Raw genomic sequence first — 72,089 nt, forward strand, 5'->3', positions numbered from 1 at the left:
CTGTAATGCTATAGAAGTTAAAGCATTCTGCAACCATATGGGGCATATGAATGCGTAAAAATTTAAAATGTATTAGTTCTTAAAACCATTGAAGAGTTTTCAAGCCATCCAATGCTCATGATGTAAATGCTAAAAAATATGTTGTATACAGAACTGTGTAAAATAAGTATAAGTGTAATTGTATTATTTGTACCTTCCAGCAAGCCGTTAAGAAAAATATATGATTAAATAAAATCGAAAAAAACAAAAATAAAAAATATTTGAATACCTATCATATTTAATATTACAATTGGCATATTTTGAATAAATATGTCTAGAATTGAATCTTTATACGACTTATATTGAATTTTAATATTTCGGTTATTCATTTAACTATTAAAATTTTATAATTTAATATGGTTTCTGTTTATATTAAACACGTGTACTATTTAATTCAAATTTTAAAAATTTAAAATCAAATAGTCATAATATTAAATAGAAATATGCTTATATTTAACTTAAATATTTAAAATATTAAAATCTATTCCGAAAATATTTAAATTTAATATGGAAAAAAAGTTAATATGCGCATATTTAAATTTAATAAAAACCGCAATGGATGAAAATCAAAGCGAAAAATATTATGGTTGAATATGAAATATTTAGATTTACTACGTTTTTTTTATCAGTGCAGTATTATTAGCTGTGAAAAACTGTAGACAGTTATCACAAAAATATCCTCCTGATTTGGCCTTGGAATGCTGTGAGTAGCATATTTTTTTTAAACTTGTAATGTAAGCGTAATGCATACTTTCTTGGTTTACGTTATTTATTCCCAATAAATTTATGTGGTTAGTTCGAATACATTTAGTTCTAAACGTTGGACCGATAATTTTGTCACAATCAGCATCGATCTCATAAATATTTATACTAAAATCTTTATTATTTTTCTCGAAATGAATAATTCCTTTACTCGTGATTGGAAGCTCGATTCCTGAAAAATCCAATCTTATTCCGTCATATACAATTATTTCGTTATTAATATTAATGTGGTAAGTTGTGGGCTTTGTCATTTCCTCTCGTGAATACTTTTTATGCTTTGCTGTTGTAAAGGTAGCACTCTCATGAGTTTTATTAGCTATGAACGCCAGTATGCACCATTTGAAACAAAATACGTCAGTACTCTGTACTTTTATAAGTGCATTTCGGGCTCTTATATTCCTCGGGGCCTGTATGTATCCGCTAGCAGGAATGTTTTCTAACTTGATTATAGTAATTTCAAAATAATTGAAATTTTTTATTGCCCAACCAGAGTCTTTTTCTTGAAACTCACTGATCGATGCTAATAAGTTATCTACTGCCATATTTAGTTCATCGATAATGTTTTCATTTTGGTATACAGATTTATATGCAGTCCCAAAATGTTTTTTTGTTTCAACAGGAACTCCTTCGTCTGTTTGTTTAATATAGGTACTATAAACTCTTAGGTTGAATTTAATGGCTCTATATTCTATCATGCAATGCTTTATAATTTCAATTATATTTTTTTGGCAATGCTGATAAAAATCTTTTAAATCAAGAGTGTTTTGGACTGTACTATGTACCATGTTGTACTCCTAGAACCAATCCGATTGGTTCTCGAATATAAGGAGCAGCCCAATACCCCAGTAGAATGGTTATTAGAAGAAAAACGAACACAAGTATTGATAACAAGTTACCGGGGGTGAACGTGGTGTAGGAGGGGTTAGGATGTAGGTAAATATCGAAGGTGTACAACTTTGACATAGGTTAAGGAAAGGAAATCTCTGTGTAAACAAGATATGAATAAATGGTCAGTTAAGGTCGGGCCAGCATTGGCATAAGATGTCGCGATGCAACCATTCGAATTTCCTAAGCCTTAAGCTAAGAGTAGCTATTAAAAGCGGTTGCGGAGGTTTTTAGGCGGTTTTAAATGTATTTTGTATGAGTTGTTATACCCGTTACTCGTAGAGTAAAAGGGTATACTAGATTCGTCGGAAAGTATGTAACAGGCAGAAGGAAGCGTTTCCGACCCCATAAAGTATATATATTCTTGATCAGGATCACTAGCCGAGTCGATCTAGCCATGTCCGTCTGTCCGTCTGTCCGTCTGTCCGTCTGTCCGTCTGTCCGTATGAACGCTGAGATCTTGGAAACTATAAGAGCTACAATACTGGGATTAGGCATGCAGATTCCTGAGATTCCTGCGCAGCGCAAGTTTGTTTCAAAAGAGTGCCACGCCCACTCTAACGCCCACAAACCGCCCAAAACTGTGGCTCCTACAGTTTTGATGCTAGAACAAAAAATTTAACTGAAATGTATTGTTCTCATCAATACCTACCGACTGACCTAAAAAAAGTTTGCCACGCCCACTTTAACGCCCACAAACCGCCCACAAACTTCGAAAAATCGTAAATATGAACGCGGATATCTCGGAAAATATCAAAGATAGAGAAACGAGATTTCAGATTTAGATTCCGTAGGCTTGAGCGCAGCGCAAGTTTATTACGCGAATATGCCACGCCCACTCCAACGCCCACAAACCGCCCAAGTCTGTGGCGCCCACAATTTTCATGGTAAATAAAAAATTTAAACTGAAATGTATTGGTCTCGTCAATACCTATCGATTGATTTAAAAAAAACTTTTCCACGCCCACTCTAACGCCCACAACGCTTAAATCTGTCTACCGCCGGTAGGTGGCGCATTTGCTGCTTGCATATCTCCATTTTCCTTTGGTCCCTTTAGCTGAGTAACGGGTATCTGATAGTCGAGGTACTCGACTATAGCGTTCTTCCTTGTTTTTAATTGCAAGCGTATACTCATCCCATAATCAGTGTGTTTGGTATTCCACGGAACCCTCCCGTTTTATTGCATTTCAAATATTGTGACCCCTCGTTATCTTCTGAGAATAAGCAGGAGAAAGTGAACGTGCGTACCCACGAACCCTAATCTCACTCCTACCCTGGAGTCTTTGCTCATGACTGCTTGTCCGCGAAGGTGTGAAATTTTAATTTTGTGAGTTTTGTTCAAAATGCGCAGTTTTTATTTTAGAACAGAGAAATTATACCATTGGAAAGGGCTTGCTAAATGCTTTCCAATGATAACAAATTTATTTTTATACCCGTTACTCGTAGAGTAAAAGGCTATACTAGATTCGTTGGAAAGTATGTAACAGGCAGATGGAAGTGTTTCCGAACCCATAAAGTATATATATTCTTGATCAGGATCACTAGCCGTCTGTCTGTCCGTCCGGATGAACGATGAGATCTCGGAAACTATAAGAGCTAGGCTATTGAGATTTGGCGTGCAGATTTCTGAGCTTCTAACGCAGCGCAAGTTTGTTTCAGTAGAGTGCCACGCCCACTCTAACGCCCACAAGCCGCCCAAAACTGTGGCTCCTACAGCTTTGATGCTAGAATAAAAATGTTAACTGAAATGTATTGTTCTCATCAATACCTATCGATTGACCCAAAAAAAAGTTTGCCACGCCCACTTTACCGCCCACAAACTGCCAACAAACTTCAAAAAATCGTACAAATGAACGCGGATATCTCGGAAAATATCAACGATAGAGAAATGCGATTTCAGATTTAGATTCCGTAGGCCTGAGCGCGGCGCAAGTTTGTTACGCGAATATGCCACGCCCACTCTAACGCCCACAAGCCGCCCAAGCCTGTGGCGCCCACAATTTTCATGCTAGATACAAAATTTTAACTGAAATGTATTGGTCTCGTCAATACCTATCGATTGATCCAAAAATTTTGCCACGCCCACTCTAACGCTCACAATCTGTCCACGCTTAAATCTGTCTACCGCCGGTAGGTGGCGCATTTCAATCTCGCTTTGCTGCTTTCATATCACTATTTTCCTTTGGTCCCTTTAGCTGAGTAACGTGTATCTGATAGTCGAGGTACTCGACTATAGCGTTCTTCCTTGTTTTTTTTTAGTGAGGGGGTATACTAATTACGGTATCGGCGGTCATCGTCGTTTTTTGCCTTTTTCAGTCGAGTAGTGGGAATATACGGGAGGAGGCATAATTTGAAACTCGGTACATAAATATTATTGGGTGGCCTCTAGATATAAACCCTGAAAAGTGTTCCCAATAAGAAATTTAAAACATAAACCTTAAAGTGATTCCACTAGCTAATTTTTTTATACACACCCGTCTAACTTTATTGTAGACACAAACCATTTTGTATATCCTCAGCCCTGAAATGTGATCCTATAAGTCTTATACAACTTGAACATCAAAGTGATTCTTCAGCTCATTTTTCCTAGACACACTCCCCAAAAGGAAGAAAGAAAAGAAAAAACTAGAGTATAAGACCGCAGCGGCGGTCATCGCAGCGGCAGTCTCGGCAGCGTCCAAACCGCCGCTGCGAAAACCGCCGCTCCCGTATTTGGTATCATTGGAAAGCATTTTTCAAGCCAATGGTATAATTTTCTCTGTTCTAAAATAAAAACTGCACATTTTGAACAAAACTCACAAAATTAAGATTTCACACCTTCACGCACAAGCAGTCATGAGCAAGGACTCGAGGGTAGGGGGTGAGATTCAGGTTCGTGGGTACGCACGTTCACTTTCTTCTGCTCATTCTCAGAAAATAACGAGGGGTCACAATATTTGAAATTTAATAACACGGGAGGGTTCCGTGGAATTCCAAACACACTGATTATGGGATGAGTATACGCTTGCAATTAAAAACAACTCATACAAAATACATTTAAAACAGCCTAAAAAACCTCCGCAACCGCTTTTAATAGCTACTAATATCCTATAGGATCGTCTGCTCTTAAAAATGATTTTTACGTCGACGACTGTATCACCGGAGCTGATACAATTCCAGAGGCCCTTCCAATTCAAAAGGAGCTTAATCACATATTATTAAGTTCTGGATTTAAATAAGAAAATGGTGCGCAAATAGTAACCATCTTCTTCAAGGATTGGATAAGGAAGATATCATTCCTACCATACAATTTGAAGATGCTGCCTATGAAGACTACAGCATTAAAACCTTGGGGATTACTTGGAATCCTACGATTGATAAACTCTGTGGAAAAGCACAAACTGTGACCACAGACAAAATAATAAGACGCGATGTGGTTTCAGAAATATTCAAAATATTCGATCCTCTCGGACTACTTTCTCCAGTAGTCTTAAAGGCCAAAATATTCATGCAAGGCTTAACAAAGAAGAATTTTGAATATAAGGAAGAATTGCCCACGCAGTTACAATCGGAATGGAAGCAATTACGGGAAGATTTAAAAATGTTAAAAGACATTAAAATTCCCCGTCATATGTTTGATGGAAAGATTCCGGTATCGAAGGATACATCGAAGGATACATATGTTCGTCGACGCTTCAGAAAATGCGTATGCTGCAGCCATTTATCTTCGTGCCGTTCACAAGGATAATCGACTGACTGTAGAGTTATTATTTGCAAAGTCGCGTTTGGCCCCTGTAAAAGCGATCACACTCCCGAGAATTGAAGACAGCAGTTTTAGGTGCTCAATTAACAGCGACCATAAAGGAACAATTGTCGCTGCAAGGAACTGCAAAATATTTTGGGGCAGATTCCGAAATTGTGTTGTCCTGGCCAAATAGCCCAAAGACAATAAAGGACAAATTTTTTGGGTTCTAGAATTACCACCATTCAAGAAGCATCGTTGCAAAGTGAATGGCGCCATGTTCCATCGGAAAACAACGCTGCAGACATAGCGTCAAGAGGAATAAGTGGTTCCAAATTCACCAATCTCAGTTTTTGGTTCTGTGGTCCACTGTTCTTTATGGTCCATCATCAAAATGGCCATTACCATTTGTTGCGGCAAAATCAGAACGCCGTGTAATTCCCCAGGAGAAACCAGAAATCTTGGAAGCTGCCACGCAAAGTCCGAATTGGCTTTATGTCATAAACCACGGGAATTCATTTGACAAATTACTAAGAATAGTAGCCTACATCATGCGTTTCAAAGGGAAATCTTCAGACGCAACGACAATAGTGAAATTTGAAGAGCTGGAACAATCTCGACTAGGATGGATATGTATGTTCTGGATCAATTTTCATTGTAAGTTCTGGATCAAAATTGTTTTTGTTGTCCAGGTGCTTATCGATAGCGGAAGTCGTAGCTGTTGCTGCTGCCCCGGAATGTTCTGGAGTGTTCTGGAATGTTGTGTAATACTCTGCTCTGCGATCGCGCCCAAATCCTGATAGCGTTGCATTAAAATATAAACTCCTACCCTGAACCGTTTTCTGATGTTGCGTGAAATCTTCATATCGTTGTCTTATATATGCGCCCCTTCCGTCATCAATTTCCTCATGTTGCGTAAGGTCTTTAAATCAAAATCAGGCAGAATATCCTCATACTCAATACAAATATCATCGATTTCTTTCTTTAAGTCATCAACGTCATCTGCATTAACGCAGGTTTCAATCTCATAACTACTCATTTCTTTCCTTATTCTGTACCCCGCATCGAAAACGTCGTCCTCATCTTCAATAACAATCATTTTTGGATTTTTAGACAAGTTATCACGCAAAAAGCGATACCGTTGCATTAGATTAAAAGCCCCCCACATGAATTGTCCCCTAATGGGACGTAAGGCCTTGTAGTCTCCTGGCAATGTGACCATGAAAGCAATGTTCTCGAGGATGAAGTCCCTCCAAGAAGGTGCAGTGATCTCCTTCAACCAAGTTGGAGACTCCCACCAGCAAAAAGAGCCCACGGAGTGCAACAAATGCAAAGGCCCTCTCCGAAACAGCGAGAGCAAGGAGCAACAGACTCCGGTTTGTCTTCAAAAGGACAACGCCGCCCAAACGGAGTTCTGGCGAAACGCGACACAAGGCCCCATGGTCACCAGCGCGGCGCAAACAGACCCGTGGCGAAGGCTTAGCCAGCCCGGCACGGTTCTAGACGGGGGAGAGCCCCCGACTTCACCAGCGCAATCGTCTGCGCGAAGAGCGCCAGCGGGATCCCAGCAGAAAAAGAAGAGAAACCCACACGAGGATCAAGCCAAAAAACGGGGCCCCAGAGGAAAAACAGCCGCGGGAGGCAGCGCTGGAAAGGACGATGGAAAGGACGCGACCACCGCCTGGAGAAAGGCTGCTCCAAAAAAGCGGGCGCGAAAGCCTCACCGCCCGGACGCCCTTATAGTGGAGGCAAATGGCAAGACCTACAGCGAAGTCTTAGCGATGGTAACCCGTGGGGACGACGGCAAGTTACAAAGCCTCAGCACCCGTGTAAACAAGGTCCGGCGCACAGCGAACGGGAACCTTCTTCTGGAGCTCAACAGAAGCCAGGACACCAGCACGGAGGAAATAAAAGAGAGCCTTGAGGCTGTCCTAGGAGAAGCGACCGCGGTTCGAGCGATGTGCGAAAGCGCGAGGACAAGGACGGTGGTGATTAGCGACCTTGACCCGCTAGTGGAGGCCGTAGATGTCACCAAAGCTCTGGTGGACCAATTCGCCGTGAACGCCGAATCGGTCAAATTGAGGAGTCTACGTCCTTCACACAGAGACACCCAGACGGCAGTGGTTGGACTGCCCAGCAGAGACGCAGAAGCGGTTCTTTGCAAGGGCAAAATTAAGTTAGGATGGTCTATCTGCAAGGTGAAGGAGAGGGACTCGCAGCCCAGGTGCTACAAGTGCCTAGAGATTGGCCACATTGCTATAAAGTGTCATAGCAAAGTGGACAGAAGTGGGTGCTGCATTAAGTGCGGCAAGACGGGGCACAAAATCGCTCAGTGTCCCAATGAGAGCGTATGCTTTATATGCACCGAAGGAGGTCCGAAGTCGAGGAACCACCAAGCAGGAAGCAGGCGGTGTCCCCACGCCGCAAAAAGAGCCGTAGCCAAACCCCGCGAATGGAAGTGATCCAGATAAATCTGAATCACTGCCGGGCTGCGCAGGACTTACTCCTGCAGTCAGCGAGGGAATGCAAGGCGGACCTGGCTGTCATCAGTGAACCCTACAAAGCCAAAGACGACGGCGACTGGATAACGGACACATCGGGCAAGGCCGCGATATGGCTGTGCAGAAGAAACGGTAAATCCTTTCTGGACGTGCACAAGGGCTCGGGTTTCGTCCGAGCTCGTATAGGCGAAGTGTGGGTATATAGCTGCTATCTTGCACCTAGCCTCTCCACGACGGACTTTAGCCATGCCTTGGACACGATCGCCTTTGACGCAAGGGGCCGTTACCCCGCTATCATCGCAGGCGACTTCAACGCATGGGCCGAAGAATGGGGGTGCCCCAGCAGCAACATAAGGGGGCACACCCTACTCAATGCCTTTGCAACGCTAGAAGTCACGCTGCTAAACGAAGGGACCCAGGAGACGTTCAATCGGGCTGGAGCTGGGTCTATCATAGACCTCACATTTGTGAGCTCCGCGTTAGCCCGGCGCTCTAACTGGAGAATCGGCGACTTCTTCACGGCCAGCGACCACGAGGCAATCTTATGCACAGTGGGCACACGGCCAGGACCAGAAACCCGTAACAGAATAGTCAAGGGCTACCGCCAGGAGACGCTAAACGCCGAGGCGATGAGCAGGTGCCTCGCCGACATGCACTGCTCCACTGAAGCAGACGCGAACACCAACGCGGACGCGATAGCAGCCAGCTTGGAGGTTGAGTGCAGGACAGGGATGCTGATGCGCAAACCATACAGGAGAGACCACGAGCCGGTACCTTGGTGGAACTCGGAGATAGCGACCCTCAGAAGGATCTGCCTCAGAGCCAGAAGGGCTCTTCAACGGTTAAGAAGGACCGACAGGGCCGAGGCCGCACACGCCGCCTTCAAGCAAGCCAGGAGGACCCTGAAGCACGCCATCCTGGACAGCAAACGGGAGTGTTTCCTGAAGCTGTGCGACGCAGCCGAACAGGATCCGTGGGGTGGGGCCTACAGACTCGTGGTAAAGCGAGTAAGCGCAGGCAGCCGCTCTCCAACGGACCCTGAAATACTTAGCGATATTGTTCGCACACTGTTTCCTTCGGGTAGCGCCAAGGAAAGCGTACAGCACGAAACGGCGCCTACGTGGGAGATCGAGGAAGTCACGGAGGCCGAGGTTGCTGAAGCAGGACGCAGCCTGCAGAACAACAAAGCCCCAGGCCCCGACGCAGTGCCCAACAGAGCAATGAAGCTGGCGCTTGGGCTTCGGCCGGGCTCTTTCGCGGACCTCTACAACGCCTGCCTGCGCGAGGGAACATTTCCCCGGAGATGGAAAGTACAGAAGCTGCTTCTACTCAACAAACCTGGGAAACCGCCTGGTGAAGCTTCCTCCTACAGGCCAATTTGTCTGCTTGACACTGTTGGCAAAGTGTTCGAGAAGCTCATCTCGAAAAGGCTAAACCTGGCCGTAGATGCGGCTGGTGGCCTATCCACCACCCAGTTTGGTTTCCGGAAAGGAAAGTCAACGCTGGACGCGATCCGAATGGTCACCGGGACAGCTGCGGAAGCCATACGCGGGAAGCGTTGGAAAGGCGGCACGAAGAAGTACTGTCTTCTGGTCACGCTCGACATCAAAAACGCGTTCAACACGGCGAACTGGACGAGGATCATGCAGGCACTAAGACGGCTACGGATTCCGGAGTACCTCACCAGGATAGTCGATAGCTACCTCGGCGAAAGGGTGCTGCTTTTTGACACGAGCGACGGCCCGAAAGAGTACTTCGTAACTGCTGGGGTTCCACAAGGATCGGTCCTGGGCCCCCTGTTGTGGAACACTATGTACGACGGAGTGCTGAGGCTCCCCATGCCTGCAAACGTCCACGTGACTGGCTTCGCGGACGACGTCGCCATCACGATCGTGGCCAAGACGATAGCCGAAGTGGAGGACATGGCAAACTCTGCGGTTAGGAAGGTGGAGTCATGGCTCTCACTCGCCGGGCTCCAACTCGCGGCACATAAAACAGAGGCCGTTCTTATAAGCAGCCGGCAACTCGTCGAGACGGCCAAGCTGACGGTCGGAGGGGTTGACATAGTCTCTCAAAGAGCTATAAAATACCTAGGCGTCATGATAGACACCAGGCTGTCCTACAAAGAGCACCTAGAGTACGCCAACAAGAAGGCCGCTGCGACCGCCAGATCGCTCGCGCGGATTCTCCTGAACACAAGGGGCCCAAAGCAGGAACGGAGGAAACTCATAGCGAGCGTCGTCACGTCCCAAATACTTTATGCCGCCCCGGTATGGGCTAAAGCCGCCACGACGCCCTCGTACATGAGTGGCGTGGCTCGCACGCACAGACTATGTGCAACAAGGATATCGTGTGCCTTTCGGACAATCTCTGAGGAAGCTGCGCTGGTCATAGCCGGTCTAGTTCCGGTGCAAGAACTGGTAAGAGAGGCTCTAGAAGTGGAGGAAACGGTCACGACCACGGACGACCAAACGAGGCGCGAGGCAAGACGGCCCGCGAGAGAGAGATCCATCTCTCGGTGGCAGGAGAGGTGGGATTCCGCAACCTCTGGACGCTGGACCCACGATCTGATTCCAGTCTTGAGTCCGTGGCTGGAAAGGAGGCACGGGCAGGTGGACTTCTACCTGACCCAGATCTTGAGTGGGCACGGATGCTTCCGGTCGTACCTGAAGAAGTACGGTCACGACACGAGCGACGGATGCCCATCCTGCGGCTCTGGAATCGAGGAGAACGCACGCCACGTCCTGTTCGAGTGCGTGCGGTTCGTAGAGGACAGGACCGCCCTGGAAATAGCGACCGGTGTCAGCACTAGCCCCAGCACGCTAGTGCCAACCATGCTAAGAGGCCAAACGGAGTGGGACGCGACGACCAAATTCGCTGCGTCTGTAATGCGAAAACTCAGGATAGCTGAGAGAGAGAGGATAGGCCTGGACACGTAAGCTGCCGCGGTTGTGCGAAGCATTGCTTTGCGGCCGTACCGCACAACATCTGCAGTTTACGCCCATCTATCTTCTAAATGTATATTATTAGTTGTAGTAATAAAGTTAAAAAAATGGAATACAAAAAAAAAAATATATATGTGTATGTGTTTTTTTTGTTTGATATGCCTTTGAACACCGGATGCGTGATAACTGCATCAAATGCAAAAAAATTTTTTTTTTTTTTCTACCCCCACGCTCAATTTTTTTATTTGAGTAGGTGGCTTGCTGAATTTTAAAGTTGTGTGATAACGAAGAAAAAAATGTGTTTTAAATTTATAGCTGTGTGATAACAGTATGCTTATAAAAAAAAATGTGATTTAAATTTACAACTGCGCAATAAGTGTGTGTACACACACACAATCACTTGCAACACAAAGTATGTGTTTTTTTTTGTTTGATATGCCTTTGAACACCGGATGCGTGATAACTGCATTCAATCCAAAAAAAATTTTTTTTTTTTTCTTTTACCCCCACGCTCAATTTTTATACCCGTTACTCGTAGAGTAAAAGGGTATACTAGATTCGTCGGAAAGTATGTAACAGGCAGAAGGAAGCGTTTCCGACCCCATAAAGTATATATATTCTTGATCAGGATCACTAGCCGAGTCGATCTAGCCATGTCCGTCTGTCGTCTGTCTGTCTGTCCGGATGAACGCTGAGATCTCGGAAACTATAGGAGCTACAATGCTGGGATTAGGCATGCAGATTCCTGAGATTCCTGCGCAGCGCAAGTTTGTTTCAGAAGAGTGCCACGCCCACTCTAACGCCCACAAACCGCCCAAAACTGTGGGTCCTACAGTTTTGATGCTAGAACCAAAATTTTAACTGAAATGTGTTGTTCTTATCAATACCTGCCGATTGACTTAAATAAAAGTTTGCCGCGCCCACTTTAACGCCCACAAACCGCCCACAAACTTCAAAAAATCGTAAATATGAACGCGGATATTTCGGAAAATATCAAAGATGGAGAAACGGGATTTTAGATTTAGATTCCGTAGGCTTGAGCGCAGCGCAAGTTTGTTACGCGAATATGCCACGCCCACTCTAACGCCCACAAACCGCCCAAATGCTAGATAAACAATTTTAGCTAAAATGTATAGGTCTCGTCAATACCTATCGATTGATTTAAAAAAATCTTTGCCATGCCCACTCTAACGCCCACAACGCTTAAATCTGTCTACCGCCGGTAGGTGGCGCATTTGCTGCTTGCATATCTCCATTTTCCTTTGGTCCCTTTAGCTGAGTAACTGGTATCTGATAGTCGAGGTACTCGACTATTGCGTTCTTCCTTGTTTTTCTATCGATTTTCCAATCGTTCCTATGGCAGCTATATGATATAGTCGTCCGATTTCGATAAAATTTAATTCGTAATTCAAAATTAATTAAAAAATGTTATTTCCAAGCTTGGGAGGTTATAAGCTAAAAAACACCAAAGATATAATTTTTTAAAATTTCTTTTCCGATTATTTCTATGGGATCTATAAGATATAGTTGTCCGAACCAGCTGGTTCCGACTTATATACTACCTGCAAAAGATATAAGACTTTTGAAAAAGTTTCTGGCCGATAGCTTTAAAACTGAGAGACTAGTTTGCGTAGAAACGGACGGACAGACGGACATGGCTAGATCGACTCGTCTAGTCATGCTGATCAAGAATATATATACTTTATGGGGTCGGAAACGTCTCCTTCACTGCGTTGCAAACTTCTGACTGAAATCAATATACCCTCTGTACCACTAGTTTAAGAAATAATATTAATATCTTCGGTATTTATGCTGCACCTAACCCTTACATCAGTTAATTTGAACAAGTCTGTAATGATATATTCTCAATTGCCTCTCTTTCGAGAGGCCTAGCAATCATAGGCAACAACTTTTATACCAAATCTAGCGGTTGGGGCAATAATACTCAGGATACCAGAGGTGAAATTTTAGAAAACTCCTAAACGCAGGTTTTGTTGCTTTAACAATGGCTCTCCAACCTACTCTCATAACCCATCCTACAGTTTGACACTTGATGCCACTTTCATTAATAATAATAATCTTAGCTTTAACTGGTTCTCAATAAATTCTAAATGTACCAAATATCTGCTTCTACTAATAAATTTAACCACCAAAGAATAATTCAAGACTTTTCCAAAATTCAAATAACAAGTCTAGACAGCACTTACATTACATCACCAGCAATACACCTTATATTTCGTTTATATCAAATACAAATAATATATATATTCCAATAAAGTAGTGGGACGAGGTTTGTGAAAAGATATTTAGGATAAGAAACGCGTGTAGACAAAAATATTTTTAATCTAAGCTACATTCTTAATTCAACTTAACAACTACTTTTAAAAAATGAGATAAACAAACTTGCGAAAGATATTTCCAGCCTCTCATCACTGAAAGATATGTGAAGCAAAACCCACTCTCTTAAGCTTTATAACCAAATTAAACAGTCCAATAGTACAATTTCTTACTCGGCGTATAGAGATTTTCTTAACCAAATAGCCACAGCACCTAAAACTGCGATGTATTCCGAGTTCTCTTTTTCTGAAGACCTTCTATTTAGATACAGTAATTAAAATTTTTCTCCGCGTGAACTTCTTGACTTTCTCAATTATCCTAATCGAGACTCGCCTAAGGGTCCTGACAATATTTCATAAAGAATGCTCCAAGCTTTACCTGTTAAACAAATAGATAAACTGACATCCCTGCTAAACGAGACTTTAGACAATGCACACTGGGCCAACCCATCCAAAAAAAAAGTTTTTTTAAAGAAAATTACCAAACCGAGTAGTTTTCTTTTACCGTATTTTCGAAGTGGAAAATTCATCAAATACTGATGGAAATGAAAAAAAAAATTTGAAGTCAAAGATGCTGATTTACCTGTTCGACTTCTTCACAGAAACTTTTAGAAGTCATTATTTTAAACAAGTATAAACATAAAATAGCTCGTATGTCTTACTTGTTTCCTAAAAGAAATTTATTCGTTGATTTTTACGGCTTTTGTTTAGCAAATAAGTATTTTGCTTTTCGAGTGCTTTTGAGTGCCATCCGCAAACGGAGTCATTACATAAAACAACTCTTTGATTAATTTACTAAAATCGCTCATCGCCGACTCGATGCGGTTTTGCCTTAGTTTTCAGTAATTATACCCGTTACTCGTAGAGTAAAAAATATATTTGATTCGACAGAAAGTATGTAACAGGCAGAAGGATGCGTTTTCGACCCCATAAAGTATATATATATAACGCCCAAATCTGTCTACCGCCCACAAAACCATATATTGAGATAGCGGCTAGGTGGCGCATTTTAATCTCGCTTTTCTGCTTGCATATCTCTATTTCCCTTTGGTCCTTTTAGCTGAGTAACGGGTATCTAATAGACAGGCACTCGACTATAGCGGTCTTCCTTGTTATACCCGTTACTCGTAGAATAAAAGGGTATGCTAGATTCTTGATCAGGATCACTAGCCGAGTCGATCTAGCCATGTCCGTCTGTCGTCTGTCTGTCTGTCCGGGTGAACGCTGAGATCTCGGAAACTATAGGAGATATTGAGATTTGGCGTGCAGATTTCTGAGCTTCTTACGCAGCAGAGTGCCACGCTCACTCTTACGCCCACAAACCGCGCAAATCTGTGGCTCCTACAGTTTTGATGCTAGAATAAATAAAATTTTAACTGAAATGTATTGTTCTCATCTATACCTATCCATTGACCCAAAAAAAAATTTGCCATGCCCACTTTAACGCCCACAAGCCGCCCACAAACTTCAAAAAATCGTAAGTATGAACGTCAATATCTCGGAAACTATCAAATATAGAGAATTGGGATCTCAAATTTAGATTCCGTAACCTTGTACGCAGCGCAAGTTTGTTAAGCGAATATGCCACGCCCACTCCAACGCCCACAAGCCGCCCTAACCTGTGGCGCCCACAATTTTCATGTTAGGTAAAACATTTTAACTGAAATGTATTGGTCTCGTCAATATCTATCGATTGATCCAAAAAAAAATTTGCCACGCCCACTCTAACGCCCTAAAACGCTTAAATCTGTCTACCGCCGGTAGGTGGCGCATTTCAATCTCGCTTTGCTGCTTGCATATCTCCATTTCCCTTTGGTCCCTTTAGCTGAGTAACGGGTATCTGATATTCGAGGTACTAGACTATAGCGTTCTTCCTTGTTATACCCGTTACTCGTAGAGTAAAAGGGTATACTAGATTCGTCGGAAAGTATGTAACAGGCAGAAGGAAGCGTTTCCGACCCCATAAAGTATATATATTCTTGATCAGGATCACTAGCCGAGTCGATCTAGCCATGTCCGTCTGTCCGTCTGTCCGTATGAACGCTGAGATCTCGGAAACTATAAGAGCTACAATACTGGGATTAGGCATGCAGATTCCTGAGATTCCTGCGCAGCGCAAGTTTGTTTCAGAAGAGTGCCACGCCCACTCTAACGCCCACAAACCGCCCAAATCTGTGGCTCCTACAGTTTCGATGCTAGAACCAAAGTTTTAACTGAAATGTGTTGTTCTTATCAATTCCTACCGATTGATTTAAAAAAAAATTTGCCACGCCCACTTTAACGCCCACAAACCGCCCACAAACTTCAAAAAATCGTAAGTATGAACGCGGATATCTCGGAAAATATCAAAGATAGAGAAACGGGATTTCAGATTTAGATTCCGTAGGCTTGAGCGCAGCGCAAGTTTGTTACGCGAATATGCCACGCCCACTCTAACGCCCACAAACCGCCCAAATCTGTGGCGCCCACAATTTTCATGCTTAAAATTTTCACGCTAGATAAACAATTTTAACTTAAGTGTATTGGTCTCGTCAATACCTAACGATTGATTTAAAAAAAAATTTGCCACGCCCACTCTAACGCCCACAAACCGCCCAAGCCTGTGGCGCTCACAATTTTCGTGCTAGATACAAAATTTTAACTGAAATGTATTGGTCTCGTCAATACCTATCGATTGATCCAAAAAAAAAATTTGCCACGCCCACTCTAACGCCCCAAAACGCTTAAATCTGTCTACCGCCGGTAGGTGGCGCATTTCAATCTCGCTTTGCTGCTTGCATATCTCCATTTCCCTTTTGGTCCCTTTAGCTGAGTAACGGGTATCTGATAGTCGAGGTACTAGACTATAGCGTTCTTCCTTGTTTTATTTGAGTAGGTGGTTTGCTGAATTTTAAAGTTGTGTGTGATAACGAAGAAATAAATGTGTTTTAAGTTTATAGCTGTGTGGTAACAGTATGCTTAGAAAAAAAGATGTGATTTAAATTTACAACTGCGCAATAAGTGTGTGTATGATTAGAAAAAAAAAATTCCCTTTAAATTTGTAAATGTGTGATAAAACTGTATGTATTAGAAAAAAGAAAAAAACTTCCGGAAGTGGATGTGGTTGCGATTTGATTTAAATTAAAACCCCCTCCCCCTCCCGCTCTCCCCATCCCGCTCACCAAAATATTAAATACGATTTTGTTTCACCACAATATGAAATATTAGTATTTCATTTTATTTTTTTTTAATCATTGTGAGGACAATAAATATCGTAAAGTTCGTGATTATTATTTCGATCTGCTGCTGTATTGACGATCATCGCAGCATTGATGCAGTCTGTATAACAAGAAAAGACTATTTGAAATATTACAATTGCAAGATAGATTAAAAAAGCAATACTAAAAATATAATAGTAATGTTAACAGGATAGACATATTTTGATATAAGTGGTGTTTTTGAAACGCTAACAATATCGGATTCAGAAGAATCAGCGTCGTCGTTTGGTTCATCATAGGGTGCTGCTGCTGCTGAGGCTGGTTCTTTGGTGGTGGTTGTTGTTGTTGTCGGGGATGGTGTTGTTGTTGTTGTTGTTTGATTTGAAGTGATTCCAACGACTACGCATACTAGCAGTAATAGGAATACGTAAAAATACATTTTTTTTTTGTTCGAAATGCTAGAGAGAGACTCGAGAATATTTTCCAACAAACTACTGGCAAACATACAGTCATTTTTATGAATCTATACTATATATATATATACTTGTATATATATACAGATCGCATTCTATCTTGCTTTAATTTATCAATTTTTTTTGTTTTCTTTTTACAATCTCCCGCTCTATAATACACACACACACACAACACAGGAAGCCTCCCACTTATTATTCGGATATACTAGATGATCATCTAGCTCTATCTATCTATCTCTTTATTCGTTTCCATTTCATTAAAGGTAATATTCAAATTTTTAATATGTTCTAATCGCATATATATACTTTGGAGAGTTTCTTTATCCTCGGGCGACAGAATATGTAGATATTTTTAAATGAAATCAATAATTTTTTTTGTAAACGTCATTTTTTTTTTTAGTTTTTTGTGTTGTTGTTATTATTGAATACGTATTTATTGAATATTCATATGCAAAACCTGTTGATAATCATTGAAGTTATACGTTCCGATGTGTCTCGCTAACTGAAGGCTGGTGGGTTTGGGTTCATCTTCCTCATCGTCGGTAAAGTCTCGTTCAAACAAATCATTTTTCTCTACCAGGTTTCGCTCATTGGTATTGCTTACAGCATTATAGTGGTGGCAATAAATTCGTAATGTCTTATTTTTGAATTCGCTATGATAACTGCATCGAATATTGACAATACTTCTCAAGTATCTTAATTTTAAATATCTACAAACCACAGTGGGCGCATCAATTATTCCACCAATATCCTCTTCTTTTCTAATTAACTCTCGGCGGAAATTTTCAACTGCCTCATCGATCGTGGGGAAAGAATGAGGCATTCGCTCGTATAGTACCACATCTCGTTTAAATCTATTATCATGTTGATTTTTGCTGTTCTCTCGAATCACTTACACAAATACGGTGTTAAGATCAAAAATTAAATTTACTTTGATAGTCAATGATTCGTTTACAACGAGATCAAATCTAGAGTATTTAATTTCCGTTTGATAGGGAATTTTTTTGATATCATATTCGCTTTTTAATTGCGCTATTCCGACGACGACGACCCCAAGTACAAATAATAATAATATCAAAACCGTAATTATTTTAATTTTTTGGTATTTTATTAATTAATTATGCGATTATATACTTTCCTCGTGGGCGAATGCTTAGCGACTAGTTTTACAGAATTGTGATTAAGTAAATGCATGAATGCATGTATGTCTATATAGTATATAGGGATAAAGATTAAATTTTTTTTTTTCGTCGTCTCTCTCTCGGGCTCTGGCTCTGGCTCTGGCTCTCTACTGATTATCGGGTATTAGCTCCATCTTTTTTGGGGTGATAGCTTAGCAACACTAGTTTTACACAGAACTGTGCTTAAGTAAATGCATGAATAAAGTAGTAAAATAATTGCAACGATTATTATTCGCAAAATTTTTATTTATTTTTTTTTTATTCCCGTTTGATTGTAGTCTCTAGCTTGCAGTTCGACTTGCTACTAATGCTTGCTTGCTTGCTTGCATTCTCGCAGAGAACGAAATAGAAAATATATTTGCATATATGTATATATATTTAAAATATTTTTCTAACCTCGTTTGATAGCGGTGTATATTCGAATAATTTATCATGAATTATGAGATATGCAGATATGAGTATGCAGATGTTTTTGGAGGGATATTACTTTGTGTTTTAATCTCAATTCGTATATCAATGGGTCCACTTTTTACTGCTTAATTTTGATGCGTTACATCCAAGACAATAATGGGAGCATTATTTTCATAAGTCTCTAGCGATAATAACGGTTGTGCCTCACAGCTGTAGTAACTTTTTTGAAAACTGATATACATATCGTATAATAGTGCATATCTATTATAAGTAAAATTTTGATTTAATCCGTCATACGGATATACTTTAGAATTTAGATATACTTTTACATCGACTAAATCACAATGCACATACTTATTGTTTTTAAATGCGATAATAACATAGCGGAGGCGCTCAGTTTCAGCAGCTAATTTAACACTCCAAATAAATGTAGTAGTCTGTGGAACTACTGGGTTATAATATATATTCCAACTCCTGAAGGGAATCAATAATGGCGTTTGTTTGTCACATTAAACATGTACAATTTATAAGCATCAGACAATTCTACATGGGGCATTTTCCAAACAATGTTCGAAATCGTCATTTTCAATTGACTCATTGTTAAAGTATCAACAGTGCTCTTATAAACATCAACGTTATCTTTTCCTCTTAATAGAACTAGCTCGTGTTTCTCATTAAGCAGTATTTTGTTGTAGTCTTCAGAAAATCCAAGAAACAGGTTCAACTGCACGCAAAAATTAAAGTTTCCTCTTTCAAGTTTTAAATTGTCTGCGATGGACCATCCAGAATTTTCGAGCAAGTGTTCTTGATTTTGTTTAATTGATAAATAATTTTTTTAATCGCTTGTTACACCCAAAAGTCGTGTTCGATCAATTTCAATACAATTCAATTCATATCTTAATTCACTAAATAGATACGCCATACAATTATTCAATAAAGCTATTGTGGTTTCGATTTTATCATCAAGTTTTGTGATATGTCCTTGAATGTGAAGAAAACTTTCGCTTGGCAACACATACAAATCTTGATTTTGTATGGCAGTCCGAATTTCGTCATTGTTCTCATACGACCGCAAATAGGGTGAATAACTATGGTAATCTTTCTTTATTATTGAATTGTTAATAGTCGGTTTCTCGAGCAAGTTAATTATATGAGACATTTTTTAATTTGAATCCTAAACTCAATAAAAATTGGTTATTGCACACCGTTAATGGGACTTGTTGTTGTTTTTGTTGTAGTCGCCGTCGTCGTTGTTGTTGTTGTTGTCGAGTAGCTAATCTGTTCGACGTTGGTAAAGCGGGTGAGGGAGAATTAAGTGATAATGCCTTTTTATAGACGTTGTTGTTGTTATATTGATGGACGTTGATGCACTACGAGCAGTACAAACAATAGGCCCAACGACACCAAGCACGTGCTTGTTACGCGCGGGGCCCTTTTATCAATTTGGGCAAAAAATACGAGTTCGCGAGGAAGATACAAAAAACAAATAGAGACGGGACACAAATGAAAATAAAAGAAGCATCTAAGAAAGTAGCAAATGAGTTAAAATATTAGTTTTTAATACCGGGATAGAAGTTGAAGTGCAAATTAAATGATAAACGTTGTTATAATTAGTACATAGAACGCGAAAGGGCTCGTGCAGACAAAAATTAGATGTACATCGTGGCAAATTTAGGGGATAATAATTTCGTGTAAGTCTAACAGGAACATTGAAAGTTAGGCGGTTTACAAGTTCTACAGAATCAATATCACCTCTTATAAGATTTTGCATAAAAATAGTACCAAGCATTGTTCTACGATTTGCAAGGGTAGGTAAATTAAGCAATAGTAATCTACTCTGATAGGAAGGTAGCCCTATGTTTTGATCCCAGTTCAAACTACGAAGGGCAAAAAGAAGAAATTTTTTTTGTACCGACTCAATACGGTCAATATGCACTTGATATTGTGGACTCCAAACCGAAGAACAATATTCCAAAATAGGACGGACAAGGGAGGTAAATAATAATTGGGTTGTATAAGGGTCATCAAATTCTTTTGACCAACGCTTTATAAACCCAAGAACACTCATGGCCTTGCTGACAGTGGACATTATGTGGCAGTCAAATTTAAGTTTTGGGTTCAGAAGAACGCCTAAGTCATTAACTGAATATATACGGTCGAGTGGCGTATTTTGAAGAGAGTAACTAACAAAAGTAGGAGTACCCCTATGAAAAGTCATAACGTTGCATTTAAGGCAGTTCAAATTTAAAAGGTTATACTCACACCATCCCTGAAAACAATCAATATCTGACTGTAAGTTGAAACCCGACGCTATATCATTATGTGATAAACAAAGCTTAACATCATCAGCATACATTAGTACACGAGAGTGTGTTATGATAGAGGGAAGATCGTTAATAAACAAAGTAAACAGCAAAGGGCCCAAATGACTACCCTGAGGCACTCCAGATGTCACATAGATCAGTTTTGAGGCAGCGTTCTTGAATATAACCCTCTGAGTCCTACCATTCAAATAACTTGAAATCCAAGTTAATAGATTACATGGAAACCCAAGCTGATTTAATTTGAATAAGAGAAGAGAGTGGTTGACAGAGTCAAAGGCCTTACTAAAATCTGTGTATATAACGTCAGTCTGCATTTTATTCTTAAATCCATTTATTACAATAGATGACAATTCCAGAAGGTTGGTGGTGGTCGATCTTCGCTTAACAAAACCATGCTGACACGGTGATATTAGCGAGGAACATAAATGTTGCAAATGAGAAGTAATAATACGTTCAAATGCTTTAGGAATTGCCGACAATTTAGAAATACCTCTGTAATTCTGGGCATCCGCCTTCGCACCCTTTTTGTGAAGTGGAATGATAAGAGTCCTTCCAGATAGTAGGAAAAACTGACGATGAAATAGACAAATTAAAAAGTTTAAGAATCGGTTTACATATGGTTGACGCACAAAACTTAAGCACACACCCGGGGAGTCCATCAGGACCGGGAGAATAAGTTGGCGTTGTTTTTTCTAAGTTTTTGTTGTTGTTGTATATAATCATTTTTATACCCGTTACTCGTAGAGTAAAAGGGTATACTAGATTCGTCGGAAAGTATGTAACAGGCAGAAGGAAGCGTTTCCGACCCCATAAAGTATATATATTCTTGATCAGGATCACTAGCCGATTCGATCTAGCCATGTCCGTCTGTCCGTCTGTCTGTCCGTCCGGATGAACGCTGAGATCTTGGAAACTATAAGAGCTAGGCTATTGAGATTAGGCGTGCAGATTCCTGAGCTTCTTACGCAGCGCAAGTTTGTTTCAGCAGAGTGCCACGCCCACTCTAACGCCCACAAACCGCCCAAAACTGAGGCTCCTACAGTTTTCATGCTAGAATAAAAATTTTAACTGAAATGTATTGTTCTCATCAATACCTATCGATTGACCCAAAACAAGTTTGCCACGCCCACTTGAACGCCCACAAACCGCCCCCAAACTTCAAAAAATCGTAAGTATGAACGTGGATATCTCGGAAAATATCAAAGATAGAGAAATGGGATTTCAAATTTAGATTCCGCAGGCTTGAGCGCAGCGCAAGTTTGTCACGCGAATATGCCACGCCCACTCTAACGCCCACAAACCGCCCAAGCCTGTGGCGCCCACAATATTCATGCTAGATAACAAATTTTAACTGAAATGTATTGGTCTCGTCAATACCTAACGATTGACCCAAAAAAAAATTGGCCACGCTCACTCTATCGCCCATAACGCTTAAATCTTTATACCGCCGGTAGGTGGCGCATTTCAATGTCGCTTTGCTGCTGTCATATCTCCATTTCGCTTTGGTCCCTTTAGCTGAGTAACGGGTATCTGATAGTCGAGGTACTCGACTATAGCGTTCTTCCTTGTTTTATATTGGTTTTAATTGCAATCTTATTGTAATTCTTTCACCGCAAAAATTAATCAAATTACCGTCTTGATCACAGATTTTTAAAGTTCTCGAATGTATTTCTTTTGTGTTTACTGGTAGATATATAACATTTTGCGGTACCTCAGTTATTTTATATCCAGGTGTAACGACAAGCGCAAACTGATGTAGTATGTGTGCTGTTTCGTTGTTTATATATGTTCCATTTATTATTATTTGTTGAACGTTGATGCACTAAGAGCAGTACAAACAAGTGGCCCAAACGACACCAAGCACGTGCTTGTTACGCGCGGGCCCATTTTTATTTCGGGCAAATACGGTTCGCGAGGAAGGTACATAGAACAAACAAGGACAGGACAAAACATAGATCAACAAGACTAAAGCAAATGAGCTAAGATTTTAGTTTTTAATACAGGTATAGAGGTTGAGGAACAAATTAAATGATATAGGTTGTTATAATTATTACAAAGAACGCGAAAAGGCTCATGCTGACTAAAATTAGATGAACATCGTGGCAAGTTTATAGGATAGTAGTTTCGCATTAGTCTAACAGGAACATTGAAAGTAAGGCGGCTTACCAAATCTACAGAATCAATATCGCCTCTGATAAGATTATTCATAAAAATAGTACCAAGCATAGTTCTACGGCTTACTAGACTAGGCAAATTAATTAAAAGCAATCTACTCGAGTAAGAAGGCAACCTGACGTTTTGATCCCAGTTCAAACCACGTAAGGCAAAAAGAAGAAATTGTTTCTGTACTGACTCTATACGGTCAATGTGCACTTGATACTGAGGACTCCAAACGGAAGAGCAGTATTCCAAATTAGGACGGACAAGGGAGGTAAATAATAATTTGGTAGTGTATGGATCATCAAATTCTTTAGACCAACGCTTTATAAACCCAAGAACACTCATAGCTTTATTTACAGTAGAGGTTATGTGGGAGTCAAATTTAAGTTTAGGATCTAGGAGAACACCTAAATCGTTTACTGAGTATATTCGGTCCAGGGACATGTTCTGAAGAGAGTAACTTATGAACGTTGGCGTACCCCTATAAAAAGTCATAACGTTGCATTTAAGATAGTTTAAATTCAAAAGGTTGTACTGACACCATTCCTGGAATCTATTAATGTCTGACTGCAAACAGAAACCAGACTCAAAATTATTATATGAAAAACAAAGCTTAACATCATCGGCATACATTAGTACACGAGAGTGAGTTACTATAGAGGGAAGATCATTTATAAACAGAGTAAACAGCAAACGGCCTAAATGACTGCCCTAAGGCACTCCAGATGTCACGTTGATCATCTTGGAAACAGCGTTTTTGAATAAAACCCTCTGACATCTACCATTCAAATAACTTGAAATCCAAGTTAACAGATTATTCGGAAACCCGAGCTGATCTAATTTGAATAAAAGAAGAGAGTGGTTTACAGAGTCAAAGGCTTTACTAAAATCTGTATATATAACGTCTGTCTGCAATTTTTCGTTAAACCCATCTATTACAAAAGATGTCAATTCGAGCAGGTTAGTGGTGGTCGATCTTCGCTTAACAAAACCATGTTGACACGGCGATATTAAAGAGGAGCACAAATGTTGCAACTGAGAGGTAATAATGCGTTCAAATATTTTAGGAATTGCAGACAATTTGGAGATTCCTCTATAGTTCTGAACATTAACCTTCGCGCCCTTTTTGTGGAGTGGAATAATAAAAGAATCTTTCCAGATAGTAGGAAAAACAGATGATGAGATAGACAAATTAAAAAGTTTAAGAATGGGTTTACAAATAGTTCGGGCACAAAACTTAAGAACACACCCAGGGAGTCCATCTGGCCTCGGAGAATAGGTTGGCGTTATAGTTTCTAAATCAGTTAAGAGAGAACTTTCGGTGATTACAGGAGAAAAATACAATTTGCCCTGTTTAAGTGATTAGGGTAGCTAGAATTAGACCAAGAAACAGAACTATAAGTAGATTGGAAGAATTCAGCAAATAAATCTGCAATTTCGGGATCCGTAGATGCCTCAATAGAGTTTAATCGTACAGATGATGGCAATGCTGAAGACTTTCGCTTAGCATTGACAAAGTTATAAAACTGCCTTGGATCCTTTGAAAATTCAAATTTACATCGGTTCAAATACATGGAATAGCAATGACTGTTAAGTACATTAAAATTAGTACGAGCCACCACATATCTTGAAAAATCGGATGGCCTACCCGACTTTTTGTACTTTTTATAGAAGTTTGTTTTTAGGTTTCTAAGTCTTTGCAACTGATTGGTAAACCAAGGAGGCCTGTCTAACTTAGGAGCAAAACTATCAGGAACACATTCACAGAAAAAAGAGTTTAGGACACTATAAAATAGTTCCGTAGCACTTTCAATATCCAAGCAATTATATAAATTTGTCCAGTTATATTGTGAAATCAAGTTATTGAGTTTACTAAAGTCACATTTACGAAAGCATCTACTTTTAGTTGGTGAAAGAGAAGAAGAAAGGGTGTCAACGCAGGGAAGACAAATTGTAAGTTCTAATGTGGGATGATACCGGTCTTCTGGCATATCTAGTGGGTCAATTCTAGATACCGTGACTTCAGACGGATCTAAAGCAAATACAAGATCTAATTGTCTGTTTAGAGAATTACGTATAAAGCTAACTTGCTGTAATGATAATTCTAACAGACCGTCAACGAATTCATGGTCAGATAAGGGGGTAGAGACAAGTGAGTCAGTGGAAAGGGACCAAGAAATGTCAGGGAGATTGAAATCACCCAAAACAATCAAAAGATCCCTTTCGGAAAGATGAGATAAAACAGTTTTTATTGCAGACAAATGTTGCTTATAAATTGTTAAGTCGGATCCAGGTGGAATATAAGAACAAGTTACATAAATAGAAAAAGATTTCAAAGAAACTTTAACACCAACAAATTCTATTTCATTGGGATTAAGAAAGTATATCCTTTCCGATGTTAAAGTAGAGGTAACGGCAACCAGCACCCCACCGCCCCTACGAGGAGAGCGATCAGTTCTATACGTACTAAAATTTTTGGACAGAACTTCAGAGTCTGATATCTCCGGTTTCAGCCAAGTCTCAGTAAAGGCCAGAATGTCTTCCGAAAAGGCAGAGGAGTCAGCATAAAGCTTAGGTAGCTTCATATTAAGTCCCCTAACATTTTGATAGGCCAAAAGTAAACTGCTCAGTTTTTTGGCGCAGGTACTGTCGTGGAAGGCCTATTATTAGTTCTCCGTCTGTTTGGAACAAATTCTTTAATGACCAATTCATCATTAAGCCAAAAACTTTTAGAATTTAGTACATTAAATACTTCCGGAGGAGCAGATATTTTAAAGGAAGATATCCTACGAACATATGGAAATTTAAACTCCTCCACTGTGATGTTTTGAGATGGGAATTCCTGTTGTATAAATTCCAAAACATCAGCAGATGTGGTTTCAGGTGTTAAACGAGACACAAATAATTGCTTCCTATACGGAACAACCGAGAGGCTCTTTCTTCCACCACCAGCAATCTGAACATCGTTCATCTGATTATCGAGACTAGGGACTATAGAGCTAACTTCCACCGTAGGCACAGAAAGCTGCGTAAGGTTTGAAACGGTAGGCTGACTAGCAGAAACAGGGGCTCCAGAGCTTTTGGTACCTATGGGTACTGCTGTCAGAGAAGCTTTAGGTCCACCAGCCCCAGTGGATGCCGACATTGCTGCCGTTACCGATCGGGTAAAAATATTAGAAGCTAAGTTGGGATTCGGAACTGATGCCTTTACTTGAAGAGATTTTGAAGGAGCAGTCTTCTTGCGTTTAGGTGACCCTACTGACATTTTTTATTATCAAGGTCCGCCTTAAACTCTTTAAAATCAGCAACTACGCTCATGAGTTTATCGAACAGTTTCATAAAACGATCATTGGTCAGCGCAACATAGCCATCCAAATCACGATCTATTTCCACGCATGAGGCACAAGTCCACGAAAAACCAACACGCAGATCAATATAATCTTTTACTCTGCCAACAAGTCCAGTACATATTGGGTGTATGACAATGTTGCAGAGACGACAGTAAATAAAAACGTCATTAGGTGACGATCCAAACTGACAATCTTTTTTGCAACAAAAAAGAGCCATTTTTAATTTAAGAAAAAAAAGTTATTAATAAAACCAAAGAATAAAAAGAATTATAAATACCTCACTTAATTTGAAACTGGGATCAAACAAATAAAAATATAGACACACAAGAACACAAAAGTATAAGAGCGCGTAGAGACTTCGAGAGCGAGGGAGCGCAACAGAGTGGCTGTCGACTGAGCGTGGCTTGCGAAACACAAACAAAATATACACGACAACAGTTTAGACGACAAGAAACGGGAGAGAGATTACAAGAAGGTTATGGGAAACAACAACAAAAGCTATTGAAACCAAAGCACCACAGCGTACAGAAGTTACAATAACAAAATGCACGGGCTAAACACAGAGTTAGGTTTTGTTAAAATTTCTACAATAAAATAGACAATTAAACATAAACAGACGATTTAAAATACAAGCACGGCTGGTTATGAAGGACTAAGTCACAAAACAAGGCACCAGTATCACAGATATTAATGACAAATTGACAAAAATCACAGAGCACAAGATAAACACAACCGGTCACAAGCGACGCTAAATTGACTGTGATATTGCATTGTACACAAATGGTATTAATTTTTATGATATCAATTGCCCTATCAGAAGTATGTAATATATTAGGGCTTAATATATTCGAAGAGAATCCCATTAAAGAGCCGATTGACTTTTCCTTATTGAAATATATTTCATCAGTTGCAGAGAAAATTTCCGATTGCAGAGTGTTATAGTTTGGAACTTGATAAAATTTGGGACTCCGTCGGGCTCATTCTGTGTTAACTTTGTATATTTTCGCGTCAATAGGCCATTAATATCGCTTATTTTATAGGAACCTACAGGGATTTTTATCGTATGTTTACCAATATGAAATAAATTATTTCCTACGCCAACGTTTGGAATCGAATTATAAGTGTCCAGACTGATTAACGCACACTGATAGTTTTGATCAAGTTCAATTGGAGGAAAATAATCTGCAACAAGTACTGACGTATTGCCTGTTAGTGTTAACGTTATCGACATCTAAACGGTTCGGGCGGGAATGAAATGTTAATAGGCTTTACACATACACATATATAGTATACTGTGTGTGTGTGTTTACAAATCAATCCAGGAATTATGCTCTGATGAGAATCCTAACCATTTAACGAATGCTCTACCATTTCGACGTCTAATAACCTTCTCCACTAGATATGTATCGAGAAATTTAGTTTTCATCAACTCATATTCGTAAAATCCTCCCTTAATATCATTTCCTTGATAATCTTTCAATATATACGTAATGGGATTGGTATTTTATATCTGTTTGATTTGGAATATCTCAGTTGTCCAGTTTGGAGTATAACCTTTTTCGTACACATGTTTACATTTACTTATTCGCACATAATCGTCAACTTTGAATTTTGGTTTATGAGTGATTTTCAGATGATTATAAACGGTATCGAGGAGTAATTCTTCATTTAGAAAACTTACATCGTTTGTCGCCATCAGAATTGTTTTATGGTATGTGTTATTATATTTAGCAATCAATGCCTTATAGATATTAATCCATTTGTAGCTACCTTGATAGCTGAACTCTTTCCACATCATATTTTTGATCGTCCTATTAAATCGGTCAACGATGCTGGCTTTTAAAATACTATACGTTGAATAATGATTAATATGATTTAATTTCATCAGATTTTGAAATGTCTTATTGAAAAATTCTTTGTCATCATCTGTTTGTAAGTTTTTCGGTTTTTATTGTGCGTCATCGAAAATGCTTTTCATACTTTTTGTGACGCTGTCTCCTGTTTTGTTTTTAATAGCAACAGCCCATGCTTGCTTCGAAAACGTGTCAATAACAGTTAAAAGATAACGATATCCCTTATTAAATAATTGATAGGGTATCATTTCAACTAAATCGGCTTGCCATAAATCATCTATCCCCTTCATTATCAGTTGTCTATGCAACTCTTCGGTGAGTTGTCTTTTATCCGCATTCAAGTTGTTGTTGTTGTTGTCACTCATTTTGTTTATTTTCAATACCTTTAACAATAATGGGAAACTGTACCTTAATTCTTTTCTCCTAATCCGTAGGTAGGTGTGTAGAGAGTAATTTAAGGAGAACGTCCTGAAGCCGTTGAATATTTTCTTCTAATCGCTCTATATACCTAGTATAAATAAGTTGAGAGTAGTCCTCTAAGGCTAATTTTATAAAATTCGCACTTTCAGAGATTTCTGCTTGAAGGTTTGCTTATAATGTAATTGTTTTGCTTTTTATAATATTTATGCTCTGTCTCAAGCTGTTTAAATCAATATCCGTTTTCCCTTGTCGATTTAAGATATATTTTTTTAGACTTGAACCGCTTCCTCCTCCTCCTCCTCCGGACGACGAGGAATTCGAGCACGAAGAGCTTTCACCAAATTTATTAATCTGATTCATTTTATTATATTTGCCTCTCTAAGCTCTTCTAAAATGGATATAATTTCGATTTTGTGATTGGTATTTCCAGCACTCTCGGATGCTAATAGTAATCGCAATCTCTCGATTAATTCATTCGGATCATCCCAATACTTGTATCCTCTATCCTCCTTGGAGTAAGATTTTGTTGTTGTTGTTGCTGCTGCTGCTGTTGCTTGTGTTGTAAGCAAACCTTTACCAATAAGTTGTGTTTTCGGTTTGAATAGATTTTTTATAATATGCTGATACTTAAAGGATTTAGACCCCTTAACTTGAGAACTATTCTGATATTTTCGTTTGTGTGCGTTTGTTCTTAACAGAATATCTCGATAATTTTTTAAGTCCAGACTTGAATAATGCGCGGGCTTCGTGTGAAATAGCAATTGAAATAGACCAGGAGTCAATTTCCATTTTTCCTTATCAATAATAATTGTATTATTATTATCATATTTCAATTTACTATTGGCAAAATACCATTCACCATTTTCTTTTATATCCAGACCATACAAAATGTCCAATTGTTTTTGACTTTTTAAATTCTGAATATTACGCAAAAACGGTGATTTCATCGAAACTTTTCTCTTGATTGCAATTTGTTTTTCCTTTTTGATCGCATTGTTGTTGTTTTGTTGTTGTTGTTGTTGTGGTTGCTGTTTTGTCTTGTTATATCTTGGATATCTGGGTCCATTTATCAAAAAACTTTTTTCAAGCATAGAGTCTCTTTTTTCGATTAGTTTTAATCTCTTATTAGAGGAAGACAAGAAGACTGAGGCAGAGGTAAATTTTCTGTGTGAGCACTTCGTTTTTTGTGTGGTCTTGACGCAAAATTTATAGTGTTCAACGTATGTGCTGTTTTTTTAAATCTTCGAAATTTGGGTCCATTTACCTTACGACTTTGGTTATTGGTTATTGGAAAACTCGTTATTTGCGGACGATCAAATTCCATTTCAACATCAACATCATTTTCATTGTCAGCAGCAGCATCAGCGGCAGCATCCTCATGCTGGATGTTTCTTCGTTGATAAGGTCTTCTTTTCCTTCTGTTTCCATTATAGGATTTTACTTTTCTCACTTTATCCCAATCGTTGTCGAGTCTTCTTCGCATAACCCTCTTTGGAGAGTATCGTCTTTTGTTTTTAAGCATTTCAACATGTTGTTGTTGTTGTTGTTGTGGCTGCTGCTGTTGTTCTTGTCGACGACCTCGATGCTGATCATCATATTTTACTAGTTCACGCTTATTGTTGTTGTTGTTGTTCGGGTTAGTCGGATTCTCAACGTTGCATTTTTCCGCCTTCTTGTTCTTTTTTAGAAAATTTTCCGCAATCACGTTCAAAGGTCTTGTAATTGGTTTAAAGGTATTTTCCAGCATATTAATTCGGTCCATTTCATTTGACTTCATGCTCTTCAATTTCTGTGTCAACAACAATCTGGTTTGAACCAGATCATCCAACACTTTAGACTTATTTTTTGATTTCACCATTGCTGCTGTTGTTGTTGTTTGTTTAAAATCCAATTATTTACTAGTAAAATATATGATATTATCGCATATTATATATATATACATATATATAGCTGATACGGAGCTGATCCAAAGCTGATGCCGAGCTGATCCAGAGCTGTGTGTGTGTGTTTTTATAGATGTATAAAACTATAAAATCCTTTTTCTATATCGTCCTTTATCAATATCATTATCTTTACTTTTGAGAACAAATTCATATTTTTGCTTCCAGCATTCCTCGCAAATTTTTATAAATTGCTTAAAAGTCATATCGCCTATAACATGATCATTGTAAATATGTTTAATATTCATTTCATCTTGTTTAAAAATTATAATCAAATTAGCGTTGTCACGTATTACATGTTTTCGTATTTATCAGCGTTACTCGTAGAGTAAAAGGGTATACTAGATTCATCGGAAAGTATGTAACAGGTAGAAGGAAGCGTTTCCGACCCCATATATTATATATATTCTTGACCACTAGCCGAGTCGATCTAGCCATGTCCGTCTGTCCGTCTGACCGTCTGTCCGTCTGTCCGTATGAACGCTGAGATCTCGGAAACTATAAGAGCTACAATACTGGGATTAAGCACGCAGATTCCTGAAATTCCTGCGCAGCCCATGTTTGTATCAGCAGAGTGCCACGCCCACTCTGACGCCCACAAGCCGCCCAAAACTGTGGCTCCAACAGTTTCGATGCTAGAATAAAGATTTTAGCTGAAAAGTATTGTTCTCATCAATACCTATCGATGACCCAAAAAAAAGTTTGCCACGCCCACTTTAGCGCCCACAAACCGCCCCCAAACTTCTTAAACTCGTAAATATGAACGTGGATATCTCGGAAACTATTAAAAATAGAGAATTGGGAAATCAGATTTAGATTCCGTAGCCTTGTACGCAGCGCAAGTTTGTTACGCGAATATGCCACGCCCACTCTTACGCCCACAAGCCACCCAAGCTTATGACGCCCACAATTTTCATGCTAGATAAAAAATTTTAACTGAAATGTATTGGTCTCGTCAATACCACGTTTGCCACGCCCACTCTAACGCCCATAATAATAATTATCATTAGGTTTGTCCTTCCACAAATAGAGCGCGTATCGAATTCGGTAACAATGGGCTATGTGTAATTTTTCCGCTCCTATCCCCCTCATCACAAATTTGATCGACATTTCGACCTTTAATTGGCTGGTTTGTTTTATAAATCGCATTTTGTGTTGTTGCTATTGTTGCTATTGTTGTTTTATTGAACAAATTTTTGCAATGAATGAAAATACTATAAATATTTGAGCATATATTTCGTTTTTGTTTAATATACGATGGTCATCGAAACAGAATAGTCATAAACAAACATACACACACACAAACACACACACATACAGAAATCAAAAAGAGGGCGACTTGGACGTTGAGGCGAGGCGGTTGTATAGTCGAGTGCGCTCTGAAGTTATCTCGTTTTAAAGTCAGGGTAGCGACGGTCGTTGCCTAAAAGTCTACTGAGTATAGTGCGAGACACTCCGGGACTAGAGGTACGTACCAGGGCACTGTTCTGGCGGCGCCTCCTAACGTATCCCCAAGTCTTGGACTGGTGAGGCTGCTGTCAGTTCGTGGGCCAGGGGGGGGATCCTCTCCCGCGCATATCGAGTGAGAGTCTTTCACCTCGAAAATTTCTCTCACGCGCACAGCATCCACAAGCTGCCACCCGCGCGTTTTTCCCTCATCACTGCAAACAACAAAATCAGCTGTTTACAGTGTTGAACAACGTGGGGGTTGGAGCTTAACAGCGTGGATCCCCGCGCTTAACAGCACATAGTGTTGGAAAGCGCCATAAACGCGGGCCCTGTCTAAGTTTTTGAATTTTGAATATTCGAAATTCTCAAAATTGTGGCACCGGGATTCAGGGACGGCAAAAGGCAGAAGGCCAAGGATCGGGCTAAATTCCAACCCCTCCGCCGCGGCGGTGCCTATCAAAAGGGGCACTGGGGACCGAAAAGGGGCGGTATATCCCCCATCGTAAGCCTAGGGGAAATCTGTGGCCAGCGCGGGAGCCTCCCTCAAACAAACCGGGTAGCCCGAGCTGGAGGAGGCTGAAAACCCTTTCGCGGGCAGACCAGTGGTGGTAAGATCTCCCCGCCAGCCGAGGGAAGATGGGACCGATGGAGTTGCAGCGGCATTTAAAAAGGGCAGCAAGCTCGCCCGCTCGCCGGCACCCTCGACAACCCAAGTCCATGAGCTGATCGTAGACACCGAGGAAGCTAAGGGAACCCCTAAGAGGACGCGTGATCCTGCAAGCCCAGCTAACTCGCAGAGGACAACGCCGGCCAAAAGGAGCAAGGCCTCCCACGAGGCAACCTGCCTTGAGGATCTCTTGGAGCTGGGGAAGCTTCTGCAGGAGGTATCCACCAAGATGATGGACAAGACGGCGCGCCACATAACTGTCGCCACGAGGGAGACGTTCGTGCGCATGAAGGCGCTTCACACGAACATCCTAGAGGCGAACAGAGAGGGCGGAAAGGACGACAGTATCAGGGTGAATGGGCAGGATGCTGCAATTATGTGCGCGAAATGCTCTCGAAGCCTGCAGAGCGCCGACAAAGGACAGCAGACAACGCCTGTCTGGAGGAGAGATTCTGAAGCGCAAACGGAGCCTTGGCGAAGGATAAGCCAGCCGACTGTGGTTGGAGGATCCGCGGCTCAAATGGCCCCACCATCCACGCGCCCAACGCAGCAGAAAAGTGCCAAAGCACCCAGGAGCACCCGAAAGAACCCGCCAAAAGGGCCACAAGGAACTGTGAGCCCCGCAATCCCGGTCGCCGAGTGGGAGGTGGTCAAGAAAAAGCCGAGGGCCATGCGTCGCGCCAGACCCGACGCCGTCGTTGTCCAGGCGAGCGGGAAATCGTACAGTGGAAATCGAAGTGTTAGCCATTGTGACTCGAAGGGAAGATAAACAGCTGTCGGACTTGGGAAGCTGTGTATCCAAGGTACGCCGCACCATTAACGGCAACCTACTGCTCGAGGTGGCCAAAGGCAGCGCAGAAAGTGCAGAAGCCATGAAGGAGAGCATTGCGAGGGTGTTAGGCGACACAGCGTCAGTGCGAGCCATGTCGGACGAGACGAAACTGCTCGTTCTGGAGATAAGAGACATCGACTCCATCGCGACGGAGCAGGAAATCTGCGCTGCGATTGGGAGCCAGTATGGTATCGAAGCGGAGCGCATCAGAGTTCGGAGTCTGCGTCGAGGCTACGCGGAGTCGCAGTTAGCCGTGATCAGTTTGCCCTACTCCCTGGGGAAAGCCGTCCTCCATCGCGGCGAGGTGCGGATTGGATTGACCATCTGCAGGATCCGGGAACGAACAGGCCCCCCAAGATGTTTCAAATGCTTGGAGTCCGGGCATATTGCAGTTAACTGCAAGAGCCTAGTGGACAGGAGCGATTGCTGCATAAGATGTGGTGAAAAAGAGCACAAGGCAGCCAAGTGCAGCAAGGAGCCTTCATGCTTAATCTGCTCTGCGGCAGGAAGAAAGGAGACCAGGCACCAGGCAGGAAGCATTGTATGGGTGTCCGCCTTTTCACAATTGAATATTCAAATGAAAATTTTTCGAAGTCCTACGGGATTTCACATGTTCCTTATACTCATTTTTCGTATGGCCTGTCACGTGCCGGTGACACATCCCAAGTGAATTACTTGTGAAAATCAGAATTTTTCCATGAGTTTTCACTTGTGAAATCACTTGCAAGTGACACGTCCCAAGTGAAATCACTTGGGAAAATCAGAATTTTTCCATGAGTTTTCACTTATGAAAATATAGAATTTAAAATACATACATTTTATTTACTTTTAAATTCATTTTAATTAAATAGTGTTATTTAGGTTATCTGTTAAAGGACAATTATTATAGTAAGCCAAGTTTTATGTTACGTTATTGGCTTTTTACATTGGTCATCGCTTTCCTTAAACCTTTGTCCGGGTCCACCGAATCCTTGGCCAACGCTAATAAAAAATTTATGGGGATATGATTAAAAAATGCGTTTTACTTGTTTATTTGTATATTTACCTTTTAGAGCTGTGTATAAACCCCTTGCGGGATTTGTTTTGCCACAAAACATTTCGTTATCCACTTTCGGCTAACGGAACCCATTGAATACCTTCAAAATATAAGTACTTTAAACTAAGATCAATGCACAACATCTTAAACTTAACGTAGCACTTTCCAGACTTTATTATATTAACTTAAAGAGACGATTAAAGTAACTCTTCTGCGCACAATTAGAGATAGATGCTTCCCTTTCAATCACTCAAAAAGAATGCACCAAGTCTTCTTCTCACCCCTTTACTCGATTTCCTTTGTTTTCTCTTCGCTGTTGGCGCGTGCCACTGCACCTATACCCTTTCTAATGCGAAAAATATCCGACTATATAATTTTTTCTTCTTGAGTAAAAAATACAATATGAATTTTTAAAAAATGTTAATACTAAAATGTTTTTAAAATTGAAATCAATTTTAACGGACTAATTTTCTATCATTACACTAAAAAAATATATTGTAATAAAAATGTATAATAAGTAAACATAACATTATAAGTAAGTCCAAATTACTTAATTTTACTATAATCAAATAATTTACTTTTATAAAACAATATAAGTTGTATATTTTCGATACACAATAATGCTCCTAAAATATTAGGGCATTCACATGTCGCTGCTCCACGAAAATTTTTCCGCCGAAATATTAGTCGCTAGCCGAACATAACGGAGAGACGCAAAAAAAAATAGCGGACCGGCCGAAATTTGTCTCTGCGAGCGCGGAGTGCAGGCAGATTATAAGACAAGAAAGAGAGGGAAATATCCGAATATCTGCCTCTCTTTGTTGCACGATCGTTTTCGTGGGCAGTCTTCTACGGCTGCGCCGACTGCTCTGCTGACGTCAACAGCGGCACAGCGTTTTAGGCACAAAAAAAGCTTTTGGCCTTGAGCCATGTCACCGCGTCCCTACTACAGAACTGAAGGGCAGACTCTGCTCAGCCACAACCAGCGGGACAGGGAGACCTCGACCGTCATGCAATTGATTCAGCTAAACCTGAACCATTGTAGGGACGCACAGGACCTCCTGAAGCAGACGGTGCGCGAGCTGGGTTCTAAGGTGGCGATACTCAGTGAGCCCTACAGAGTGGAAAGCAGCAGCGATTGGGTCACGGATCGCACAGGCAAAGCGGCACTGTGGCTCTGCAGAGTGAGTGTTCCACCAATGCGGGACATGAGAGCAGTAGAGGGGTTCGTCCGAGCGAACCTAGGCGGCAAATGGCTCTACAGCTGCTACCTGGCCCCCAGTCTATCACTGACGTCCTTTAGCAGGATCCTGGACGAGCTGAGTAGCGACCTGAGAGGACGGAGCAACGTGGTGATCGGAGCCGACTTTAACGCCTGGGCCGAGACATGGGGCTCCCTCTATACCAACGCCAGGGGGCGCACTATCCTCGAAGCCATTGCGTCGCTGGACATCGTCCTGTTGAACGAGGGCTCCCAGCACACCTTCAACAGAGCTGGGGCCGGTTCAATTATCGACCTATCGTTCGCGATCAGCTCCTTATCCCGTAGCACACGCTGAAGGATAGGCGAGGTGTTCACGGCCAGCGACCATGAGGCCATCCTGCTGACAGTTGGCGGTCCACCGTGCCAAAGTCAGACGACGACAGGGTCAAGAAAAGCCTACCGCCAAGACATCTTTAGGCCACAGACCTTTGCCAGTGCACTGGAAGGATTGGCTGTCTCTGAGTTGGACTCGGCAGACGAAGCAGCGAATAAGTTGGCGGCTAGACTTGAGGAAGCCTGTGATCTAAGCATGCAGCAGCGGAAGACCTTTCCGAAGCACCACGCGCCAATGTACTGGTGGAGCGAGGAAATCGCTAGCTTGCGCAGGACCTGCCTTAGAGCCAGGAGGTTAGTCCAAAGGGCGAGAGGTACCGCAAACCTCCCAGCCTGCAACTCGAGCTTTAGGAGTGCAAAGAAGGCGCTCAAACTGGCGATTCGGGACAGCAAGAGGGAAAGCTACCTCAAGCTCTGCGACGAGCTGGAAAATGACCCATGGGGCAGAGCCTACAAGACAGTGGTCAAGCGTGTGAATGCCGGCATTAGGTCGCCTACTGACCCAGCGGTATTGGAAGGTATTATCCAGGTGCTGTTCCCAGAAGGCCGCCTCCACTGCATCCCCCGATGGACGCGACAAACTGGGAGCCCGATACGTCCGGTCACGGAGACGGAAAAATTATCTGTGGCAAGAATCTTGAAGAACAGGAAGGCACCTGGGCCGGATCTGATCCCGAACAGTGCAGAGAAGACCCTGCTATTCCTCCATCCGGACGCGGTAGCAACGCTCTACAACACGTGCCTGCTGGAAGGGACCTTCCCCGACAGGTGGAAGCGCCAAAAACTCCTGCTCCTGCCAAAGCCAGGGAAACCGACGGGTGAAGCCTCTTCCTACAGGCCCATCTGCCTGCTGGACACCATAGGCAAGGTCTTCGAAAGGGTCATTGCAACAAGGCTTAACGCTGCTATTGAGGATGCCGGTGGACTCTCTTCCAACCAATACGGTTTCCGGTAAGGGAAGTCGACACTGGACGCGATAGAGAGGGTCACCAACATTGCTTCTAAAGCCATCGCTGGTACCAGATGGAAGGGTGGGACGAAATTCGAGATTCGCGCGGCCCTAGCAGGCGACCAGTACCAAGACTGACGTGAAGAGGAGGGCCAGGATGCAGAGCGTCGATAACTGGCAGGCAGTCTGGGACAACTCCAGCAAGGGTCGCTGGACGCACCACCTCATCCCCAGCATAGAGCCATGGGTAAATAGGAAGCACGGCCAGGTAGATTTTTTCCTCACGCAGGCTCTGAGTGGACTCGGCTGCTTCCGAAGTTACCTTAAGCGCTTCGGACACGACACTGAGGACGGTTGCCCAGAGTGCGGCAGTGGTATTGTCGAGGACGCTCAGCATGTTCTTTTTGAATGTCGCCGCTTTGGCTATGACCGCCAAATACTTATGGAGACCAACGGGGCAAGAGTTCGGACAGAAACTTTTGTGCCCCTCATGCTGCTGAAGGAGGCGAATTGGGAAGCGACGGCAGAAGCGAGCGTACTGCGAACGCTGCGTCGCGCCGATAATGAGAGGAGAGGAGCTACAGCCTAGGCGGCTACCATTGCGCGAAGCAATACCTTGCGGTGATACCGCGCAACCACAGCCCCCTTTTGCCTGTACTTATATTTACCCTGTATATACGTGGTAAGTAATAAATTAATATAAAACAAGGAAGAACGCTATAGTCGAGTACCTCGACTATCAGATACCCGTTACTCAGCTAAAGGGACCAAAGGAAAATGGAGATAAGCAAGCAGCAAATGCGCCACCTACCGGCGGTAGACAGATTTAAGCGTTGTGGGCGTTAGAGTGGGCGTGGCAAAGTTTTTTTTAAATCAATCGATAGGTATTGACGAGACCAATACATTTCAGTTAAAATGTTTTACCTAACATGAAAATTGTGGGCGCCACAGGTTAGGGCGGCTTGTGGGCGTTGGAGTGGGCGTGGCATATTCGCTTAACAAACTTGCGCTGCGTACAAAGTTATGGAATCTAAATTTGAGATCCCAATTCTCTATATTTGATAGTTTCCGAGATATTGACGTTCATACTTACGATTTTTTGAAGTTTGTGGGCGGCTTGTGGGCGTTAAAGTGGGCATGGCAAATTTTTTTTTGGGTCAATGGATAGGTATAGATGAGAACAACACATTTCAGTTAAAATTTTATTTATTCTAGCATCAAAACTGTAGGAGCCACAGATTTGCGCGGTTTGTGGGCGTAAGAGTGAGCGTGGCACTCTGCTGCGTAAGAAGCTCAGAAATCTGCACGCCAAATCTCAATATCTCCTATAGTTTCCGAGATCTCAGCGTTCACCCGGACAGACAGACAGACGACAGACGGATATGGCTAGATCGACTCGGCTAGTGATCCTGATCAAGAATCTAGTATACCCTTTTATTCTACGAGTAACGGGTATAACAAGGAAGACCGCTATAGTCGAGTGCCTGTCTATTAGATACCCGTTACTCAGCTAAAAGGACCAAAGGGAAATAGAGATATGCAAGCAGAAAAGCGAGATTAAAATGCGCCACCTAGCCGCTATCTCAATATATGGTTTTGTGGGCGGTAGACAGATTTGGGCGTTATATATATATACTTTATGGGGTCGGAAACGCATCCTTCTGCCTGTTACATACTTTCTGTCGAATCAAATATATTTTTTACTCTACGAGTAACGGGTATAATTACTGAAAACTAAGGCAAAACCGCATCGAGTCGGCGATGAGCGATTTTAGTAAATTAATCAAAGAGTTTTTTTATGTAATGACTCCGTTTGCGGATGGCACTCAAAAGCACTCGAAAAGCAAAATACTTATTTGCTAAACAAAAGCCGTAAAAATCAACGAATAAATTTCTTTTAGGAAACAAGTAAGACATACGAGCTATTTTATGTTTATACTTGTTTAAAATAATGACTTCTAAAAGTTTCTGTGAAGAAGTCGAACAGGTAAATCAGCATCTTTGACTTCAAATTTTTTTTTTCATTTCCATCAGTATTTGATGAATTTTCCACTTCGAAAATACGGTAAAAGAAAACTACTCGGTTTGGTAATTTTCTTTAAAAAAACTTTTTTTTTGGATGGGTTGGCCCAGTGTGCATTGTCTAAAGTCTCGTTTAGCAGGGATGTCAGTTTATCTATTTGTTTAACAGGTAAAGCTTGGAGCATTCTTTATGAAATTATGTCAGGACCCTTAGGCGAGTCTCGATTAGGATAATTGAGAAAGTCAAGAAGTTCACGCGGAGAAAAATTTTAATTACTGTATCTAAATAGAAGGTCTTCAGAAAAAGAGAACTCGGAATACATCGCAGTTTTAGGTGCTGTGGCTATTTGGTTAAGAAAATCTCTATACGCCGAGTAAGAAATTGTACTATTGGACTGTTTAATTTGGATATAAAGCTTAAGAGAGTGGGTTTTGCTTCACATATCTTTCAGTGATGAGAGGCTGGAAATATCTTTCGCGAGTTTGTTTATCTCATTTTTTAAAAGTAGTTGTTAAGTTGAATTAAGAATGTAGCTTAGATTAAAAATATTTTTGTCTACACGCGTTTCTTATCCTAAATATCTTTTCACAAACCTCGTCCCACTACTTTATTGGAATATATATATTATTTGTATTTGATATAAACGAAATATAAGGTGTATTGCTGGTGATGTAATGTAAGTGCTGTCTAGACTTGTTATTTGAATTTTGGAAAAGTCTTGAATTATTCTTTGGTGGTTAAATTTATTAGTAGAAGCAGATATTTGGTACATTTAGAATTTATTGAGAACCAGTTAAAGCTAAGATTATTATTATTAATGAAAGTGGCATCAAGTGTCAAACTGTAGGATGGGTTATGAGAGTAGGTTGGAGAGCCATTGTTAAAGCAAAAAAACCTGCGTTTAGGAGTTTTCTAAAATTTCACCTCTGGTATCCTGAGTATTATTGCCCCAACCGCTAGGTTTGGTATAAAAGTTGTTGCCTATGATTGCTAGGCCTCTCGAAAGAGAGGCAATTGAGAATATATCATTACAGACTTGTTCAAATTAACTGATGTAAGGGTTAGGTGCAGCATAAATACCGAAGATATTAATATTATTTCTTAAACTAGTGGTACAGAGGGTATATTGATTTCAGTCAGAAGTTTGCAACGCAGTGAAGGAGACGTTTCCGACCCCATAAAGTATATATATTCTTGATCAGCATGACTAGACGAGTCGATCTAGCCATGTCCGTCTGTCCGTCTGTCCGTCCGTTTCTACGCAAACTAGTCTCTCAGTTTTAAAGCTATCGGGCAGAAACTTTTTCAAAAGTCTTATATCTTTTGCAGGTATTATATAAGTCGGAACCACCTGGATCGGACAACTATATCTTATAGATCCCATAGAAATAATCGGAAAAGAAATTTAAAAAAATTATATCTTTGGTGTTTTTTAGCTTATAACCTCCTAAGCTTGGAAATAACATTTTTTAATTAGTTTTGAATTACGAATTAAATTTTATCGAAATCGGACGACTATATCATATAGCTGCCATAGGAACGATTGGAAAATCGATGGAAAAACAAGGAAGAACGCTATAGTCGAGTACCTCGACTATCAGATACCAGTTACTCAGCTAAAGGGACCAAAGGAAAATGGAGATATGCTAGCAGCAAATGCGCCACCTACCGGCGGTAGACAGATTTAAGCGTTGTGGGCGTTAGAAAGGGCGTGGCACTCTTCTGAAACAAACTTGCGCTGCGCAGGAATCTCAGGAATCTGCATGCCTAATCTCAGTATTGTCAGACTCAGTATCTCAGTATTCTTATAGTTTCCGAGATCTCAGCGTTCATACGGACAGACGGACAGACGGACAGACGGACATGGCTAGATCGACTCGGCTAGTGATCCTGATCAAGAATATATATACTTTATGGGGTCGGAAACGCTTCCTTCTGCCTGTTACATACTTTCCGACGAATCTAGTATACCCTTTTACTCTACGAGTAACGGGTACAAATACAATACGAATTTTTAAAAAATGTTAATACTAATACTACTAATGTTTTAAATATTGAAATCAATTTTAACGGACTAATTTTCTATCATTACACTAAAAAAATATATTGTAATAAAAATGTATAATAAGTAAACATAACATTATAAGTAAATCCAAATTACTTAATTTTACTATAATCAAATAATTTACTTTTATAAAACCATATAAGTTGTATATTTTCGATACACAATAATGCTCCTAAATTATTAGGGCATTCACATGTCGCTGCTCCACGAAAATTTTTCCGCCGAAATATTAGTCGCTAGCCGAACATAACGGAGAGACGCAAAAAAAAATAGCGGACCGGCCGAAATTTGTCTCTGCGAGCGCGGAGTGCAGGCAGATTATAAGACAAGAAAGAAAGGAAAATATCCGAATATCTGCCTCTCTTTGTTGCACGATCGTTTTCGTGGGCAGTCTTCTACGCTGCGCCGACTGCTCTGCCGACGTCAACAGCGGCACAGCGTTTTAGGCACAAAAAAAACAAAAAAAGCTTTTTGCCTTGAGCCATGTCACCGCGTCCCTACTGCAGAACTGAAGGGATGGGTTTCGTTAGCCGATAATGGATGACGAAATGTTTTGTGCCAATAAAAATCCAGCAAAGGGTTAAACACAGCCATAAAAGGTAAATATACAAATAAACAAATATAACGCATTTTTTAAAGATATGTTTTTTCAGGAGCGTTGGCCAAGGATTCAGAGGACGAAACAAAAAAACAGAAACAATAATTATCCAATTTTTTAAAATTTAAATAATACCATCTAGTTAAAATAAAATTAAATATTTATGTATTTTAAATTCTATATTTTCATAATTGAAAAATCATAGGAAAAATTCTGATTTTCACAAGTGATTTCACTTGGGACGTGTCGCTTGCAAGTGATTTCACTTGGGACGTGTCACTTGCAACTGATTTCACAAGTGAAAACTCATGGAAAATTCTGATTTTCACAAGTGATACACTTGGGAAGTGTCACCGGCACGTGACAGGCCATACGAAAAATGAGTATAAGGAACAAGTGAAATCCCGTAGGACTTCGAAAAATGTTCATTTGAATTTTCATTTGTGAAAATGCGGACATCCCATACAATTTTCTATATGGAGCGTCACTAGTTCTTCACTTGTGCAAGACGACATGTCCCACGTGATTCCCAAGGTGATTCACAAGTGAAACTTTTTTTTTGGAACTGAAGGGTACATTCAAGTGCAGCTACACACACATACATACATATACCACAGCGTGCGTTTACGGTTGCTTGGTCGCCAACAAAGTTGAGCTTGCCCTAGCGAACACACATATACATTTGCTGCAACACATCTACCCACACACAGCGTGCGTTTACCGTTCCTGGCAGAGTCATGGGTAAGTAAAAAAACGTAGAAATAAATACATTTTTAAAAATAAGAAAACGGCAAAGTAGGTTTTATAATAAATAATAACTTTTTCTATTTCATTCCTTGCAAATATACAAATTTCAGAACGAAGCGTATTAAACTCGATTACATCTTGGAGGTTCCTGTTGAGATCGAAACAAAAAGTAAAAACTGCTAGATTTTGACGAAACTTGGCTGACAAAACGGAATTAATGAGGGTGATCTCAGACTGGAATCTCGTCTTAGAAAAATGGAAAAAAACCCATTTACTCGGCGTAAGGATTTGAAAACTTTCGATTGAGCTGAGTTTTTGAAAGCATGCCGGGCGCCGGAATTGGTAATTTATAATTTTAGTCAGACTACATTCAGATTTTGACTTTTTATTTATTTTTTTGTGCTCTTTTGTTGTTTTTTTTCAGGTTCAAATCTTTTAGCAAAGCAGAGACTATTGGTAATTTAAAATTTGTTTAATCTCTTTAAAAGGAAATCTATAATTTTATTTTTTATCTTACTATTTATTTCACAGATAATTTACAAAACAAATTATTGCTTAGCTATTAAGGTTGGTAATACTCTAAGACTGTTTAAAGTACTTTTTTTCGTTTATGAATTGACAACTGTGTATGTAGCCTGTAATGCTATAGAAGTTAAAGCATTATGCAACCATAAGCAGGCATATGAATGCGGAAAAATTAAAAATGTATTAGTTCTTAAAATCATTGAAGAGTTTTCAAGCCATCCAATGCACAAGTATGATGTAAATGCTAAAAAATATGTTGTATACAGAACTCTGTGAAATAAGTATAAGTGTAATTGTATTATTTGTACCTTCCAGCAAGCCGTTAAGAAAAATATATTAAGTAAAATCGAAAAAAACAAAAATAAAATTTGTGTGCTAATTTTTTTTAGTGTACCAAAAATATTTGAAACCTATCATGTTTAATATTACAATTGGCATATTTTGAATAAATATGTCTAGTATTGAATCTTAATACGACTTATATTGAATTTTAATATTTCGGTTATTCATTTAACTATTAAAATTTTAGAATTTAATATGGTTTCTGTTTATATTAAACACGTGTACTATTTAATTCAAATTTTAAAAATTTAAAGTCAAATAGTCATAATATTAAATAGAAATATGCTTATATTTAACTTAAATATTTAAAATATTAAAATCTATTCCAAAAATATTTAAATTTAATATGGAAAAAAAGTTAATATGCGCATATTTAAATTTAATAAAAACCGCAATGGATGAAAATCAAAGCGAAAAATATTTGGGTTGAATATGAAATATTTGGATTAACTACGTTTTTTTATCAGTGTATGTGGACTTTCTGCAATAAAACGTAGATATTTCTTGGTTAAATTTAGAAATGTTAAACAAAAGTCGGGCTTTTTGTAGGTTTTAAGTTGATGAGAAGTCGGTTCTGTACTAAATGATTTTTCTCGTGTAGTATAAAGTTCAGTCAGCTGCAATGAACTACTATGTATAGCGGTTGATTCTTGATCGGACGAGTCAGTGTCGCTAGTTCTTGATTGGCTATATATATTTTCAGGGTTTTTTATTTTATGATCCATCAATGCTAAGTTCGTTAAATGAAACCCTTCTTCATCGAGAGAAATCTCATTCTGCCGTTTGCTTCTTCTATATCAAATTGATTTCATTCTTCGGATTCTTATCTTTCGTTGGCTCATAAGCAGCGTTGGGTTCTGCAAGATCATCTCTGTCTTCTCCAAGAATAGGGTTGATTTCCGTATCAAGTGAGTTTTCTTTATTGAGAAAACCTGTGATTACAAAACCAAGTCTTGTGCCTTGTACCAAATGTTTATTAGGTCATAGTTCAAGAAGTTCACCGGCTATTACATGATGCCGTTGCTGGCAGACTCGACAAGTGGCCGGTGATCCACAGTTTTCAACCTTTTGAGCTGACAAACAATTTGTGCATGCTCCTACTTGAACAACGGCTTGGCGCCGTGTTTTGGGGTCCATTTCCTGGAAAATGCTACATGCTCTAAGATTATGTGGTCCTTGGTGACAAATCATACAGCTCTCTTCGTTTTGAACTGACTGATGACGAAGTGTTGCTGAAGGTTGAGCGCTTATCGTCTTCAGCATGGAAGAGCGCCGCACAACAAACGTCAGTACTCTCCTTAACGTTGGAATTTCCGTTGGTGCATCCGCTGAATTTTCCAGTGCAGCTAGAGACTGGTGGTCTAGTTTTCTTCTGATAATAAATCACAGGATTTGATCCCAGGATTTCGTGCTGACATCGAGGCTTTTAAGAGTACTCAACTGGTTTTTGATAGTGTCATGTAAGGCCCTTAGGCCTTATGCTTAGGCTTATGGTGAATAATTTTTGATATAGCGGCGAATACTAGTATCTTTCCGTTCTGGGACCTGGCCTTCAATCGCAACCAGGTGTCGCCATAGCTACAGTGAGAATTCTGTGTCTGTCAAGACGTTCCTCGCTTCACCACGAAGCGAGCTCTGTAGAATATGTAGTTTTTGACTGGCCAAACATGGCTTATTATGTACTAACTCTACAAAGAGATCATGGAACCGTGGCCAGTCTAGATACTCGCCATTGAACTCCGGAACGCAAATTGGCGGAAGTGCCAAATTTAGGCTCATTGGCGCGTCGTTTTCTCGAAGCAGGTTTATTTAGTATTCCTCGTATGATGTGTGGATTTCGGCCAAAGAGCTAACGGGACGGCTCGGAGGGCGCCGAGCTGAAGGCTAACGAACGGGTCGCAGGTTGCGGATAGCGAGCGCCCTAGTTCTCCAGGGAGCTACGAATAAGCGTGGAAGTTGGACACGGCCTGTCTACCGCCAAGCCCCCAACACTAAGCGTAACAGTCAGCGGGTATCTGCGCCGTAGCAGTACCGACGTCGTGCTTGTGCTGCCGCCTCCGACAAATAGCTCACACATACCCCCTTCCCTCACGTTTTTGAACCTACCTCATCCCTACCCACACAACTCATCTCACACCGGGCTGGGCGGTATATCCCCCATCGTAAGCCTAGGGGAAATCTGTGGCCAGCGCGGGAGCCTCCCTCGAACAAACCGGGTAGCTCGAGATGGAGGAGACTGAAAACCCTTTCGCGGGCAGACCAGTGGTGGCAAGATCTCCCCGCCAGCCGAGGGAAGATGGGACCGATGGAGTTGCAGCGGCATTCAAGAAGGGCAGCAAGCTCGCCCGCTCGCCGGCACCTTCAACAACTCAAGTCGATGAGCTGACCGTAGACACCGAGGAAGCTAAGGAAACCCCTAAGAGGACGCGTGATCCTGCAAGCCCAGCTAACTCGCAGAGGACAACGCCGGCCAAAAGGAGCAAGGCCTTCCACGAGGCAACCTGCCTGGAGGATCTCTTGGAGCTGGGGAAGCTTCTGCAGGAGGTATCCACCAAGATGATGGATAAGACGGCGCGCCACATAACTGTCGCCACGAGGGAGACGTTCGTGCGCATGAAGGCGCTACACACGAACATCCTAGAGGCGAACAGAGAGGGCGGCAAGGACGACAACATCAGGGTGAATGGGCAGGATGCTGCAATTATGTGCGCGAAATGCTCTCGAAGCCTGCAGAGCGCCGACAAAGGACAGCAGACAACGCCTGCCTGGAGGAGAGATTCTGCAGCGCAAACGGAGCCTTGGCGAAGGATAAGCCAGCCGACTGTGGTTTGAGCCGCGGATCCGGCTCAAATGGCCCCACCATCCACGCGCCCAACGCAGCAGAAAAGTGCCAAAGCACCCAGGAGCACCCGAACTGTGAGCCCCGCAATTCCGGTCGCCGAGTGGGAGGTGGTCAAGAAAAAGCCGAGGGCCACGCGTCGCGCCAGACCCGACGCCGTCGTTGTCCAGGCGAGCGGGAAATCGTACAGTGGAAATCGAAGTGTTAGCCATGGTGACTCGAAGGGAAGATAAACAGCTGTCGGACTTGGGAAGCTGTGTATCCAAGGTACGCCGCACCATTAACGGCAACCTACTGCTCGAGGTGGCCAAAGGCAGCGCAGAAAGTGCAGAAGCCATGAAGGAGAGCATTGCGAGGGTGTTAGGCGACACAGCGTCAGTGCGAGCCATGTCGGACGAGACGAAACTGCTCGTTCTGGAGATAAGAGACATCGACTCCATCGCGACGGAGCAGGAAATCTGCGCTGCGATTGGGAGCCAGTATGGTATCGAAGCGGAGCGCATCAGAGTTCGGAGTCTGCGTCGAGGCTACGCGGAGTCGCAGTTAGCCGTGATCAGTTTGCCCTACTCCCTGGGGAAAGCCGTCCTCCATCGCGGCGAGGTGCGGATTGGATTGACCATCTGCAGGATCCGGGAACGAACAGGCCCCCCAAGATGTTTCAAATGCTTGGAGTCCGGGCATATTGCAGTTAACTGCAAGAGCCTAGTGGACAGGAGCGATTGCTGCATAAGATGTGGTGAAAAAGGGCACAAGGCAGCCAAGTGCAGCAAGGAGCCTTCATGCTTAATCTGCTCTGCGGCAGGAAGAAAGGAGACCAGGCACCAGGCAGGAAGCATTGTATGGGTGTCCGCCTTTTCACAATTGAATATTCAAATGAAAATTTTTCGAAGTCCTACGGGATTTCACATGTTCCTTATACTCATTTTTCGTATGGCCTGTCACGTGCCGGTGACACATCCCAAGTGAATTACTTGTGAAAATCAGAATTTTTCCATGAGTTTTCACTTGTGAAATCACTTGCAAGTGACACGTCCCAAGTGAAATCACTTGGGAAAATCAGAATTTTTCCATGAGTTTTCACTTATGAAAATATAGAATTTAAAATACATACATTTTATTTACTTTTAAATTCATTTTAATTAAATAGTGTTATTCAGGTTATCTGTTAAAGGACAATTATTATAGTAAGCCAAGTTTTATGTTACGTTATTGGCTTTTTACATTGGTCATCGCTTTCCTAAAACCTTTGTCCGGGTCCACCGAATCCTTGGCCAACGCTAATAAAAAATTTATGGGGATATGATTAAAAAATGCGTTTTACTTGTTTATTTGTATATTTACCTTTTAGAGCTGTGTATAAACCCTTTGCGGGATTTGTTTTGCCACAAAACATTTCGTTATCCACTTTCGGCTAACGGAACCCATTGAATACCTTCAAAATATAAGTACTTTAAACTAAGATCAATGCACAACATCTTAAACTTAACGTAGCACTTTCCAGACTTTATTATATTAACTTAAAGAGACGATTAAAGTAACTCTGCTGCGCACAATTAGAGATAGATGCTTCCCTTTCAATCACTCAAAAAGAATGCACCAAGTCTTCTTCTCACCCCTTTACTCGATTTCCTTTGTTTTCTCTTCGCTGTTGGCGCGTGCCACTGCACCTATACCCTTTCTAATGCGAAAAATATCCGACTATATAATTTTTTCTTCTTGAGTAAAAAATACAATATGAATTTTTAAAAAATGTTAATACTAAAATGTTTTTAAAATTGAAATCAATTTTAACGGACTAATTTTCTATCATTACACTAAAAAAATATATTGTAATAAAAATGTATAATAAGTAAACATAACATTATAAGTAAGTCCAAATTACTTAATTTTACTATAATCAAATAATTTACTTTTATAAAACAATATAAGTTGTATATTTTCGATACACAATAATGCTCCTAAAATATTAGGGCATTCACATGTCGCTGCTCCACGAAAATTTTTCCGCCGAAATATTAGTCGCTAGCCGAACATAACGGAGAGACGCAAAAAAAAATAGCGGACCGGCCGAAATTTGTCTCTGCGAGCGCGGAGTGCAGGCAGATTATAAGACAAGAAAGAGAGGGAAATATCCGAATATCTGCCTCTCTTTGTTGCACGATCGTTTTCGTGGGCAGTCTTCTACGGCTGCGCCGACTGCTCTGCTGACGTCAACAGCGGCACAGCGTTTTAGGCACAAAAAAAGCTTTTGGCCTTGAGCCATGTCACCGCGTCCCTACTGCAGAACTGAAGTGCAGACTCTGCTCAGCCACAACCAGCGGGACAGGGAGACCTCGACCGTCATGCAATTGATTCCGCTAAACCTGAACCATTGTAGGGACGCACAGGACCTCCTGAAGCAGACGGTGCGCGAGCTGGGTTCTAAGGTGGCGATACTCAGTGAGCCCTTCGGAGTGGAAAGCAGCAGCGATTGGGCCACGGATCGCACAGGCAAAGCGGCACTGTGGCTCTGCAGAGTGAGTGTTCCACCAATGCGGGACATGAGAGCAGTAGAGGGGGGGTCCTGAGAGGACGGAGCAACATGGTGATCGGAGCCGACTTTAACGCCTGGGCCGAGGAATGGGGCTCCCTCTATACCAACGCCAGGGGGCGCACTATCCTCGAAGCCATTGCGTCGCTGGACATCGTCCTGTTGAACGAGGGCTCCCAGCACACCTTCAACAAAGCTGGGGCCGGTTCAATTATCGACCTATCGTTCGCGATCAGCTCCTTATCCCGTAGCACACGCTGAAGGATAGGCGAGGTGTTCACGGCCAGCGACCATGAGGCCATCCTGCTGACAGTTGGCGGTCCACCGTGCCAAAGTCAGACGACGACAGGGTCAAGAAAAGCCTACCGCCAAGACACCTTTAGGCCACAGACCTTTGCCAGTGCACTGGAAGGATTGGCTGTCTCTGAGTTGGACTCGGCAGACGAAGCAGCGAATAAGTTGGCGGCTAGACTTGAGGAAGCCTGTGATCTAAGCATGCAGCAGCGGAAGACCTTTCCGAAGCACCACGCGCCAATGTACTGGTGGAGCGAGGAAATCGCTAGCTTGCGCAGGACCTGCCTTAGAGCCAGGAGGTTAGTCCACAGGGCGAGAGGTACCGCAAACCTCCCAGCCTGCAACTCGAGCTTTAGGAGTGCAAAGAAGGCGCTCAAACTGGCGATTCGGGACAGCAAGAGGGAAAGCTACCTCAAGCTCTGCGACGAGCTGGAAAATGACCCATGGGGAAGAGCCTACAAGACAGTGGTCAAGCGTGTGAATGCCGGCATTAGGTCGCCTACTGACCCAGCGGTATTGGAAGGTATTATCCAGGTGCTGTTCCCAGAAGGCCGCCTCCACTGCATCCCCCGATGGACGCGACAAACTGGGAGCCCGATACGTCCGGTCACGGAGACGGAAATATTATCTGTGGCAAGAATCTTGAAGAACAGGAAGGCACCTGGGCCGGATCTGATCCCGAACAGTGCAGTGAAGACCCTGCTATTCCTCCATCCGGACGCGGTAGCAACGCTCTACAACACGTGCCTGCTGGAAGGGACCTTCCCCGACAGGTGGAAGCGCCAAAAACGCCTGCTCCTGCCAAAGCCAGGGAAACCGACGGGTGAAGCCTCTTCCTACAGGCCCATCTGCCTGCTGGACACCATAGGCAAGGTCTTCGAAAGGGTCATTGCAACAAGGCTTAACGCTGCTATTGAGGATGCCGGTGGACTCTCTTCCAACCAATACGGTTTCCGGAAAGGGAAGTCGACACTGGACGCGATAGAGAGGGTCACCAACATTGCTTCTAAAGCCATCGCTGGTACCAGATGGAAGGGTGGGACGAAGAAATATTGTCTAGTGGTCACGCTGGACATACGGGACGCGTTCAACTCAGCCGACTGGGGGAGGACACTGGGGGCACTGCGGTCCTTCAACATCCCGGAGTACCTGCTGAATGTAATGCACAGCTACCTCAGCAAAAGGGAGCTGGTCCTAGAAACCTCTGTGGGCCCCAGGACTTACAAGGTGACTGCCGGTGTTCCTCAGGGTTCGGTACTGGGCCCTCTGCTTTGGAACACGATGTATAACGGCGTTCTGAAGCTCCCACTGCCGAGCAGCACCAATATAGTTGGCTTCGCTGATGATGTCGCGTTGGTCGTGGTGGCCAAGGAAGTTGCTGCCGTGGAAGCAGCTGCAAACTGCGCAATTCGAGCAGTGGAGGAGTGGCTCTCAGTGGCGGGCCTAGAGCTGGCATCACACAAGACGGAAGCAGTGCAGATATCAAGCAGGAAAGCAGTGGAGTCAGCGCATATCCAGATTGGAGGGACTTCGATAGTATCCCAGCGTGCCATAAGGTACCTAGGAGTCATGCTGGACACCCGCCTCTCCTACCGCGAACATCTCGAGTACGTCAATAAAAAGGCAAGTGAGACCACAGGATCGCTCTGCAGGATCCTGCTGAACACCAGGGGACCGAAGCAGGACAGACGTAAGCTTCTCGCGACCGTTGTCAAGTCGCAGTCGCTGTACGCTGCTCCGGTGTGGGCCGAGGCCGCGGCTGTAAGCAGTTACATGCGAGGGGTTAACTCGACGTACCGCCTGTGTGCCGTCAGAATATCGAGTGCCTTTAGGACGATCTCGGACGACGCAGCGCTTGTCATCGCAGGCCAAGTTCCCCTATGTGAACTGGTGCGGGAGGCCAAGGAGATTCGCACGGCCCTAGCAGGCGATCAGACGAACCACAGAGCCAAGACCGAGGTGAAGAGGAGTGCCAGGATGCAGAGCGTCGACAACTGGCAGGCAGCCTGGGACAGCTCCAGCAAGGGACGCTGGACGCACCAGCTCATCCCCAGCATAGAGCCTTGGGTGAACAGGAAGCAAGGCCAGGTTGTTTTTTACCTCACGCAGGCGCTGAGTGGACACGGTTGCTTCCGAAGTTTCCTTAAGCGCTTCGGACACGACACGTAGGACGGCTGCCCAGAGTGCGGCAGAGGGATTGTTGAGGACGCTCAGCATGTCCTGTTTGAATGTCGCCGCTTTGGCTACGACCGCCAAACACTGATGGAGACCACCGGGGCAAGAGTTAGGCTAGAAACTTTTGTGCCCCTCATGCTGCTGAAGGAAGCGAATTGGGAAGCGACGGCAGAAGCGAGCGTACTGCGAACGCTGCGTCGCGCCGATATTGAGAGGAGAGGAGCTACAGCCTAGGCGGCTACCATTGCGCGAAGCAATACCTTGCGGTGATACCGCGCAACCACAGCCCCCTGTTGCCTGTACTTATATTTACCCTGTATATACGTGGTACGTAATAAACAAGGAAGAACGCTATAGTCGAGTACCTCGACTATCAGATACCCGTTACTCAGCTAAAGGGACCAAAGGAAAATGGAGATATGCAAGCAGCAAATGCGCCACCTACCGGCGGTAGACAGATTTAAGCGTTGTGGGCGTTAGAGTGGGCGTGGCAAAGTTTTTTTTAAATCAATCGATAGGTATTGACGAGACCAATACATTTAAGCTAAAATTTTTTATCTAGCATGAAAATTGTGGGTGCCACAGATTTGGGCGGTTTGTGGGCGTATTCGCGTAACAAACTTGCGCTGCGCTCAAGCCTACGGAATCTAAATCTGAAATCCCGTTTCTCTATCTTTGATATTTTCCGAGATATCCGCGTTCATATTTACGATTTTTTGACGTTTGTGCGCGGTTTGTGGGCGTTAAAGTGGGCGTGGCAAACTTTTTTTTGGGTCAATCGGTTGGTATTGATGAGAGCAACACGTTTCAGTTAAAATTTTTGTTCTAGCATCAAAACTGTAGGAGCCACAGTTTTGGGCGGTTTTGTGGGCGTTAGAGTGGGCGTGGCACTCTTCTGAAACAAACTTGCGCTGCGCAGGAATCTCAGGAATCTGCATGCCTAATCCCAGTATTGTAGCTCTTATAGTTTCCGAGATCTCAGCGTTCATACGGACAGACGGACAGACGGACAGACGGACATGGCTAGATCGACTCGGCTAGTGATCCTATCAAGAATATATATACTTTATGGGGTCGGAAACGCTTCCTTCTGCCTGTTACATACTTTCCGACGAATCTAGTATACCCTTTTACTCTACGAGTAACGGGTTTAAAAAAACACATACAGAAATGCAAATACATAAATGCCATAATGCGTATAAATTATAAACATAAATTAAATTCATATCCATATCGGATTGGTAGTGGATTCGTTAACAACTTGATTACCAAACTACCAATTGAACTTCATTTGCCAGGATATCAATTTTGTGTACCAGGCACAAAACTTACAGAGCATATGACACGTGGAGACAAAGGGATTAATCCGCTACATGCAGCGTGTCGAGAGCACGATATTTCATATTCACAATTCAAAGACTTGAAAAATCGTCATCAGGCCGATGATATATTAGCTGAAAGAGCGTGGGACCGTTTTAAAGCAAAAGAAAACGGTCTAAAAGAACGTTCTGCTGCTTGGTTTGTGACAAACGCTATAAAAACAAAAGTTAAATTCAGCCTAGGTATGACTAAGAACAAATCTCGTCGTATATAGAATAGCTTGTGACATAGCATACCCATATACATTATTAACATCTAAGTATACAATATAATTTGATTCTTTCTCACAGTCGTAATCGTTTTTTAGATATTTGTTATTTGCAATAGAATGACGTTTACTACATTGAACAAGAGTGCCTCTAATACCTTTCATTATAAAATTATACATATCAATATCTGTGAGTAGTTCTAATTCAATTTTAGTTGTCTTCAACATAGCATCCCATGATAGACCAGGAGTTGTATTATATTGACAAGGATCTAAATTATAGATTTGTTTACATACTTTTCTAAAATTCTCAAAGACATCACATAGCAACAGCACATCTACCTTCAGATATAACAATAAATAATCTAATAAATTTGTGCACTCGAAGGCATTCCCAAAGTTTTGAGCGTGCTGATAACTCTCTTCAGAACAGTGTCCATCAGTTAATTAATTATAAAAATTTTCGCGCGACGGTAATTGTGTATCTGACAAGCGTTCAACTGAATTTAAATAGCTATACGGAAATATGCCTTTACGTTTAACCATTTGAAATTTGTTCGAGTCCGTGAAAAATTACTTTATTGTGGTTAGATTCTCTTCTTTTAAATAACTGGCTAAGCTAAAAAAAAGCTAAAAATCGAAGTTCTAACATTTTATTGGGATTTATATAAATTTCTTTGAGATCGATATATAAAACTCTTTGCTTAGCGGAATTATAGAAATTTCACCAGGAATTTTAATTAATTCTTTCAAAAATAAATGAGCATCTATGCCGAGAGATTATGGAAAAATATTGGGAAAAATGTGGCTAATATATAGTTTAAATTGCAATTATTATGAGCTACACCTCTGTATTTGCCTGTTAAGTGACAATGATCTAGAACTCTTTTAGATTGAGCAGTGAATAAATTACCGCATATTCTACAATTTTGTTCTAAGTCAATTATTTTTTGTTGCTCCATTGATAGCGGATATAACGGTATCGTTACATTTAAGTGATTTTGATATAACATTAAACAGTCGATATATATGCTCTCAAAAAAATGTGCTGCACAATCTTCACCATAATGTACTCGATATATATCCAAACTATTGTCAAATGAACACTTTATATAATAACTATGTATATGCATAGGGTATATGCTTTTGAATTAAATTTATGTTATCCAAAGTTTTCAGATCCATCCCTTCTAAAATACACTCAAAATCAGCATATGCTACAAAAGGAACATTTAATTGATTTTTTAAATTCTTAAATCTTAAAATCGTCGTATCATTTGAGGGCATCTCAGTTATAATTCTATTACACTCCATAATATGTCGTTCCAGTTTGTCGCTATCGTCGAAATGTTGAAAACAGCCATTGCATAGAAGAATCTTCCTCGAACTTTTCGTTATTTGTTTGCGAAGTAATGTAATGGAGAAGCGAAGAAATATATATAATATATATTTTTTTTAATTTTCTAATTTAATACTTACTTGGAAATATTTTTAGTCCAAACATAGTGATATTTGTCATCCTTCTCGAGAAGTAGTAGATATATAGTGTGTAAGACGTTGCTAGTTTTATTATTAGTTAAATAATATGGACCGATGATTGTTTTTTCATCGGTGTCTACACCCAACACAGTTATACTAATTTCAGGATAATTTTCTTCAAATATTTTTATGCTGTCGACCGGTGTGGGGAGTTTTAACCTACTAATATTTAACGATTTATTATTTATATTTATTATGTCCGACCTAATGTTGTAAATGCCTTTACTTTTATATTGATTGGGTCGATTCTTATTATAAGGAAGTTTCACAAAAGCCGATATTAATGCCCATTTAAAACAATATTCGTCTCTATTTTGCACGTTGATGCAGGCTTTTCTCTTGGCAAGTCAATGTAATTCGAGCCCTTTATGAGCTGATATTTATTTATATTCACTTCTAAATGAACTATTTCAATTAGGGACCAACCACTGTCTCGTTCTTGAAACTCGCTCATTTCATTTTTTATATAGTCATTTAAATTATTGATTAGTTCATTTAGATTTTAAGTCTGACTCGTTGTTGGACTTAAGGCCTTCATTTTTGTTTGACATGACTTTAGATTTATTTCACAATGATCTTTACTCTCTTTAATCAAAACCAATTTACAGAATTGTTCAAAATTAAATTTCATATTGACGTGTTTTTTTTGAGCTTCTTGGAGTAGAGTGATCTGTTGTTCTTTGATTGAGTGTTGAAATAAATTGATATCCAAGCATTCTATATTGTGATTTGTGATTATATAAGATTCAATACGATTGCGAAATGCACCTCTTATACACCGCAAGTTATCACTTACTTGCGCACTAGATAGTTGTTTATGCAAGTTGGTGCGTAAGTGATGCGACCAACTAATTTCAGCAACATTTAGATTACAGACATTACAATATCGTATTTCACTAGCGACAGGATTGTTACTAGGCCCAGGATTGTTATTGTTATGTAAAACACCAGCCATTTTTGATTTTTTGTTTTTAAATATTAATTTAAAAAGTTTATTGATTTTTAGTTTTATTTCTCTTCTTCGTTATAAAAGTTTAGAGTATAATTATCTCCTTCCGATTGATGCTTGATTAGCTTGTAGCCCCCCGTCGCAATGTGCTTCACAGCTTTCGGAGGCAGCGAACTAAACCGTTCTGGTAGGAATACCACAAAGTCTTCGCACGTAAGCATAATTTTTTCCCCGAAGCGTGTCCGTTTTTTTTCGGCGTTCTGTATCGGGATCGGCGTGTTGAACGGCAGAGTTTTAACACTCTTTATTGGGGGTAGAGAGACGGCTCGTTCCACTGATCTTCAAAGTTAGACATGCTGCTGATAATGATGATGACGGATTCTTCAAATAGTGCGAGTGACTTCATTCTCTGAATTGGACTTCTGCTTTCTGAATTACTCTAGTACTCTACATCTCGTATTTATACTAGTTTGCGAGACGAAAAAGTCTGAGAAAGTTTGCGATAAATACTTATATTAAAATAAAATAAATACTTGTGTTAAGTGAGTTAGTGTGTGTGTGTGTGAATTATGTTTCACGATATCAATATATATATAACGAGAGTGGGAGGACAAGTGGGAGGACAAGTGGGAGGGGAAGTGGGAGGGGAGGAGAGAGTGGGCGCGATCGCAGAGCAGAGTATTCCACACCATTCCAGAACACTCCAGAACATTCCGGGGCAGCAGCAACAGCTACGATAAGCTCCTGCACAACAAAAAAATTTTGATCCAGAACATACAATGAAAATTGATCCAGAACATACATATCCACCCTACTATTTCGAAAGATAGTTCTACGATTAATTCAGCACAATAATTTTAGCGCCGAAATCAAAGAATTAAAGAAATGCCGGGAAGTCGGACGAGGCAGTAATCTCAGCGCCCTAACGCCTTTCTCTGAATCAGGATGATCTCATTCGAGTTACAGGCAGATTGGAAGCATCTGAGCTTTCATTCGATGCAAAACATCCTGTACTATTGCCATATAATGATATAATGATCCAATAGTCATAATAATATTTGAAAAAATCCACAAGGAAAATATGCATTGTGGTGCCCAAACTGTATTAGCCACATCAAGGCAAAGATATTGGGCAATAAAGGCAGAAACAATAGCTCGAAATGTCATTTTAAAATGTGTCAAATGCACCAGAGCTAAACCAAAATTAATGGAACAAATAACGGAACAGTTGGCACCCTTAAGAGTCACACAAGCTCGACCGATTCTTAATTCTGAAGTTGACTATTGTGGACCATTTAAGATTCACTACAAAATTCGTGGAAAGAAACCACATACTGCCTACATAGCAATCTTTTGTTGCTTCGCGACCAAGGCAGTGCATTTGGAATTAGTCAGCGATTTAGCCACAGAAGCATTTTTGGCAGCACTTCGACGATTCATAAGTCGTCGAGGAAAATGTCAGACTCTACACTGCGACAAAGCTACGATTTTTGTTGGAGCAAGGAATAAGCTTCAGGAGTTGGAAGAAGCTATCTTCTCAGAAAAGGCCAAGAGGTCTATAGTGGAGACCTGCAATAATAAAGGCGTCAACTTTAAGTTTATCCCACCAAGAGCACCGCATTTTGGAGGACTTTGGGAAGCGGCGGTAAAATCGGCAAAACATTTATTGCTAAAGAATGTTTCTACAGCGGATCTGACCTATGAGGAATTAGAAACTGTGATGGTGGAAATAGAAGCTATCATGAATTCAATACCCTTGGTTCCGATATCGAGCGATCCAAATGATGTAACGGCACATACCTCGGGTCACTTTCTAATTGGAGAACCATTAACCGCACAAGCAGATAGTGAGCCATCTCACCAACCACAATCATTGGGACAGAGATGGGAAACCGTTTCCAAGTTAAAGCATGCGTTTTGGAGTCAATGGTCAACTGATTATCTGCAACAACTTCAGCATCGTCAAAAATGGAGAAGATCCTCGGCGAACGTAAAGGAAGGAGCATTAGTATTGATAAAGGAAGATAATACTCCAGTTCTGCAAAGGCCATTGGGACGAATAATTAAGACAATTCATGACAAGGATAATTTTGTCAGAGTTGTAGAAGTCAAAACGAGTAAAGGAATATTTAAACGAGATATTCAACATATCGCCCCACTATTCTCAGAAGAGGAGCCTGGAAAATGAGAATTCACCTGATGAGAGGCAGACGAAAAGGTCGAAGAAATCAGCAATGCCTTCGCTGACAATGGCGTTAGTTGTTATGCTTCTTCTATTACCGTTTGTAGCAGCACAATCAATTAACGTTACTCAATTTGCATCAAAACCTGGAATATTCTTTGAAAGGATTGGAAAGAGTCAACTTGCGAAAACGGATTGGACCTTAATTGTCTATTATAATTTGCGACCTTACTGGAAGGATATGAGTACCTTTTCAATGGGCACAACAAAAATTTTACACTTGTGCAAGCAGTTTCCAGAAACTGAGGCATGTTCAAGCATGTATCAACATTTTAAACACATCGAGAAGGATCTTCAAGCTGAAAACATGCTGACAGCAAGATCACGTCAGCCAAGAGCGCCATTGGACATCGTTGGAAATATTGCCAGTAGTCTCTTCGGTGCATTGAAGTCTACTTACGCTGATAAAATGGTGCAAAAAATAACAAATTTTAAAGCGAATGCTTCTCAATGCTTACGTTGTTAAGAAATCAAACATCTTTGATTGACTCTACAATTATGTTATTAAAAGGGATGAGATCTCGAATTCCAAGCGTTTGAAAAAGATAGAGATATATCGCAGAAACGACTGGTACTGAAAGTAGATTTAATAAATTTTCATGGTACATAACACTTGCGACTCAACTCTCTCTATTAGCCTCCAGTTTGCAAAAAATGCAAACCGAGATCATAAACGTTTAAACAGATATTCAGCATAACACAATAAGTCCGATGTTGCTGTCGCCAAGACAATTAAAGGATCAGTTAGATCAGATACGAAATCATTTGAAGCCTGGACAAATGCTTCCAGTCTCTCCTGATAATATATTTATGGCATATCAGATGATGAGGGCTGAGGGAACCATCATAAAGGAGCATGTTATCATCAAGGTAAACTTGCCTTTGGTATCTACTCAGATTTTAGATATCTACAGATTGACACCAATTCCATTTCTGGCTGAAGATGGAATCAGTATGTTCGCAATTAAAGCCCCATACATCGCAATCAACAGTCATCGAGATGAATTCGTTGAAATGTCAGATACTGATTTGAAGGCTTGTCAAGAGAGAGCGAAAGATGATTTTATATGTTACAACAAACAAGAAATGTTCTCTTCGGAAACTAGCTGCGAAATGCAGATATTTCATAATAAAACGAATTCTTCTTGCAAACCAATAATAGCAGAAAGACCGTTAGTTTGGCTAAGAACACATGCTCACTCTTTCAGCGAACGGTCGTGTTTTTGTCTTGCGCTCCCAATTTTTGTTCTTTTTGTCCATAAACCATCGGGGTTTAATTCATATTTTCATACGTCTATATAACTTTTTATGTCCCTAACAACATCCGTTCGCTTCGCGAGTGCATAGTGATTGTTTTGTGTTTAAATTAACAAAATTAGTTTGCACGTCTAATCTCTGTGCAGTGTTTGTTGTTATTGTTTTTTTTCTAATTGCCTTCTTCTTTTCTTCCAAACGCTGTTTGGAGCGGTAAGTGTCTAAACGGTAGTTACCCGCTCTCCCGCACTCCCGCTTATAACTTTGTTTTTGGAACATCTAAAACTTACGCTCCCCCAGCTTACTTACTCCCGCTCATTCTCTCCCGCTCTCTAACTCTCTCTTTTACTTGCGTAGCTTTATTCTCTTGGCACTGTGGTTCGGAATATCGCGATAATGGCTGTCTGCAATTTAAAGAAATGCAAGTCGTTAATTTCGGCTGGACAACAGAGCATTCCGTGCCATTCGTGTGAGAATATTTTTCATGCAAAATGCCTTGGCTATTCGGGCCTGGTACGCGATGCAATCGACATGAGAAGTGGCTTGCGCTACTATTGTGATGAATGCATTGCTTATGAAACCCAGGCACTCTCTATAAGGCGGCTTACAAAAAGCACTGTTACGGAATTAATACGGAACAGCCGTAAAAATACGGATCTGCTTGTGGCGCTTGAGTCGCAGCTCACTAGCCGTATGCTATCTGAGCCCGATTCTCCTAAGCGTAAAAAGATCGCGGTCGATAGACAACCCACGGTAGCCGCTAGTGTAACTCTCTCTGGCGATCCGGGGTCTGCAGCACAGCAGTCGATCTCAGCCGCCGCACAAATGGTACTGAGATCAAAAGCTAAAAAAGATTCGGTTTCCGAATGCAAAGGACGCGAGATTTTGCCGCATGAGACGCCCGAAAAATCTGCTATAAACAATACTTTAATAATTCCAACGCCGCATGTTGACTTAACGTCCGGAGTACCGAATGAAACTGGTAGTGCAGCCGTAAATGCCGTAGTACCAAAACCTGTCACATGTGTGGTACCTAAAACAGTCACCTGTGTACCGCAGCGGAAACAAATTTTTGTTTCTCGGCTAAATCCTGACCTTTCATCCCTGGACATTACGGCCTATATCCGTAACAAAGTTCAGATCGATGATCTAAAGGTTGAACGATTTAATTTTCCATATGCTAGGGAAGTATCATCTTTTAAGATCGGTGTTCCCTGTGCTCATTTTGCAACTATGTGCTCAGCCAATTTTTGGCCTGTTGGCATTTTTGTTAAAGAGTACGAAGCTAAAAAAAAGAAAATTCGTTCAAAGGAAGTTGGAAATCCCTTTAAAGAGCCATCCACATCTACATCCTCATCTATCTCAAAAAACTAGATTCTTTTCTTCAGCTTTATTATCAGAATACAAGAGGTTTACAAAGTAAGTTGACCAAATTGTATACTGATAGTTTTTCCTTGTCTTCCCATGTTATTGTTTTTACTGAAACCTGGTTAAAACCGGAAGTTCTAAGTTCCGAAGTTTTTCCAAGTAAGTACACAACTTACAGGCTTGATCGTCCGTCCCGACGTGGAGGTGGAGTTTTAATTGCAGTTGACTCAGAATTAACGTCTGAAGTAATAACGTCCGACGAAATAAATGACATTGAATTTCTGTGTATAAAACTATCCCTTCCGGGTATTTCTATATACATAACATGTTCATATATTCCGCCATCATCGGAATTCCCGACATATGCGAATCATCTGTCCGCTATCCAGTTTATTTCAAGTAAACTATCAGATAGGGATCAGTTAATAGTTTTAGGTGACTTTAATATACCTAGGGCGACATGGTCCACCGTCGAAACCTCAAATATATTGTTACCTTCAACGCAGCATGATTTTCTTGACGGTTTGCTTGATATTTTATTGTCTCAAGTAAATCATGTATTAAATTTCTTAGGACGATTACTGGATCTATGCTTTGTTTCCAGTCCAGATTGTGTCTGCATAGCTAGAACCTCTGCAATTACTTTACCAGAAGACCCTTATCACCCAACGCTAGAGCTGACTATTGACACGGGTACAAAAGTGTATGAAGTATCTGAAAAAATAGCTAAACGCATCCCCTGCTTTCGTAGAGCGAACTTTGCACTCATTAATAGCCTTATAGCTTGCTCGGATTGGTCCAATCTGTACTGAAGTACTAATATAAATGAAGCGGTTAATATATTTTATAACATATTAAACGAAATTTTTGATACATGCGTTCCTACGTATTATCCTAAAATTTCAAACCAACCTCCGTGGTTTAACAAAGAGCTGGCACGACTTAAAAATGTAAAGTCTAGACTCTACAAAAAGTTTAGAGCTTCAGGTTCACAAGCTGCCTTTTCCCGATACTTAAGTGCTCGGTCTGATTTCACCGTGCTTAACGCCCAGTGTTATAAAAACTATTTAGCTCGTTGCAAGACCCAGTTTACACTGGATCCAAAACAGTTTTATAATTTTGTTAACACAAAGCGTAAATCTTCTAGTTACCCATCATCACTTAAATTTGAAAATTCGGCTGCTAGCACTGATCAAGCCATAGCCGATCTTTTTGCACAGTTTTTTCAAACGACCTATTCAACATCAAGTCCTCCAGATCAGTCTTACCCATATGTCATTCCTAAATCAAACTTTATTTGTTGTCCTGCTATAAGTAAAAGCTCACTTCTTTTAGATTTGCAAAGGGTCAAACCAGTCTACTCTCCGGGTCCTGACGGTGTCCCTGGATGTGTGCTTAGGTATTGCGCTGAGACTTTGTGTAGACCATTGCACAAACTGTTTACTTTGTCTTTAGAAACATCCGATTTCCCACACAGATGGAAGGAATCGTTTGTTATCCCGCTTCATAAAAAAGGGAGTAAATTGAACGCATGTAATTACAGAGGTATTTCAAAGCTATCAGCAATACCGAAGCTCTTTGAGAACATTATTACGCCTCATTTACAACACAGTTGTAGGTCCCTTATTTCCTCTTGTCAACACGGATTCATAAAACGTAGGTCAACGACAACCAACCTTTTGGAGTTTACTTCATTTGTTATAGGAGGTTTTAGAAAGAATCGTCAGACTGATGTGGTCTACACTGATTTTAGTAAGGCGTTTGATTCTGTAAATCACCCGATTTTAGTCCGGAAATTGGACCTTTTAGGGTTTCCAGGTGATCTTCTTAGGTGGATTTTAAGTTATTTGAATGATAGGACTCAAAGGGTCATTTTTAAAAACTCTTTGTCATCCCTAATCCGAGTTACTTCCGGTGTACCACAAGGAAGTCATCTTGGTCCGCTCCTGTTTACATTATTTATAAATGACCTTCCATTAGTCTTAACGAAGTCACGGGTTCTTATGTACGCAGATGACGTTAAGTTGAGCCTGCAATATAATGACCCCGCACAAAGTTTAGCTTTATAATCGGATCTAAATGCATTTCAAACATGGTGCATGGATAATGAATTGAATTTAAATGGTTCTAAGTGTAAACTAATGACCTTTTTTCGTGTCAGCCCCCACTACTCAACGTATACTTTGAGTGGTTGTGCGTTAGATAGGATAACGCATGCTGACGACCTTGGAGTCTACATGGATCCTAGACTTAAATTTTCCGATCACATTACTACTATGGTAAATAAAGCCAGGGGCGTGCTTGCATTTATCAAAAGGTGGTCGAAGGAATTCGATGATCCCTATGTCACAAAGACCTTGTTTATTTCATTAGTCCGACCAATTCTTGAGTACTGCGCTCCTGTTTGGAGTCCCCAATATGGGGTGCATATAGACCGGATTGAGTCTGTGCAAAAAAACTTCTTAATATTTGCCTTACGGAGACTTAACTGGGATACAAGCCTAATACTACCATCCTACTCTAGTAGACTACTTCTAATTAACTTACCATCGTTAGCTAACCGTAGAACTATGCTTGGTATTACGTTTATTAGAAATCTTATTCATGGTGATGTAGAGAGTCCCGAGTTACTGGGTCGCCTGCATTTTAATGTGCCAAATAGATTCACTAGAAACTATATTCCTTTAGTATTAAATCACTGTATCTTTAAATACGCAATGCATGAACCTTTTAGAGTACTTTGCAATGATTATAATAGACTATATCATCTAATATCTACTACTGACTCACTTCCTATCTTTAAATCAATAATACTATCCTCCCTAGTAACTAATTAGTTTTACTTGATGTATTTTGTCTATTCGTGTATTGACCTGTATTTTTAATTGTCTATTGTTACATTGTCCTTTTCTTTGTCCGCGATTATGTTTACTCGCCCAAAACCAAGCTTTGCTTGGTGTCGTAGGGCCACTTGTTTGTACTGACCATAGTGCATCAACGTCCAAGAAAAATCACTGGATCTTTACAACAAGGTCCACGCTAACATTATCTGCAGTTTGCTTAGACGGAACCTCCAATATAAATTTAAGAGGTTCAGGATTAATGGTTGCAAAACCTGGATGCACCATTCGAAATACCTTAATGACAATTACAAGTCAAGACATATTGGAAACCACATGAAGTACGTCGTATGATCGCTTTGGAGAAGGAGAACTCACGGAGAATTTACGACCTAGTTCAACAAGATCATCCTCTACAAGTTTGATGGAAGACCCAAACCTTAAATACAAGGAGTTGTATCAACGAGAGGCTCAACTCTTGCCTCCCAATAGTTTTAAGTTACCACATAATCTTAAGACTATCGATCATCATCATATTGATATTTATATTGCATTAGTTTTTATAATAATCATTGTTGTAATTCACTTTATGAAGAAATGGCGAAAACCTAGAATTACCCTTCAGCTGAATCAAATGCCGCCCACGCCTGTAAATAGAGACGGTTCTTCGATCCAGCCCTTCACGATCAACATTAACGATTGTTGAACATTAGTTCAACGGCCGGGAGTATGTACGATTTCGACTTAGCAGAAATTCGTTCGTTGCTGATAGCTACTTTAACCTAAATAAATAGGTAGCTGATATCTTGGTCTGCGTACATCTGCATATGATAAACGGGTCATAAACCATTTGCATCCAGCCGACGGAAGTGTCGTCACACCATTTGGTAGATGTTGCTTATTTCAGCAATTTTCCTGTAATCTGATAATAAACCATGTTGTCCATTTGTATCTAGACTAGACCTAAGTAAATGTCCTTGTAACCCCAAATCATGTATATAAGCCCGGATCCATGCTCAATAAAATCAGTACGAAAGGAAATCTTGACGTATTCACTTCTCCGCAGCCCAATTTGTTCTGTACTTATTGCGGCGACTATTGCCACTGGTTCTATACTTGAGCCACGCAAAAAAACATTTTTAGCAAAACCAGATTTCGGTAGAAATCCTACAGTGTCTCACCATTTATAACATAGTCCGGGTACTTCTGCGGTTGGGTCCTTATCTTTTCGCTCATGTCGTTGATCCAGATGCACCCTCCTGAAGCTATTGTTGCCGACGCCTCTTTTAATCCTCGTAGCGTCTCTGGTAGTGGTTATCTTGATAATGCGTCGGCCACCACGTTTAGCTGACCCTTTCTGTACGCTATCTCAAAGTCGTACTGCTGTAGCTCCAGGGCCCATCTGGCGATCCTTCCTGAAGGGCTTTCGATGCTGTTGAGCCACTTCAGGGCCATGTGGTCGGTTACTACCTCAAAGTGGTACCCTTCCAGATATGGCCTGAGCTTTCGGATCGCCCAGACGATCGCCAAGCACTCCTTCTCCGTTGTTGAATAGTTTTTTTCCGCGCCGTTCAGTGCTCGGCTCGAATAGGAGATTACTCTTTCGCCCTTTTCGGTGTCCAGGGTCAGTATTGCCCCGATGCCGTAGTTGCTGGCGTCTGTTTGCAGGGTGAAAGTTCTACTGAAGTCCGGGCATGCTAGCACTGGGTCTGCCACGAGTCTTGCCTTTACTTCCTCAAACGACACAGTCTCCACTTGCCTGCCTTCTTTTTCACCATCACGATCGGGGAGCTGTATGGGCTCTTTGAATGCTCTATGAACCCCATTTGGGGTTCCACCTTTGCGTTGATTTCCCCTTGGATTTTTGGGTTCTTGGGGTATTATCTCTTTTTGATTGGCTTGTCATCCTTCATTTTGATCTGGTGTTCTGCCATATTCGATGTTTCCGTCATTGTGCTGAAGTTTGCCAGCACTGCTTCAAGGAACGATGTAGTATCGTCCAACTCGATTACTTGTTGAACGACTGCTACCGATAGCATCTACTCGAGCCATCCATTGTTTCGGTTCCTGTCTGGTATTATTATCTCGTGTCCAGCACACCTTATCTCGGTTCCGACTTGTTTCAGGAAGTTCCATCCCAACACCAACGGATCCACTACTCCGGGTAAAAGCAACAGGCTCATGGTCACTTGTTTGTTGCCGAATTTGACCTCCACCTCGAGCTGCTCATTAATTCTGCCGCATCTTCCTTCTACCAACCTAACTTGCCGTCTCGTCCTTGTAATCCTTCTTAGAGCAGCAATATTGTCCGCCATTGCTTCGCTAACGAACCTTGATCTTGTGTCCTCTGTGTTTTGCTTGGCGGCCTCCACAAGGTATTGTTTGTCTGTCTCTGTTGCTGTGGGGGTTGTGTCCATTGCCTGCCGCCGTCTGACTTGTTGCTTGATGTGATGCCGACTTGGTCTTCGAAAACTTGTTCTCCTGTGAAAAAGCTTCCCGTTCTTTTTCGAGTTCTTCGTAAATCATTAGCGTTTCCAGGTCCGACACTTTGTACGCTCTTATAAAGATTTGTAGACTTGGGGCGCAGTTCTCTTTAATGATCCTTAATGTCTCTTTCGTGGAATAGCTAAGTGACCCCACCATCGTCTGCACGTCGATCATGTAGTTCTTGAACGACTCGCTGAAGCCCTGCTTCCGTTGCCGGACCTGGTCTGCCAGCCTGGTGAAGAAATCTCTCGGCAGAAAATAGGTGTGGAAGCTTTCTATGAACTCCGCCCAGGTTCTCCATTGCTTTTTGTTGGCGATGAACCATTTAAAAGCCCATCCCTTCAGCAATTCCGGCATCGCTCGGGAGATCATATTTAAGTCCAAGTTGTACGTGTTGGCGGACTATTCTACCTGCTCCAGGAATTCGAATGGTTTGTCCGCCTCGTCGAACCTGATCGACAATTCGCGGACCTGTTTGGCGACCTTTGCATAGTCCGACTGGCTTGGTCTCGGGGTCAGCGCTGCTGTTTTTCTATCTTGGCTTGACTCTCTCCTGTGAACCTCTTTTTGCATGTTGTCAATGCTCAGGCTTGGCAATCGGTTGTCCCCTTCAGCGTTCGTTAACGTGATGCTTGGGACGGCTCTGTCGTGGTATGTTACTTCCAGCTCGGCCCAGATGTCGACGAGTTGTGGGTCGTTCTACGTTTCGTATAGCCAGCCCTCCAGGGCGACATAAAGCTTCTGTGCGACATGGGCGAAGTCCTCCTTCTGAAAGCGGTAAATCCACTTCTTTCCCATTTTTATTATGCTGCTCTCACTGTTGGGACAATCACGTTGGGCGCCAGATGTAACGAACTGATATTTGTGGTCTGCTCGCTACGAGATTCGTCCGGCTAGCTCAGAAGATTGTGTGTTCGTCCCACCAAATGTATATGACGTGACTGCCCCGTAGATCAGTGAGAAAACACAGGGTTTGAGTAATGACCGTGGGTTTTGTTCTCATGTTATTAATACAGCGGGTGTGTGGTTCTACAGGCTGCTGATGTTCATCGTCCTGGCCCGTCGACACGTTGACTTGACGACCGCTGGGTCATGTGTCTCGAGATGCTCGTTGTGGCCGCCTCTGCTCGCTTGCCGACGCACTGCCTCGGGGTCGCTTGTCGCACCTTGGACTCGCAGAGAGTTTGTATTTGTGGTGTTAGGGAAGCGTCACCGTTCTCAGACTAGGGTGAACAAGCCTTGCTCTCCAGGCCAACGCCTTTCGAGGCAGTACCTGTCCCTTGCTCTGTCCCGGACGGTCCCCAAAGGTTCTTGCTTAGGTCGCGCTGACAATCAAGGCTAACGCCAGGAGGCTGTCTAGCAGTTCACTTTGCTTTACGCTTAGCGCAGACGAACGTTCCACCCGGCTTCACCCTAATGCTTGACGTCCGCGACGCTCCTGCGCTCCCCAATGAGCTCCGCGCGGCGATGGTAACCTGGCTGCCGGTGATGTCTGCTGGCGTCGCTGCCGATGTCCTCTGCGCTCTTTCCTGTCTTGCCGCTGGGCTTCTCCAGGACAGCGTCTCTTGAATGCCTCAACGGGTCGTTCGCTCGCCTTTCCTGACTAGTAGCTTGGCGTTCTGGCACTCGGGGTTTTGGGCAGTTGCTGTTCGGGAACATCGCCGATAATCGCAGGGCTCTCTAGGCCAACGCCTCTTGAAAACACAAATCGAGCCACCGCTCGTCCTTCACGCCAGGTCCTGCTTGGTCGGGCAAGGTTCCTCCCCGAGCTATAAGCTATAATTTGTTTCATATTATTTTCCCACCAATTTTCCGATCGGTCCTGTGGAAGCTATATGATATAGTCGTCCGATTTTGGTAAAATCAAATTCGAAGTTCTGAACTAATTAAAAGATGTTATTTCCAAGGGTAGGAGGTTATATGTTAAAAAACACCAAAGATATACTTTTATGAAATTCCGATTATTCCTATATAAGCTATAAGATATAGTTGACCGATCCAGCTGGTTCCGACTTATCTACTACCTGGAAAAGAAAGAGGACTTTTAGGAAAGTTTCAGCCCGATAACTTTAAGACTGAGAGACTAGTTTGCGTAAAAACGGACGGACAGACGGACATGGCTAGATCGACTCGATCTAGTGATCAAGAATATATATACTTTATGGGGTCGGAAACGTCTCCTTCACTGCGTTGCCAACTTCTGACTGAAATCAATGTATCCTCTGCAGGGTATAAAAACATCGAAGCTTTAATTTGTTTCATATTATTTTCCCACCAATTTTCCGATCGTTTCTATGGCAGCAATATGATATAGTCGTCCGAGTTTGATAAAATTAAATTCGAAACTCAGAACTAATTAAAAAATGTTATTCCAAGCGTAGGAGGTTATATGTTAAGCTGATCAGCATGTCTTCCACCCGGAAGATTTAATAAAGGCACTTATGTTTTTGAGATTAATCTCCGATATTTCGGTAAGATCGTCGATGAAGGGACTTCTTAAGTGTTTCAGTCTGAGTCTGCATAGGGCTGGGCAGAAGCAGAGAAGGTGTTCTACCGTTTCCACTTCTTCCTCATCCGTGCAGCTTCTGCAGAAATCATTTTGCGGGGCTTTTAGCCTGCCGGCATGTGCGCCAACAAGCCAGTGGCCTGTAAGAGCTCGAATCAACATGCCACACTCTGTGCGGCTGAGTTTGAGTAACTCCGTGGTTTTTTTGTTGTTTATCACAGGCCACGTCTGGTGAGAGATACGACACTGTGGTGCGTTTTGCCATTGGGTATTGGCTAGTTTGTTAAAATAGTTTTTAATTTTTAGCTTGCAAGTTGCCATGGGCATGCCGTCATTCTCCTTTCCTGGGAGGAGAGGCTTGATGGTGCCCTGCCTGGCTAACTCGTCCCCTATGCAGTTGCCTACGATATCCCGGTGACCCGGAACCCATATTAGGCTGATAGTAAGCTGATTAGCCTTTTCGTAGAGAGATCTGCGATAGTCTGCTATTGTACGGGAGTTGGTGTTTGTCGAGTAGATCGATTTAATAGCCGCTTGGCTGTCACTATATATATTTAGGTGTCCTCTTTGGAAGTTTATGTTCCCTAAACAGGTTAGTGCTTCTTTTATAGCGTGGACCTCCGCTTAGAAGACGCTACAGTGGTCCGGGAGTCTGAATAACTTCCTGAAATCTAATTGCTCGGAGTATACACCTCCGTCAACTTGTCCTTCTAATTTGGAATAAGGGCCTCAAAGCGTGTGTGACTATATTCAATGGATTTGCATAGATCCGTGATCTTCGGAACCGATTTATTATGCTGGAGAATTTTAGCATGGCCATAAAATTGGGCTTTCCACTGCCCTGTGTCCCTCAGTCGAATAGCTGAGGATTTGGCCCTTTCCATGCCTGTTAAGTCCAGGTTAGGGAGGTTCAAGATCGCATTCAGCGCTTCATTCGGGGTGATTCGAAGGGCTCCACTAACACACAAAGCCGCCATTCGCTGTACTTTGCTTAGAGGAGTCAGTATGCATTGTTTGTGCAGGGCGGTCCATCACAGAGCCACTCCGTACAGTAGGATTGGTTCGACTACCGCTGTGTATATCCAGTTGACTATTCTAGGGGACATGCCCCATCTTAGCCCAATTGCTTTTTTACAGGAGTAAAGTGCAATGGTCGCTTTCTTGGTTCTCTCTTGGTTGTTTGAGCCCCATTTGAGGCGCTTATCTAGTACTATCCCGAAGTACCTGGCGTGATCGCTAAAAGAGAGATTACAATTGTTTAGAATGGGTGGGTTGAGTTGTGGAATTTTGTTGAAATTTGAAATTTTGTTGTTGAAATTTAATGCTGCTTACCACCAAGTGTAGCGCCGGTTCGGTTGACTTACCTTTGGTGTAAGCGTGCTGTGCTTCTGATATTTGTGTCGGGTCTACGGTGGCCCTTATGTGTAGGCTTATCATTCTTTCAAAGCTCTTAAGCAGGAATGATGTTAGGCTTATTTGCCTAAAATCCTTTGCTGTGGTGTGAGTGGCCTTCCCTGCCTTGGGAATGAAAACCACCTTTGTTTCTGGCCACGCTGTTGGTAGTTCTCCTACCGCCAGGATGGATTGGAAGATTTTTTTCAACCAGTTTATGGCTATTTGTCCTGCTTGTTGGGTGTGAGCCGGTGTTATCCCGTCCGGTCCCGGTGATTGGTATGTTTTGAAACTATGAATGGACCATTTCACGTTGCGGTCTATATGGACTCGCCAGAATTCTACGCCATGTTTTCGACGATGGTTGACCGGGAGTCTCGCATCAAAATCATAGAAAAGTTTCAGCATCTGCGTGGATGCCTTGATGAGATGGAACTGTATACGACTCGTTCACTGAAACTAACAGCGAAAAACTTCAACAAGGCGATCAATTCAATAAAATGTAGATTTCATAATAAGCTTATATTTTTTCAAGCTCACGTCAAAGCTATTTTCGGGCTGCAGTGACAGACAATGGCCACAGCTCTGAAGATTTTGGATGGTTAAGTGATCCACATCGTAAGCAGAAAGTTGGTCAGAAGACACAGGAAAAATTGGAGGATAATCTTCTTAGCTCAATATTGCCAGCATGAACCACAATGGCCTCATTCTTGGAATCGGCAATGGTAACAACAGCTCCTAGCCAGCAGGTGGGAAACAAAAACATAGAGCTCTAATCACATGTGTACTTATTCAATTTCCCTGACCATTACAATTCTAAATATCACGAATTTTTAAATCTATACGCTGTTGCCCAATGTAGTGAGGATAAAAAGAACATGTGCCTAAACTGCCTAGGGACATTACTAGCAGCGTTGCATGTCGAGTTTTGGCAGACTTTAGCGAGCTCGGCATAACACGCTGCTCCACATGCCGTCAAATCTCGGTGGTCGCCGATCTTACATCCTGAGGAGACCATCCATCTGAATTCTGCGTCTGTTCTAGTAGCAAGATAATCTTTCTCTCTTTGCGACTGCCATTGTCTATATCAGGAGTCGTTATGATCACTTTTTCCTGCCGCTCAATTTGGGACTCCGCTTTTCATGTCAATTTCATAACAGCCAGGTTCGCTAATCAGCTGCATTTAGATCAGCGGTCGGCACACGCATACCATCACAAGTTTGTATTGCATTAGTGAGAGTGTAAAAAACACAAAGTTATGGCGCAGCGCGCTGAAGCCAGGCGTTTCTCACGAATATCTACGTTATACGTAAGCCAGCAGCGGATGGGCAGAACAATTCCCTATGTTCACTTAACAGGTCGCTGACGACCGCTGATTTAGATCAAAGGCCGTCGCATGCCCACATAAGCGGTATCGGAGATGTCGTACAAAATCTGCAAACCTAGTTACACAGTCGCAGGACGCATGCTATCGCGACTCCTTTACCGCAATTGTCACTAATTCAATCACCGGAATGCAGCCTAATTTTAACCTAAGCGCAAAGGCGTCGATTCCCTAAAATTTAAAGCTAGCATACCCTGTATTCTGTAGTCCTCTGTCAATCTGTTGATTGGTTCACATCTTTTCTTTGATTTAATGTATGTCGGGCAAATAAGATTTTTGGCGCAGTTGTCAATATTACAGAAGATAGTATCTGGAAATACTTGTATTTGCATCCCTGTTCAGAATGCAGCGCTAGCAGCCTTTGAGGATTCACTTACCACCTTGGCTAACGATTCCGAGCTATGTAGCATCGAAAAGCGATTTTGGGAAATAGATGTGGAATACTCGACATGTTTAACTTCGAAGGACAAAATTCATTGTAAAGAGTACTTTGTTGCCAACTGCTTTCGCCTAGTCCCGGCTGTAAATAATTTAGTAGAGTCCTATCAGCAAGCGTTTCGTAGATTTTTGGACTTAAAGAGAAAGCTTACTAGAAACACAGCTCAAAGCAAGGCATTTTATCAGGAATATCTTGACTTGGGGCACATGTCTCAAGCTGAACGACAGATCGATTTTTCTCAACGCCTTGTTTAGCGTATGCAATTAATATTCATAAAAGCCAATGGCTAACAATCACTTCCGGAGTTGTTGATATTGGTGATAGTATATTTGCAAACGGTCAAACTGATGTTGCTTTATCAGGTTTAAAAACCCTATCTGGCTTACATATTCTCAACCTTAATCCGAAAAGCATTAAGACAAATGATGGTGCCAATAAAGAATACAATCGGTTAAGAAGTAAATATAGAAAAGATCTACGACACTTGGTTGGCAATAACAAAAATTATATAAATGTTTCTGATAAAAACATATATTTTAGGCGGCAAACAACGGCTATTATTGAGCCATCTGTTTTCGAAAAAAATGTTACCAACAAAAAGAGTAAAAATAAAAATGTTTTACATAATATACGTGGTATGGAAAACCCAAATAATGCTTGTTATGCGAATTCTGCTTTTCAATGCTTTATAAATATAGGATTTATAAAAAAAATCTGTATTAAATGATGAAAATAGTAACATTTTAAAGGCATCATTTTTGAATTATACAAACCCTTTAGATATGGGGACAAATATTAATATTACAGATTTACGATCAAGTATTTTTGATAACATTGTACATAAGCTTGTGGAATCTATAAAATGCTCTAACTGCGATTATAGGCCAAATATACAAAGAACAGAAAACGTAATTGCTCATCTTTGTAATCCCGAA

The sequence above is a fragment of the Drosophila subpulchrella genome, unplaced genomic scaffold (genome assembly GCF_014743375.2).
Source record: "Drosophila subpulchrella strain 33 F10 #4 breed RU33 unplaced genomic scaffold, RU_Dsub_v1.1 Primary Assembly Seq50, whole genome shotgun sequence".
NCBI lineage: Eukaryota > Metazoa > Arthropoda > Insecta > Diptera > Drosophilidae > Drosophila > Drosophila subpulchrella.